The 71371-nt window shown below is 34.0% G+C and overlaps 4 protein-coding genes and 1 long non-coding RNA gene across 12 annotated transcripts; 1 reads left to right on the forward strand and 4 right to left on the reverse strand.

The window, feature by feature from the left end:
• Positions 1-15621: 15621 nt before the first annotated feature.
• LOC133288268 (cyclin-C1-2-like) lies at positions 15622-27592 on the forward strand. 2 transcript variants are annotated; one of them, XM_061485987.1, is made up of 10 exons: positions 15622-15766; positions 16072-16164; positions 16263-16369; positions 16776-16815; positions 17765-17809; positions 19767-19885; positions 20040-20154; positions 23653-23703; positions 24842-24989; positions 27251-27592. In XM_061485987.1, exons 2-10 carry the CDS (start codon positions 16133-16135, stop codon positions 27353-27355), a joined length of 762 nt encoding a protein of 253 aa, XP_061341971.1. In that variant the 5' UTR covers positions 15622-15766; positions 16072-16132; the 3' UTR covers positions 27356-27592. The 2 variants fall into 2 exon arrangements, with proteins under 2 accessions (XP_061341971.1, XP_061341972.1); XM_061485988.1 differs by lacking the exon at positions 27251-27592 and adding an exon at positions 26740-26985.
• Positions 27593-37346: 9754 nt separating this feature from the next.
• Positions 37347-46364, reverse strand: LOC133288272 (fluoride export protein 1-like). Of its 3 annotated transcripts, none has more exons than XM_061485995.1 (8): positions 46115-46364; positions 45342-45473; positions 40631-41078; positions 40427-40504; positions 39855-39953; positions 39094-39286; positions 38492-38820; positions 37347-38056 (listed from the first exon to the last, which is right to left on the reverse strand). In XM_061485995.1, the coding sequence occupies exons 3-8, from the start codon at positions 40949-40951 to the stop codon at positions 37829-37831; spliced, it is 1248 nt and encodes a 415-aa protein (XP_061341979.1). In that variant the 5' UTR covers positions 40952-41078; positions 45342-45473; positions 46115-46364; the 3' UTR covers positions 37347-37828. The 3 variants fall into 3 exon arrangements, 2 of the variants coding, with proteins under 2 accessions (XP_061341979.1, XP_061341978.1); XM_061485994.1 differs by having other exon boundaries at positions 38492-38910; XR_009748348.1 differs by lacking the exons at positions 37347-38056; positions 38492-38820; positions 39094-39286; ... (1 more) ...; positions 40427-40504; positions 40631-41078 and adding an exon at positions 44599-44914.
• Positions 46365-49854: 3490 nt separating this feature from the next.
• LOC133288273 (serine/threonine-protein phosphatase 7 long form homolog) lies at positions 49855-50914 on the reverse strand. Its single transcript, XM_061485996.1, has 3 exons — positions 50666-50914; positions 50063-50570; positions 49855-49892 (listed from the first exon to the last, which is right to left on the reverse strand). Exons 1-3 carry the CDS (start codon positions 50912-50914, stop codon positions 49855-49857), a joined length of 795 nt encoding a protein of 264 aa, XP_061341980.1.
• A 2648-nt stretch (positions 50915-53562) lies between these two features.
• LOC133288271 (uncharacterized) lies at positions 53563-55303 on the reverse strand. Its single transcript, XR_009748347.1, has 4 exons — positions 55259-55303; positions 55055-55132; positions 54573-54671; positions 53563-54004 (listed from the first exon to the last, which is right to left on the reverse strand). It is a non-coding gene; the product is annotated as an uncharacterized LOC133288271 (long non-coding RNA).
• A 257-nt stretch (positions 55304-55560) lies between these two features.
• Positions 55561-60412, reverse strand: LOC133288269 (uncharacterized). Of its 5 annotated transcripts, XM_061485991.1 has the most exons (8): positions 60276-60412; positions 59147-59491; positions 58930-59016; positions 58212-58310; positions 57082-57274; positions 56491-56900; positions 56027-56075; positions 55666-55704 (listed from the first exon to the last, which is right to left on the reverse strand). In XM_061485991.1, the coding sequence occupies exons 2-7, from the start codon at positions 59447-59449 to the stop codon at positions 56052-56054; spliced, it is 1116 nt and encodes a 371-aa protein (XP_061341975.1). In that variant the 5' UTR covers positions 59450-59491; positions 60276-60412; the 3' UTR covers positions 55666-55704; positions 56027-56051. The 5 variants fall into 5 exon arrangements, with proteins under 5 accessions (XP_061341976.1, XP_061341974.1, XP_061341977.1 ...); XM_061485992.1 differs by lacking the exon at positions 56027-56075 and having other exon boundaries at positions 55561-55704; XM_061485990.1 differs by having other exon boundaries at positions 55600-56075.
• Between the last annotated feature and the right edge of the window lie 10959 nt (positions 60413-71371).

Below are 71371 nucleotides of genomic sequence, written 5' to 3' on the forward strand. Positions count from 1 at the left end.
AATAGGTCTCTGTTGTTTCTCAGCAGCTTGATCAACCTGTCTTTTGTTTCGGGATCCAGGGTTGCCTAGCACGACGTGCTCTAATGCACCGTCTGGCGTGGGCCTAGCATGCTCTACTCGCGGATCATCTCTTGCATCAAATTCTACCAAGAAACACTGATCGTGCGCTCCTCCTTTCTTGGTAGGTCCTTCATTGGTTGGCAGGGCGGTCACTTGTTGAGATGCTGGCTGATCTTTGAAAGTAACCTTAGTCGTTGGTCTCAAGGATATATTATAGCAACTTCTGGCTACTATCTGGTCGCCTTTCACCGTTGCGACCTTATTGTTTCTGGCGACGAACTTCATCGCCAAGTGTGGATGGGAGATGTTCGCCTCAAAGGCGGCGAACATTCTTCTGCCGAGAATGGCATTATACGCAGAAGGAGTGTCCAACACTAAGAACTAGATATTTGCTGACTTTGAAGTGGGTAGAGACGTAGACTGATCACGCCCAACGACTTGGTTGTGGTTGCGTTGAAACCTGAAAGTTCTCCTGCGACTAGGGTTAAGTCATCAACTGTAAACCCCAGCGCCCTGAAACATGGCAAAAACAAAATATTAGCGGAACTGCCGTGATCGAAAAATACACGGTTAACACCATAGTTGGCAATTATTGCTTGAATGACAAGAGGGTCATCATGTCCTGGGAGGACATCGCCTAGATCGCTGTTATCCCAAACAATTTTGGGCCTGGTTGGACTTGAGTCTACTTTACTAATGACTTTTCCAGCAACCGCCATACATTGTTTCAAGTGTTTTTTTTCTGGCGTTCGACGTCTCACCACCACCGCTCAGTCCTCCGGAAATCATATTTATAACTCAGTGCTTGACGGTTGCGAGGTCTTCTCCCTCGTCGTCACGCCTTCCTCTGTCGTTGGGGCTTGCTTGCGCTCTCCGGCTCCTTGGAGAGTCTTCTCTTTTGTCACGCTCATGTCGTGGTCGAGAGTTCACCTGCCTCGTTCTTCGTCTCTCTGGCGATTTACTGCGCTCCCTGTACCGCCTTCCGGTTCCCGATGGGCGTGCACCATCGCCATCTCTTCTTTGAGAACCGCCCTTAATGAGCTCATCAATCTTATCTTTGAGGTGCCTGCACTCCTCATTACTGTGGTTGTTACTGCGGTGGAACTTGCAGTAGACCGCGGCTTCTCTAGCTGGTAGCTGAGGGCGTTGATTTACCCTGGAATCATCTTTGTAATCAGTCTGTAGGACGCTGTGAGTTTGGCGCCCTGTTGTGTCACGCCTCGAAGGGCGGTTGGTATATCTAGCTGACTTATGTCCCTTCTTACTATCTTCTGCTGGGCTCTTATTTTTGCTGGCTGCCTTCTCTTGGCTGTAGGCATCATCAGCTCGACTTCCCTTGTATTCTTCAACTCTTATATACTCCTAGGCCACTTTCCTAACTTCTTCTAGTTCAGTAATTCTCGGCTCGAACAAGATTGCCTCCCGAGGAGGATACTTGTGGTTTATCCCAAAAAAGAAAGAATTTCACACTATATTTATTCCAATCTGACGCTATGAGACGTTCCATTAATACTATTGGACAAATGCCAATGTGTCTCATGGAGGATCAACGTACATTCCACATGGAGTATTGGAGGGACCAAAGAAGTACGACAACCCATTTTGAGGAGAGATAATCCCATTGAGCTTCCACACCACCAAACCACCATACGTGGAACTCGAGAAGCCTAGCTCCGAGTTATATCACGTCTCTACCCGGAGACAGGAAGAAGCCTACAACGATGAAAATCATGGAGATCATAGTCAAGAGCATCAATATTATCGGGAATCTAGAAGTCCAACTAGGCGACAAACTGCCCGAAACTAGAAAATCACTGATATGAGTAGAAACATGACCATCACTAAGGAGGTCGTGCAGAGTACAACTACGAGCAACATAGGACAAGGTACATGGAGGTTGGAGGATGAAACAAAAAAAGGAATGAAGGACATCATTAACCTAGTCATGAACATGGGTATCTTCATCATACCCATAATTCGGAGCACCAAAATTGCCAAGGAGCATGCTATATGGAAGGGCCACCCAGCCTATTCCGAGGGAATAGATTATAGGAAGAAATTTCGTTACCATATGTTTCTTTTTTAGTGCGGAACAATAGTCGTTCTGCTCTTTTTAGTTTAGTTTACCAAAAAGGATAAATGGGCCCAACAAAATAGAAAAAGGACGTCGCGACATAAGTAGAGCATGCCAGAATGTGGGACGTGTCTGAGTGTCAGAGGATCATCCTTGGGAAAGCAGAGCAGGGAGATAGCTCACCTCCAACCTTATCCACCTCAATTCAAAGTCCATCATCTGATCAAAGAAAGGATAGACATCCTTAATCCAATAGTGCAAGGAACGACTTGAAATAATCACAAGATTGCCATTATTTTCCCAGCCTATAAATAGAAGATCAGATGAAGGCATAAAAAGCTTTTGGCATGCAAATTTATCGTGGAGCAACACCTTTATCTTTTTTTCTCCATCAAGTCTCCCCACGAGGAAAAATACCATATTTCTCCACTTTCTCTTACTGTTGAACTTAGTCACTATTGTATTGAGTCTTTCAATCTGTAATTTCTCTTCTACCATTTTGTCTTCATCAGCTTGAATCTCGGGCCTATGGGATCTCCAATTATTAAGATTATATCTGTATTTTTAGCCATGTCTTTGATCATAAGCTAATTTCTTTTGAAATGGAAAACTGTGAAGATGTTAAACTCAATAATTGAATCTCTTGTATTTAGTTCAATAGGGTTTTTGTTGTTTAAGTGAAGGTGGAAGGTGAAGAGTGTGGAAACACTTTCGCTAGTTGCCTTAGGAATAAGGAACCATCTCATTCACCAAAGGTTCTGCCCAGAGTAAACGTTGGGAACGAAGCTTCCATAGGAATATGGGACTTGATATACCATTTCAGCCTAAGAGCTGAGGAATCAACATTGGCAATTAAGAGACATGAACAAATCCTTTGGATGAGGTCTTGAGCCTAGATTATAGTAGGTTGAACAGTGGATTGGTGTATCCATTTATTTTCTTTAATTATCGTTTCGTTCATCATATCACTGTGTTGTTCCTGTTATTGCTTCTTGCCATTGCTTATTTTATTTTCTGCATATTTTCCTATCACACCACACCACAAACAATATCTTTTCCTATGACTTGTCGTTCCTCCCTGAATTAGAAAGACCTTGAGTATATAACGACGCGAGAAATTATTTTTAAGTTGATTTGAACCTTTTGTCACAGAGGGGATGCCATTGTGATACTTGGGAATGACTAACCAAAACAGTTCAATACTGTTAACCCATTATTTTATTCTTTAACACAACTCAAAATTCATATTAGCAATACTTTCTCAATGAGAACGATAATTTGGGCATAAAACTCTCATTTATTACTTGATGCGTGCACTTGCGAATGAGTTTTCCTTGAGAACGAATGAGTGTGTTTGAGTACATGCTAAGGGACCAACGATCATAATCTCGGGAATGAATGTGTTTTCCTTGATTGATTGCAAGGACACCAACAAGTTTTTGGCGCCTTTGTCGGGGATAGTTTTGCTAAATCCCATATCTTAAGTTGTGTTCTTTTGTTTATTTAATTTTGTAATTATTTTGTTGATTTTATATTCGTTAATTCTTTCATTAATTTTTTCCCTGCTGAATTGATTTCAAATATATCATGGTTTATAAGTGAATCTCCTAGTTTGCTTGATTATTCCTCTAATTCAGAAATACCCTTCTTTGATCCTGAACCTGAACGCGCTTTCCACAGAAAAAGAAGAATCAGAAGGCAAGTTGAAATAGAAAGAGAGGTGGCTGAGAAAAATGAGAACAATGGAAACGGAGTTGAAGGAACACAACCACCACCCCTGGGCCTACATTTAGAGTATTAGCTACTCAATCTAGGAATAAACCAAAAAGAGGAGTTGTAGTTCCTCCAGCCCCAAACTTCGAGCTTAAACCTATCATGTTCAACATGATTAGGGATGCTGGAGTTTTCAATGGACTTCCAAGTAAAGATCTATATGCCCATTTTAGTAATTTTTTTCAGCCATCTGTGATAACTTTAGAGCATATAGTGTTACTGGGGCTGATATAAGAATAAAGTTATTCCCTCATTCTCTAGGGTCAAAAGCCAAGAATTGGCTAAAATCCCTTCCACCAGATTCTATACATTCGTGGGAGGAACTCTCTAATAAATGGTAGAAGTAAGGGCAAAGTTGTCTAACTTCAGAATGTCCTATGGAGAAAATCTCTATAAGGCATGTGAACCATACATGGATGTGATTAAGAAATGTCATATCCACAGAGTAGAAAGTTGGGGAGTTCTCCAAACTTTTTACAAAGGTATAGACCATACTTCTTATAACAACTCGTATTTCTAAAACATATATTTATATATTAAATGTGGATTAAAGGGTAGGATTAGTGAAAATCCTGAAACTAGGGTTAAAATTCAAAGGAAGGGTAAAACGGTAATTCGCCAAACACGTAATCCTAGGAAAGTAAAATTGAGTAGGAGGTCTCAAATGGGAAAACTAACCCTGGAAATGGATTCAGAACAAAAAATTGTGTGGTTAGGCAAGTTTTTGGAAATTTGGTGAATAGTATTTTTATCGAGTAAAAATATCGCAGTACAGTTGCACCGTAAAGCATGCCAATGAATTTAAAGCTCTAGGTTTGGATATAAGTTATAAATGGTATATAAGACTAGGAAATATGATTTCTGGTGAAAATGATGAAAATTAGAGTGTTTGGAGAAGCGTGCCCACAACGCGCATAACAGCTTAAAGGATTTATCTGAACGACCGGAAAACTCCGGATTCATCTGATCAATGACAATTAAAGGATAATGGTTAATGTTAAAAATTAGAGTTTCTAAATAGTTTAAGAAATTATGGATGTTTAGTGAAATAGGCGAGAGATTTGAATTAATTTGAATCGCGTGAGGTGACGGTGGGACCCACCCTACTTAAGTGACAATATGACAACACCTCCATGTCACTATTCACTCATCTTCCTCCCTCTTCTCCCTCTCAAACCCGCGGCTACCTCCCCTCCATGGCCAAGTTTCTTTGAAATGTTCTCCTCCTCCAAACTCACTCAATACTAACTCAAATCCAACAAAGTTTGTCATCAAACTTTAAGTAGAGGATCTTCCAAACACAACCATGGTAGTATTGAAGCATGCAACTCAGTAAATTGGGAGAAAAATCACATCTAAGCGGCCAAGTTTGGGATTTTTGGAGTTTTTGAGTTGTTGGTTCAAGCTTTTGATTGGGTATCACTTGTAGGAGTCCTTGGCCTAGCTTGTGAGTAAGTTTCAACATATTTCATTGGTTGAATCATGAATTTATATTTTTATGACCTAGAGCTAAATTGCATGGATTAATGTAGTTAGAGAGCTCAAATTAAAATTGTGTATTAGATAAAAGTGGCTTAGAATGATGTTTTAAAGTGATAGAAACCATAAAAATTATTGATGAATTTGGTTGATAACTTAGAAAATTTTTGAGTTGAGATGTCAACACTTTGTGAATTGATATGTCGGATGATGGTGTAATTGAGTTGTGGAGTGTTTGCATGAGTTAATTATAGGATTGTAAGGTGCGTGGAAGTGTGAAATTAGATTGAATACCCCTAGGTGTGGGGACATGATGAATTCAGCCATGTGAGGGCTTGTAGGGCTTGATGTTGTAAAAATTGTATAATTGATGTTGTGTGGTTGTGTATGGTATTTAAATGAGTTGGATGTTGGTTGGATGCATGAGGTTTGGGGGTGGAACCATTGGATAGGAATAATCGTAGGAATTGGCCTAAAAGAGGATAATTGGAAAAATGGTGTTGTGATGGAGTTCGATGGAAAATGGGACTTCAAATGGTGTTGTGGTAACCTTAGAATGCTAATGGTAAATGAAAATAAAATTAAGAAAATTGTTTGATAATTTAGGCCTTAGTGGCCGAAGCTATGCATGCGAGAGAGGGTGTTTTGGTGCTTTGTAATTTTGGTTAATTGCACTGTGTGTTGATGATCCTTGTGTGATCACTGTAGGTTGCCTTCCACGGAAGTGAACTTGGAGATTTGAGCTTGGTGGGTTGCCTTTGGTCCTTGACCAAAGGGATTTTGGTAAGTTGTCATAATTATATGCATGGATATTTAATGAGCATGTATATGTTGTTGGTTGGTTAAAATTGAAATGAGAATGTCCTATGTGTAGGCATTTCTTGTGGTACCAAGTCCGGTGATGGATTAAATTGGAACTGTCAAGTGAAGGAGATTAATTAGGTAATCCCTTGGTACTGGAGTTTAATCCCTGTGTGTGCTCCACCATGCCTCTTGAAGGTAGTGGTTGGAGGTGTATGTTGGTAGTATAGTATAACATGATCATGCATATTTGTAGGTATAGTGATACATAGAATGTACCGTGTCTCTGGCCAGTAGACAGTTTTCCTTCGGGCGTTACAGACTTCCACTGGATAGGTCTCCATGAGGGAGTTCCAGTTGACCTTGTCATCCGTAGAGAAGCACACTAGAAAGTCTCGAGTGTATATGGATGGAGGGTGCCTTGATTGATGTTCTGGGATCACTTCCTTGGATGAGAACCCGTAGGCTATATGCCGAGGCCAATAGGTCGGATGTTGCGTGGCTTTGGCATTGACCATTCCAACTTCATCGTATTTTATTCTCTATGCTTCCCTACTTCACTAAATCCCTTACTTTATCCCTTTTTAAATATTGTATTATATTATTGATATGCATCGAAGTGAGCCATTGGATGGAGTAATCTCCAGAACCTCTGAGTTACTAAGATATATTTGTATATCTCATCTCGTTTTGGGGACTTTATTTCAAGTAGTGGCAGTGGTACCAGAGTGGCGGGCAAGAGGCCCGTAGGTTAAGCTTGGACATGGAATTTATTTTGCATTTTGTGGCCATTGGGTCTAGGCTAGACTTAGGACATGAACATTTCATGTGATCTAGGATTTATTATTTTCATCTTTGTTCATGTCACCTTTTGTCTAAGTTTAGTCATCATTCTCATGATTTATTTTAGAGGTTATTACGTTGTATATTGGTTATATTTTATTTGAGGTTATTGTAATATTGAGACAATGTGTAATATTGGAGCATGCTATGTGATGAAAGGGCACTAGGCCTATTCTAGGATATGATTTATGTTCTATGCCAAAAAAAAAAGAATCCATGCAAAGGAATTAATGTGATTGAAATGGTTTAAGATTTGATACTGTAATTGTTGAGTTATAAAGTAAGCTTTTGATATAAATTGTGAAGGGTTGTAAGAGCATCAAGGCATTGCTGGTCCTTGAATGCCACCCATGTTTATTAGGTACCATTTGAGGATAGATAACACACTTTTAAAAGTGGAATATGTGGGAAAATCAAAGGAGACTCTGGCGAAATTTTTATAAATTGGCAGATTTTAAGTAAACTTTGGGAGAGAATATCTCCCTCCAAAAAAGTCCAATAGAGACGTGCCATACACCATTTTAAAGCTTGAGATGCCAGATACTTTGTATCAAAATTTGAGAACCATAGGAGTAGCACGCTGCCCTGTAGAAGTGGTGGAACACAGATTGCCCAAAATCCCCTGCACTTGGGGGCTGTCATTATCTGTTTTGGGAAAATTATTCCCTCTTCTTTTCTTGGTCAAATTAGGTGTATGATATGTAAAATTGAAGCTTGAGGAGTCTAGTTTGCTGTACAAAAATCTAAGAGTGGTTGGTAGAGTGGTTTGTCCGGAAACTTGAAAAGAGTGAGGGCTTGTTGGAGCCCTGTTTGAGGTTGGCTAGCAGATTTGCTTGTCCAACTTCAAACGGTGATATCCAGAGCAAACAAGAACTTTTTGGAGCGTGTGATAGCTCGTTAAAAAGATAATTAAGTGTAGATTAACATACTAAAAGATGAGAGGCGCGCGACATGTGGATTTTCTGCAGTATCCAGAATACCGAACCATGTTCAGATAGGTAGAAAACGTAAAAGTGAGATTTAGGCTAAGTGGGTTTATGGGAACCCCTTACTGACTTGAGAGGAGTATAATATGATATTTAGGAAAAAAATTTAATTATTCCACAATTAGCTTTTAGTTACGGTCACAGCTTTTATTCGTTACGCTTTATTATTGTTTTAAATGCTCGTGTAATGAAAAGGAAAAAGTTTACTCGCATTTTTATAAATGAATTGTTGTGATTGTAACTGCGCTTAATATCATAATCAATGTTAACAATACCGGTGTACAACAGGTTGTTACACTTCTCGATCTTATCTCAGTTTTGCTTTTGGAGAAAATTTCTTTGACGGAACAATTGAGTCCCATTACGAAATTATGGTGAACGTAGCTGAAAGATTCCTACATTGGCCACCTACGAGATCTGCTCCCATTAAAAAGCCAGGAATTTTGGAGTTAGATAAACAGACTACCACTGAAGCACAATTGGTAGCTTTGATGAACGAAGTGAAGAGCTTGAAAATGATAAAGGTCAAAACAAAACTAACATTTCCCAACTCACTAACCCTGAGAGTGAACCTGCCCAACTTGTGGAGATGATCATGCATCATTTGATTGGCCATAAACTGTAGAGAACTACAGTGGCAGAAAGAATAACTGCTCCAAGGAGAACAACAATTTTGCGGGAAGGAACAACAACCAAAATTATGGCAATTCTTTACAGAGAAATCAGAATTACAATTAGCCACAGAGACAACCACCCAACAATTAGAGATTCTACAATAATCAACAGCAGCAACAACAAAATAATGTTGGGAACAATGGAGCATATTACCAGAATAGACAAAGGCAAACCAATGCTCTGTTCCTAAAAGACAAACAACGCATCAATTCCCTGGAAAATTACATGAAGGAATATATGACTAGGAACGATGCTATTGTTAGAAATATTGAAACTTAACTTAGGAAAATCCCTCTTCTCTAAGCACTAGACCACCAGGCGACCTACCTAGGGATATTGAGGTCCCTTCCACCTTAGGAAAGGAATTAATCCTTTCCGATCCTATTTAATGAAGCATCAAGTTTTGTTGAAGACTATAAATATAGCATTGACTGGGAGGTAACCCAGTGTTTTGACTCATTTCTAGCAGGAACAAAGTTTTGGGGAGGTTTATTTCGACCACATATACTGAAATTCCTACCTTTTTTCTATTTGAAGACTAATTTTGATTTGTCCCTTGGCAGGAATGAAGTTTTAGGGTGGTTATTAAACCAATCGTACCCCACAATGGTATGGAACGACTAGCATTCCAACTCATTAAAAAAAACTACTTCTTTTGTTAAGTTATTCTTGTAGGTTTTGGAGAGAAATCATTCTGGAACACCATTGGGAACGACCTATAAAGGCTAAGAAGGAAATGACGGTGCAGAAGGGACAACTGACCTTGTTGATGACTTGCACCAGATGATGGTTCCTTCTCTTTTCTCTCTCCTTAATAAATGCATTGCAACCTTTACAAAATAAAAACTAGGAACGTGTTCATAAACGGCTGAAAAGGCATATCTGCATCTTCTTCCATTCACATATCTACCAACATATGTTACCTACTACCCCAAACTATCACCATCAAACCATTTTGTAGATATCCTACCTCTCTCCATCATTAAGTTGTTGTTTGCCAAATGTGTTCACCAAGTTTTAAACTTCTTCTCTTTCATATCATGAAAACGTTTTCCCTTCATCCCACTGCCCCAGTTAGTCTCAGCACATTTCATCATAACACCCATCGTCCTAAGAAATCATTCGCTGGTAAGCACCCATATTATGCAACTACGGTCATTTCCCTCTTTTATTTAACCCTCACAATCCTTTCCTCAAAATCATCCACTTGTAAATATCCTCCTGAACCCTAACTTCTTCGATACTCTCCATAATTTATGAACTGTAGTTCCTTGAAACAAAAAGTTTCCACCTTTCTCACCCTCCTTAATTAGCCTTCACTGAAAATGGCCAAGTTGACTTACTCTGTTGCCCTTACTAGAAATTGCATTGTGAAACCTCATGAAAGCGCTACCTAAGTCGAGTTTCACCCTGAGAAATACATCGACTTGGGGACTAAAGGTGATGAACTCCCAGCATGGATGGCACAAACTTTAGCCTTCCACAAGTGGGAAAGGTTTGCCATAACTAAAATTAAGGGGCACACTAGTTTCTGCGTCAAATTTTTATTCCACGCACGGAGGACATATGAAGAGTTCATTTTTGTTCAGTAGAAGAGGATTTCATTCTCCTAAAAGGCCATCAGGTTTGCTTACTCTTTGCGTACTGTCAGAGACTGCTCCTACCAACAATTGGTTGGTTCTAAAGGAGATATACCCTTTGAAAGGGAAGTACTAGAAAAAATAGCCCTTCCCCGCACCTCATTCATCAATGGTACTATACCAATAGAGTACCTTAACCGTCAAGCCCAATTTTGGGCTCTATTTGTCGATTTAAGAATCTTCCCCCACACTTTTGAAGTCGTTGTTCCCTGGAAAAAAGTTATCAAACTCTTTTGCATTATGAAAATGAACCCTTTTGATATCCTCCCTGTTATTCACCAAAACTTCAAAAACCAGATTAATAGAAGCCATTTCTTTTTCCCTGGTTTCATATCCCAATCTTGTAAAGCTACTGATCTTACTCCCCCACCAGAAAATGATAAGAAATTTGTAGGACTTTCCATCAGCCTCAGCAGTTGAAAGCTTATGTTAAGATGCTTTGAAACGCGGGAACAACCACAACAGGAGCAAAGGCAAGACGAGGAGGAGCAGATAGCCAGGGATAGGAAGAGGAAGGGTAAGGCTGTCGAATAGGGATGTGCAAAAAATCCAAAATAACCAAACCACTTTGAAATCCAATCCAAACAGCTCCATAAAAACCGGTTTATTAAAACAATTTTTAAAACCAAACTGGATTTTATATTTTGGATATGGTTCAGTTTTGATTTTATTAAAACAGTTTGGATATCCTAATTAACTGATCCAAACTGAAACTAAGTCTTCCCAAAGGCTTGGACAAAGAATGAGACCTGTGTCCCTGTTCTTTCTTCTGCAGCGGCAATAACTACCATCTAATATATATATATATATATATATATATATATATATATATATATATATATCTCTCATTTTAGGTACTGCTAAGATGGATATCCATTGATTTACTGCTCCTATGTGAATTGTTATGCTATTCCATTTCTGGGTATTGATTAGCTTATATTTTCTCATTGCTTTTATTTGGAGGCCTCATCTTAAGATGTGCTGAGTTGACTTGTTTTTATACTAAATTCCGATTTTTTTTTCTCTGGGTTTGTTCAAGTTGGCAATCATGTTTTTTTCTTCCGGAAAATTTCCCAGAGACTTAAAATTAAGACATAATCAATCATAAGAGGTGGCGTTTAGGATGAATTTGGCAGCATTTGTATAATGTAAGTCTTAAGGGGGCAACTGATACTTGCAACAAACATTTGAGAAATTTGTATTGTGTTATTGCTTATGGTAAAGCTTTTGCCCTCTACAATACAATGCCTACACATCTCTCTCTCTATATGTGGATGTGAATGGATGACTAATAAAATGGAATAGCTCATTAGACTTAGACATCTTATTCTCTTGAGTTGACCTCCCTAATTATGGATGTTTCTTCCACTGTTGTTGTTTTTTTCTTAACAATCGATATTATTATTAACTCATATTTCATAACTTTAAAAATACATAATCAAATATGAATTCTTTGCATTTACCTCAAAAATTGGCAGTAAGGATTACTAGTCATAATCCATAATAAGCTACAGATTATCCATATGTGATTTTGATTTAAAATGAATTTCATTTAAATTTGTTTTTAAACAGGTTTTCATTTGAAACCAGTTTTGAATTGGTTTTTATTTAAAACCGATTTTGAACCACAAATCAGTTTTGAATTGGTTTTTTGTATTTAAAACCAGTTTTGAATTAAAACCAGTTTTAAATCAAAACCGATTATTAACCATAAATCGGTTTGGATATTTTAAAATTCGGTTTTAAAAAAGAAAACCAGTTCAGTTTGAAAACCAAACCGTTTAAATCTAGTTCGGTTTGGATTTTGTCAAAACCGGTTCATAACCGCTCCATGAACATCTCTACTGTCGACCTCAAACCATCAAAGAAAACTAAGGTAAAGGTACCTAGGGTGATTAACCTAAGAGCACCTACCCATTCCTCTAATCACGAAGATGAAATTTTGTTTCGTTCCTTACTTCAGCTTGCATCACTTGAACTTCCAAAAGAATAGCAGAATATGATAATAGCTCACATCAACCTGCTACCAGAAGCACTCAACAAACTCTCTAATGCCCTAATGCAATTCCAGGAGCAACAGAAAACTAGTGATGAAGCTATGATAAAAGCTCTTAAGGGAAAAAAGAGAAAAGAAGAGACAAGCGAATAAGAAGATGAGAAGAGCAACTCAGACTAGACGAAAAACATCTTTGTTACACCTACTCCATTATCTTTCTGCATTACTTTTATTTTCTTTCGTTTGCATATATTAGTGTGGGATTTTACTATTTTCTATTCTTATTTTTTTTTAGTTTGAAGGAACCTATTTATTCCATTTTTCAATTATAAAATTTGCTGTTTGGAACGAAATACCCTGTTTACTATTTGATGCTTTGCACAACTCATTTGTTTTAATTGTTTTTTATTTGGAAAAATCAAAAGCAAAAGTATTTTAGTGTTAAGCAGCATTTTTAACTCAGAAACAAATTTTTTTGAAAAGTGAGAAAGAATAAGTTGAATTTTGATCCAAGTGACCTTTAAATGTAAGTAACGAAAAGCTAAACACTTAAATTCTTTGAGCGAGTGTTCCGGAGAATTTTTATCTATCGTTCCCAAACTTGTGTTAACTTTGTTAGTACTGCAGAATCACTTCGATAAAATAATAATAATCTTATTATACTTGGATACCATCAAATTGAATAGAAAGTGAATCTCTTATAAATTAATGAATGTTAATCTATAATTCTTCTATTCATATAGATACAGTATTCTATATGAATAGAAGAATTATAAAATTTGGAATTGAAATCGACTAATAATTAACCCCAATTCGGTATATTTTCTTTACTTTATAGGAGTATGTTTATGTTTTTGCTTTATGAATATGAAATTTTTTGGGCATTTCTAATAATATCGAGCTTTATTCCTATTTTGGCTTCTAATTTCTGGAATTGTAGCCCCGACAAAGAAACTTTCTAGTTATGAATCGGGAATAGAACCAATGGCTGATCCTTGGTTACAATTTTGAATCCATTATTATATGTTTGCTCTAGTTTTTGTTTTTTTTGATGTGGAGACTTCAAATGGAGAAGGGCCATCTTTCAACTAAGCTTGAGCCAAACAGCCAACCTCCACATCATTCCATAGTCACCATTAGCCAAGCCAAAACATTCATCTAATTCAAAACCATCCCCCATCACCATGAATTCCCTTCACTAGAGCAAGAACGACAAAAAGCATAGCTATTAGGAACATCAACAAAGAAAAATCCAAAGAATTTCAAGGAACATCAAAAACAAAAAGAATAAGATCAACTACTGATAAAGAAGGAAAAAGAGACACGTTCCCCAGACGAAAAGAAGAAAGCATTTAGAAATAAAGGTGTTCCCAGAAAGTCACAAGAGGTGTTCCTGCGAAAAAGAAGAAAAGACCAACCGTTCCCTACTCTGAATTATCCAACCTCTAAACACGTCCACCCAAGCTTAAACCCCATTACAAGCCTTAAAAGTCCCTTTGATTGGAGAAAACAAGTGATTTATAGGAAAACAGAGGCAATCCAAGTTCAAGGAACCACAAATCTTCTAAAACAATGAGTGAAACAGTACCCATGAGTGACTGGCAAGATATAGATCGATAACCCTGCATGACTTTGATTGAAATCTTTCTTAACTTTATGAGCTATGATATGAATTTGTTTCTGTATGAATTTTGTTCCTTGATTTGTGATTGTTAAACTGCTTCTGGATGAATGAAATAGTTTCTGCATTGAGTTGTTCGAGGACGAAGAACAATTAAGTTTTGGTGTATTTGATGGGACAAAATTTTGTTTCCATCTGCTTCGTTTTTCAGTGCGAAACAATAGTCGTTACACCCTTTTTAGTTTGTTTTAGTTATAAATTTAGTTTAAATGCAATAAAAGTTAGTTCGTGTTAAGGAACGACTTCCAGCATGGAATATTGAAAGAAGAAAGAGATAAAAGAGTGATAAGATATCCCTTACTTTTGCTTTTTAATTCCACTCAAATTTGCTTTTTGCTTTTCTGCAAAGTATGGTTGCAAAGCGTACCAAAAAGGACAAATCTTTTTCTCTAAATTTTTTCCTATAAACTGTGGTCATGTTTGTTTGTGTGCTGAAACTAAACTTTCTTATTTTCTCTGTCACTTTTTCTCATTCTCAAAATGAAAGCTAGAATGAGGTGATGTTCAAGTTTGGTCTAGTCTATGGTGACAACTAGCCCAATTTGCAGCCTTATGAGATCACTATAATTCTCATATCTTTTCTTTGCAAAATACCAAAATACTCGTGCTTTGAGTTTAACTGGTATTAATAATTAATCTATAAGCATATTTCACAAGAATCATATTTTCTAGGGATAAAATTATTTCTTGAAATATTTAGTGAACTAAAAAATATTTAATAGAGAAAATACATTTTTAGTAAATTTTTGGAAAATATTTTCAACTCAACATATTTTTTCAATTTTTTTTCTACCAATAGAAACTTAAATTAATAATTATATGAGAGCTTCACAAAAATTAAGGACCAAATCTTGAAAGCATGATACTAAAAATACATGCGTAAAGTTTAGATTTGTGATGTGAGTTATGTGTGTGACCGTGCGTGCGTGCGATTTCATGAAAAAAGTATAGAGTTTATATTAAGTGGGTGCTGAATGTTTTTTTTTTTTTTTATAGAAACTTTACAAAAAAATGTAGAATTTAAAAAGAAAGTTAAAATAATACTTATTTTAGAAGTCAAGATTCCTTATTCATGAAAAAGAAGAAGCAAAAACTCAAAATAATATTTTAAAAATTCAATTTTATCTCAAATCCACTCTAACTACTGCATCCCACCCACAATCACGATTATCATCACATATCTTTTTTAATAATTTTATATATGAGAAGTTCTTATTAATTTTAACATCTAAATAGTTTTTTTTTTATTTTGTAATTAATTTTTATGTATTTTTTAACTTTTAAAAATAAAAATCATTCTGAAAAACACAAATCATAACTTTTTTTTTTTTTTAAGTCTATCCAAACGGTCTATATGTTATATAAGATATTGGGTTGGGGGTTATCGAGGAACAAACTTCGACTCCAACCTCGCGGCATTAATTTCATCATGCTTTATGCATCCTCTCGGTTGTTAAAAGTGGCAAGTATTGGGCCTAATAGCCCAAACAACTGGGCATCCCATGACTGTTAATGTTTCTGACATCTTGGCCCAAAAACAAGTTGCCCCAAAAACTAATAAACGAGAAACAAAAACCGAAAATGGTAATCAATTAATAACACTAGCAGGTTTCTCAACTTTCCTTTCATGTTCTGTTCCTACTGTGTGCATATAGAGCCAGTACTAAAATCCCATGTTGTCTTTTCATGTTCATTTTTTAAGTTTAGAATCTTTTCACGTTTGGTAAAGATTTAAAGTTGGGATCTGCTATACCCCAGGTTCTTGAATTGTGAAATTTGGTTTCTTTCGCTTTTGGGGGCTTTTTCCTATTCTTTTAATTGTGCTATCTATGTATTATTAATTTTCATATTAGATTTTGAAATCTGATACTGCAGCTATTGTTGCACTGTTTTGAGTATTTTCTGTTCCCATCCTCAATAACTTTTCACATTTAGCTCTCATCCTCTTCTTGTTTTGTGAAATTCTTGATCATTTCTCATCCTTAATAAAAAGGTTGAACATTTAATTGGGATTAATCTTTTATGGGATTCCTCTTCTGAGTGGTTTGCTTTACGTTGCACAGTGTTTTCCCACCATTTTTCTGCTTCCTCTTAGACTGAGTTTCTCTTATCTCTGAAGAAGAAATGGCTGCCAATTTCTGGACATCATCTCACTAGTATGTTTCATCTTTGTAATTCCCTCATCATCTATCTGTGGCACTTGTGTGTGCATCTGTTTTTTAATTTGGGTTTCATGGGGTTATGATCCTTGCAGCAAGCACCTTCTGGATCAAGAAGATGTGGATATGGTGAATCCACTTGACAAAGAAAAGGGTGTCACACTTGAGGATTTTAAGCTCATTAAGATGCACATGGCTAATTGTATGCTCTCTTTTATGTGTCTCTCCCATACTTGTATTTGTGCACCTTATGGCACTGCTTTGCTCTTTAAGTCCTTTCTTTTGGTTTTTACTTGTTACTATCATCTTTTACTTGTGAATATGGTGTTTAATACTGAATCTTTAATTGCTACTGACTGCCTTATTTTTGTGTCCAAGGGATTGATTTCAAAGTGAATTTTTTTTACTGATCAATTATTGCTCTTAGTTAGGTCTTATGTTTTTATTGATTTTCTTTGCTTATTCTTGTGTTTAGTTATTCAAAAGGTGTTGGTAAAAAGTCAATCATTAGTGCTGTTGCTATTGACATCCTTCATTTGCCGTAGAAGTGCTGATTCTTACTATTTGGCTTTACTGAATTCCTGCTTTTTCTTTTCTTGCTTGTGCAGATATTTTGAAATTGGCTCAACAAGTAAAAGTGAGGCAGAGGTGTGAACTATGTTTCTTGAATATGCATAACTCTTTCCCTTTGCGTTTATAATCTATTACATTTTAATGTGGGGATTTAAATGAAAAGCACATTGAATTACTGGAGAAAATTTTATATATTGGTTTGATTTTGCTTGCGTTGCATGAAGAAAAAAGAACTGATGCCCTTTAAGACAAAAAATATATGAAGAGAAGTACACGAATCATGTTGGCTTTTTTCCCTGCCTTTTACAGCATGCTTTGATTCTTTTAGGACTTTAATATACCTCACCCTTAAAATTTATCCTATTGACATATTTCTCATAAATTCCAATATCAGGAAATTTAATTTATTTATGAAATGTAAATACCTGTCTGACACATTTAATGTTTGACTGCATTTTGATTCTCCAATAAGCAAGATGTGACCTTATAGCCTGTATGACATGGGTTGTACTTTAATTGTTGGATTTCTTTTTTAAAGTTGTGTTACTCAGACTCTTAATAATATTTATTTGAAGTTGGTTTGTTTATGTAACATTGGGATATTATATCTATGCTGATCTACGAAATACATGTGGAATTTCTTAAGTCTCTGATGACTATGTTTGATCAATTTTAGATGGGATGGATTAGATTTTAAATGATGATAGTTCAAATTTGAAAAGGAGCTATAACACCCATATTCACATAACTGACATAAGTAATTATGCTGGAGGAACTTAACAAATCCTTACCTTTCCCCATAGATGAATTTAGATGAATGTGTAAAAGCATTATACAAGGAGTCAAGTAACCCTTCAGTGGTACTTCTTATGTATCTCAATGGATTTTCAAAGAGTTAATTTTTTTTCTAAATTTTTCTGGTCTAAAAATGGAAAAAAAAATTCCATCATCTTGTCAAAGGTTTAATAACATCTTTTGCCTATTCGTGTCATGACATTCTCTGACATGTTGGTCAATATTTCAGGGTTGTTGCCACTGCAGTTACATACATGAGGCGTGTTTACACCAGGTATATGTCATGAACTTGTAAGTCTGGTGGAGGGAAGAAGTTACTCCTGAAATGATTGCAACTTCCTGTCTTATTTTTAGATGGAGGATAGCTTGTAGGATAGCTTGTATTTTCTCCATTATTTATGAAGTTTGGAGTCAATAATGCAAGTTTACAACAGTGTAATTCATAATTGTTTTTCTTTTGATGTCAGGGTTTATAATAGAAGCTATTACAAACCAAGAAATGGGTTCTAAGTTTTCAGAGGGAGGGAGAGAAATGAGAAAAACAGACAGAGGAAAGGAAGAAGAATACTTTAGTAGCATTTATTGAATTACATACTAAAAACCTAAGGAGAGAATTCTCCTTCCAAGGGTTTCCCCTCTCCAAAAAGTTGCTTCTTTCATGACAGAGCCTTTGCTCAGTTCTCAAATCTGAATTCCTGTAAGCCTATATCACCTTGCCCTTCCTATTTAAGCCTGAACCCCTGTGCCAAGTTATCTATCCCCTTTGTATATTCTAACTTTAACTAACTAAATAGATATTGAACAGTCTAACTAACTCCGACTCTGTTCTAATTTATTCTTCAGGGTCCTATCAAAAGCAGTCTCTTTTTTTTTGTTTCATTAAAGCCAATGTTCATATTAGCGCTACCATTGAAGTTAATGTTGTGCATTTGTATTAGAATAACCAAAAACTCTGCCCCATAAGTCATAGTAAGAAATTTGTTGAGGTTTTGGGTTAGAGCCAATTATATTTCTTGATTCTATAGAAATGACAGAAGAATTCATGGATATGCACAATCATGTGGCTTTTTTTACTGTGTAATAATGAGCAGACAATTGCTGCTTATACCATATTTGAAATAGGAGTAGTAATCAACAATCATTGGTTCAAGTGGCAAGGAACTTGTTTCCTTTAAACTGAGATCTCGAGTTCAAGTCCTAGGAATGGAGAAAATGGTATTGTGAGAGCTGAATCGTATTGGATACCCAAAAAGAAAGAAAGAAATAGGAATAGTAACAAGTTTAATAATATGAAATTGATATTCATTTGATGTGAAGGATGTGATAAAAGGAAAAATATTAATCCCTATTATACTTGGACTAGACTCTGAATCCTAATTAAATAAGGAAACAAATAATAAAATATGGACCAATCCTTAAAGATCACTTAAGATACTCTAAAATATTAGATATTTTTTGTATATGCTAATGCTCCTTCTCGAGCTAACGCTTACTAATCTTTAAGCTTATTACAAATTGAATACTTTAAAAAAATAAAATATAACCTGGAATGGAGACAGGCCAGACTGCATTTGGGACTGAAATGGGGCCAGAATGTTTGGGACTGAAACGGGGCCAGAATGTTTGGGACAAGAACACAAACACATGCATTTGGGACAAAAACACGACACTTGCATATGGGATAGAGACATGGCCAATATATGGGACTCGAGATGGCTAGACTGCATTTGGGACTATGATCAGGGCTAGACCAAGTCTATAATAAACAGAGGCCAGACCATGTCTGGGACAAACAAGGGCTAGACTGTGTTTGGGACAAAGTTTGGGGCCAAACCATCACATCTGGGACAAAGGCTGGGGTTAGACACCTTGGAACTTTTCCCCCCTCTATGATATGGTATCATTGGAAAAGAGCCAAACTCAGCTGATAACACTATCAGATGAATTTTTGTGCACCTGATTTAGAGTGTTGATTTAGAGGAATTAATCGTTCTTGAAGCCATTTTTGGCTAAATAAGAGGCTGGGTGAATCAGAAGAACTTATAGTTTTAGCAGCTGTTGTCATTGTTGACTATAACTATTTTTTCTATAAAAGTTGAATTTATGTGCTTGTCTTTTGTGGATGTCCAGATTTATAATACTATCTGTGTCTGACCCTGAAAATAATTTGTGCCTAATACCTTGTATTAACAAGTATCATCTCATAACTATCTTCATTTTTTTCCTTCAAGGAAGAGTATGACAGAATATGATCCACGCCTGGTAGCTCCAACCTGTTTGTACCTGGCATCAAAAGCAGAAGAAAGCACAGTGCAGGCTCGGCTGCTTGTATTTTACATTAAAAAATTATGTAAGCTGTTAGTTAGTTAGCTAGTTAGCTTATAAGCATGTCTAATTTTGCTTCATGTTGACTTCTGATTTTGAAGTGAATTATTTGTTTTCAAAGTTGTCTCTTGCCATTATATTTCCTTTTTGTGCTGAAAACACATCAATTTTGTATGCAGATTCTGATGATAAGTATAGGTATGAAATCAAGGACATACTTGAAATGGAAATGAAGGTTTTAGAAGCACTTAACTATTACCTTGTTGTATTTCACCCCTACCGTTCACTATCGCAGTAAGTGATAAGATTGGTTGTTCATTTTGTGCACACACCCCTTCCAATTAGGACAAAATGCACAAATGCCCCTTTACTTTGGCCTTTTTGGACATACAGTCTCTATGTTCTGTTTCAGTCACATTCTATTTAATTTAGTAATGAAATGAATAATTAAATGAGTAGGCCGGGGGTTTAGTCTATTATCCACATTGATAGCAAAATAAAGTGTCTTTTGAGCCATACAGAAGATATTCAACTGTAAATCAATTCAGTTGTTATAATTCTTTTAAAAAGAAATTTTAGAATTGCTATATTTTAGAAGTATCTTGGAATGGTGTGTTGATGACTAGGTATGTTACTTAGGTTGGATAGCATGTGGGTATCACAATTTGTTTGTGTTATATAATTTCTGCCATCAATTTGTAGAAAAAAAAAAAATAGATCAAGCATATGTACTATTCAATAACAGATTGTGTAATTAAAACAATTGAAACTAGAGGGGGCGCATTTGCAAAAGGCCAGAATTATTAGGGAATTTATGCATTGCATCCTTATTTTTATGTATCTTAATTCAACGTTGTGCTTCATCTTTCAAAAGTTGAAGTTCAAAAAATGATTTGATATTACTTCACCTATGTTATTTACCTCGTCTTGTCCAAAATCAAAAATAGAAGAAAAGAACTGCAAAGAGGTTCCTGGTTCCATTTCGTTATCATTGTGATTATGCTGGCTCAATTAATGCTTGCTCGGTGTTTGCGAAGATCTTTATGAGTTATTGAACACCGAGGAGACCAATACATGATATTTAACTGGAAATGCTTGAGAAAGATAAGTACCTAGAAAAAGATAGAGAGTACAGTTAAAGGATTCTGTATTGACTGATCTTGATAACCTGCACAACTAGGGGATTTTGAAAGTCTTGCTAGTCTAAGGTGATGATCTGGTTGAGACAAAAGGGGTTTTGGACTAAGTTGGCAGCTTTGAGTGTATGACCTTGATGGGAACATTTGGGTGGAGGGGGGCTGTATGATTGTATGAACATAAATGAGGGAAGTTTTGTCGTAGGATGAAGAGATTCAGAATTTGCTCTTTTGATTATTTTGGCAAACGGCCTGGGCTCCCTTCGAAGGGTGCTACGGGAAGGCTCCTGTCACAAGCTGTCACTGTATGAGGTCTTCTTTGTTTCTTTGAGATATTGGCAGTATTATTTAGAGATATATTGTCCTATAATGCGTATTCCTAGTTATCACCTTTTCTTTAGAGTTTACGTGACTTTTTCATTGAAATCTGATGACTTCCCTAACCGTAATAGTTTGTTCTCAATCTCATCTATTCTTTACTAAAAAATATTCACTCCAAAACACTGGGCTAGGTTGTTATGCATATAATTTTAAACTTCAGACCTTTTTGTTAAGTTCAGCCTTCATTTTCTGTTTCAACCAGTCCTTCATATTCTTTTGGCACTGAATTCCTTATCCATGCTAAATGCACACCTACCACTGGTAAACTTCTTTACAATCCTCTTTATTAAATATTTATTAGAGAAATGGGGCCGACCTAGATCGAACTCTAGAACACTTAGTCACAGATGATTTGATACCATATCATGTAACCAACTCTCCCAAAAACTTAAGCTCTTAGGTGAATGTAGATGAATGGTTTTATATGTTATTTATATTTCTAACAATATATTTGAGGAGTATGAAGTACTAGTAGTATCTGTTTTGACATTGTCTGGTAGCTTGGGAATCTGGTTTATTTTCTATTGGTGGTGGGATGTGGAATTTTCCTGCATTCTTATTTCTTAAACACCTTTTGTTTTTGTTGTGATATATAAGGCCATTAATGTAGCCTCACCTACTAGCTTAAGCTTTTGGGTTGAATTGGTTCTTTACATGGTATCAGAGCCTCGGTATACCGGGTTCGATCCTCACCGCCCCCACTTTCTTTCTAGTGGAATTTCTTTCTTCGCACAGGTAGGTCGGCCTGTGCATTATCCACCCTTCAAGCCCAGTAGCTCTCGTGTGAGGGGGCGTGTTGAGATATATAAAGCCATTAATGTAGCCTCACTCAATAGTTTAAGCTTTTGGGTTGAATTGGTTCTTTACAGTTTTGATGATGTGCTTTAGGTTTTAGGCTGGAAGAAGAAAGCAAATTTTCTTTCTGACGTGTGACGTTTTCTACACATTTTTGTATATGGATAAAGGGAATGCTAAATTTTTTAAAATAATTTTATGGTTAGGGGGAATAGCCTCTTTGCAAATATGCAAGAGTAAGGCTATGTATAAGTATTGCCTTCCCCTCTTATCCTCGCTAGTTGGAGTTTTATGGGGAAGAGTTTAATTTTGCAGTCCGTTTTTGGATGTAGGATAAGATATTCCATTCACCTTCTCTGTAGTTTCCAGCTTTTCTTTCATTTTTATTCTTTTTTTTCTTCTTTTTTCTGTGGCTGAGTCGTAATCCTCCTTATCTCTTCATTTTCGTATAAAGAATGGAGGGGAAAAAAAATACTTGTTGCACTAATATACATGGGAAATCTTTACTAATTCATGAGGAGCCTCACATAAATGGAAATAACTTTCAGCCACCTCTGACCTCCTCCCACCACAATTGATGTGGGCCCTTTTGCCTCAAACTTCTGATAAGTACCATTAAGCTAAGATGCTATTGCCACGACACTAATCTAGAAACACATTGAGTCATGAGTTAGCTCTAGAAGTGCATCTGCCTGATGTTGTAGATAAAACATAAAAAGTTTTAATCATCCAACTTGGTATGCAAATTTCCTGATCCCTGGCCTTCACATAGATTTGGACCATAGCTAATTTCAGTAGCTATTTGGTTTCACTAGCCCTTCTGGTGCACAGAGTGACTGGTTTTTAATTCTTGTAACCTTTTTATATTAGTTTTTACAAATTCTTTTCCTTGGTACCTTGTTGCTATTGGTTGCGACATCAAAATTGACTTCAGACGAACTCTTTTAAGTTAGAATTCCAGTTTGTGTTGTACTTCTTAGTTTTAGAGTTGCAATGTGTTATATCTCATTCAAATTTAATGTTCATGAAAGATAAGATGCAACAAATGCTCTACATTTATGGTAAAAAAAATCCCATTTGGATCATTAGTGTGATATGCATCTCTTCAACTATAGTACCCCTAGATTTTAATTTCTTGTATTTGTTATCTTATTATTTAACCACATCTGATACTATATCCTTCGTGATATCAATTTCAATATCCAAATATATCTTATTCTTCATCACCAAATTTCTTGTCTACCTTTTTATTGTACTTTGAATTCTCTTAACTAAATGCTTGGTGTTCGGAGCAGGAGTGTTGAAATGCCCAAGTATTCGGAGTTCATTTGTTTTTCAGTTTTCACATTTCCAAATTTCTGCAAGTCAAACAATACTTGGCATCAAATGAAATATTGTTGATGGGAGAACTGGTCCTATGTACTCGCCATTAAGAATATATTCATTTATAATTTCTCACATTATACTGATAATTCACCAGGTTGCTTCAAGATGCAGGTCTGAATGATCTAAGCATGACTCAACTAACTTGGTAAGAGTCCAGTCCTTCCTGCTGAACAGATGAGAGCAGTTTTTAAATCGGTTTTCCTTTTTAGTTCTCCTTATTTTACAATTCCCCTTTTATCTCTCTATATTAAATGCTTTCTTAAGTCGTTGCTCTGCATTTTACCATTTGACCGTACATAATTTCAAATGACGAAAATGCCTAAGACCCTAGCATTAGAATTTTCCCTGAGTGGAACAAATTAATGAAAAAAACTAGCTTTTAGTTGAAGGATCAGGAACCAACACCAGCATCTTTGCACTTCTTTCTTGTAATGAATTGTTTTCTTTAAAGGAAAAGAGAAAAAAAAACTGTATAAGTTGTCATGTTTGTCTGGGTTTTGTAAACTAGTAAGCTGGTAGGTGACACTCTCTTGTACCTGCCCTCATTGAATGTTTTAAGAACAAGATCTTCGGTGTATCTCAGATGGTTAGCAAGTCTCCTAATTCCTTTATACTTAGGCATTACCCTTTTAACATATGCCAAGTTAGTGCTTCATGTTGATCTTGCTGATACTCTAAGCTATTTTAAGATATAATATTTTGAGATATTTCTAGATATTCTAACATTTGACAATGGGCACTAGAATTTGGGATCAAATCTCACCTTCACTAACCAGTGCAGGTTTCTAGGGAAGGAAGAGATTTATCTTGTTTTGTAACCTGTGCTAATGGACTCCCCATAAAAAGTAGACGGTGCTGCGTCAATGCTTAGATTAATTACTAGTTTATCTTTTAATGCATAAGGTTGCTGTAACAATGATAATGGATGATGGTTCATTGTCATGTCTTATTATGGAAGACTTAACTGTTTCATTATATGGAGCTTAAAATCATTGTCATAAAAAATTGTGGAAAATTTTCAAACTTTTATGTTGTTGCTGTCCAAGTGTCTCCTCCCGTTTGCTTTTAAATGTGAGGTAGATTCTTTAATAAAATTGCTTTGGTGCAGTAGATAGCTGAACCTCTGTATCCAGAAACATCATTTTGTTGCTTCACTATGAAGCCTGATTTGCTGTTGTGCTAACAGCCGTCTTGCCAATGCTTTGGCATTGCAACTTCTATTTATTATTAGTTTTTTTTATTTAAATTTACAAAAACATAAACATGAATGTTCATGCTTGCAGGGGGCTTGTAAATGACACATACAAGATGGACCTAATTCTTGTGCATCCTCCACATCTGATTGCTTTAGCTTGCATATACATTGCTAGTGTGCTCAGAGATAAAGACACCACTGTCTGGTTCGAAGAACTTCGTGTTGATATGAACGTGGTGAGTATTCCAGTGTATTTCTAAGCACTTGTTGCATCTTTTATCTTTACTTATCTGTCTTAAGTCTTAACCTGTCTCTTTATCTTTCATTTTTTGTTTTCTTTTTTCAAAATTTCTTGATAAATTGGATAATGGCCATAAGTTGCAATCTAAAAGTTGAATGGTGATAGTCTGCTGTGAAACTAGACAGGACTAATTGCACAAAATCATAAAATGAGAGAAATTGAACGGATTCGAATTTACATGGTTCAGCTTTTGCCTACTTCCACAGGCGAAGATGGTAAACAAGTTGACTAATTGAAACAATGAAGAATACACTAGTGGTTTATTTCCATTGTCGATGCCCCCCAACAAAAAAGTGGCTTAGTTCCATCTCAAACCCACCTATGAAGCACACCAAATTGTCCCCCATGATTATATCCCATAATTGTGGGATCACAGAATAATTTATCCAGTAGCACAGCTGCACTATACTAAAAAAAGAAGCACTCAAATATTTTACCCAAAACTCCTCTACAATACCTTTCTCACTCTCTAAGGACCAAGCTAAATGAGATCTGATGCAAGGGATGATGCGCTGAGAATGTCTTGCAAAGTTACATGAATAGGCTTTATAGTTGCCGTCCCTTCTTGAAGCCATTGGCTTGTCCAAAAGCCAAGTAGTCCCATATTGTTTAACCTTTACAATGATTAAGAGATTAGAATCTAAAACTTGATCTCCATGCAGCCAATAAATTGGCCAATAACCTTCTCATGGTGACCACAAGTCCCTTCCAATGCTTAACCATTCCTTTGGACGAGAGGCAGTCAAGACAAGAGGGTTCATATTCGACAGTGCAAAACATATTTTAAATAGACAAACCAATAAATGATTTTTATATTCGAAACCCATTAAAAAAGAAGGGACAATCTAGGAGAAAAAAGTGATATAATTATATATATATATATATATATAATATGATATGAATAATATAATATATATGATATGAAGGTCCCATTCCTGAAAATGCTATGAGGTGTTTGGAAATGGTTGAAGTATTTGATTTGAATAGCTTGAAACCCCATACGTTCATTTGCATAAAAGATCACTGTACTGTACTAGGACAGCAACGCAGTTCCAATGTCTTGTTTCATGAACTCATCATTATAGATATCAACTATCTACTAAGTATGAGCTGAAAAACATTTTGGTATTTGTGAACCATGTGTGCTTTGGCCCAACAACTTAAAAGTATTTTGTTATACTTCATGTAAGCTCTGTCATCAAATGATTTGATGTATACTTGTATAGTATTGCTGGAAAACAGAAGGATGTAAAGACATGGTCAAGATAAACAAGAATTTGGGTGGGTCAGTGTTAGGAAGCCTTTATACTGCATGTGTACAAAAGGAGCCATAACAGGGGATCACTTCCCTAATTTGGTGTAGGCTGTGTTACTGGAATTTTTGGAGGGAAAAGATGTTAGCAGTTACAACAGTTTTTGGGGGTGTGTGGGTTTAAGTAAGGAAAAGGGTAGTGAGAAGATTACCCGGAAAATTGTAGAGAGAAGTTGGGAGAGACTAGAGCCTCTCGATTTGCTTTAGGCTATCTGTAATTTTCGTTTTCTGTCTTTGTTCTAATGCTGTAAGTCTATATACACAATCTGATATCAGATTTGCAGTTCATGTACAGTTCTCCTTCAGTTTTCCGATTTCTCCTGTTCGATTCCTAACAGTCTTTCTTTTTTTTCTTTTTTTTTCTTTTTTTTAGGGGTCAGGAGTTGTTGAGGGTAGTTTGGTCAACAATGTGCAGGGCAATTTCTGTTGCTTAGGATCATATAATAATAGAATGCGTTGGACTATTAGTTGATTGGCTGGCTGTTCGTTAATTATTCATAGTAGAATGGTTGAACTTATTGTATTGGGTGGCATCTTTCTCTTATGGACTATCCTGCTCCACTTGAATATTGATATGAGAATTTGCTGTGAGATTATCTTGAAACTCAGTTTTCTGCGTGTATGCCTTATGACTGAGCAGTGGCTAAAGTAGTTTGTAGTTTGCACTGTTCTGTATGTTATTCCAACTAAGTTAGTACAACTATGTAAGATGCTGTTTGTGATGATAGAGGTCCAAAATGCATTAGTGACTTGTGTTGTGCGGTTCCACCAGGTTATAATCACTTTATTGCAAATGTCCTTAATATGATACACCGGAGTACTACTTTTTGTGTGTTGAAGAGAAATTAATTCTCTGGTAATTTTTTTTCTTTTTGTTTTGGCAGGTTAAGAACATATCAATGGAGATACTTGATTTTTATGAGAGTAATAGAATGTTTACTGATGAGAGATTCAACGCTGCTCTCCAGAAGCTATCCTTGAGGCCCTAAAAGCTTCTTGCAGAGATACTTCCTTTGAGACGAGCCAGCAACTTCCATTCCTAGGAAGTACTTGAGTTGTCCCAAGTCTTTTTAACTTCAAATTCTTTTGCTAGAAATTTCTCAAGGTGTTCAATCTCTTCATGGTCATCACACTTGATGATGATATTATCTACAAATACTATGAACAAGGCGGACATATCTCTTCTGAAGAATTTATTTGACATTATATAAATCCATTTTTCTCGACAGCCCGAGTCAATTTATCATTCCATGCTGGTGTTAATTGCTTGAGACCATATAGGAATTTGAGGAGTCTGGATAATTTGCTAAAAGTTTTTTATGCTTTGAATTTGAGAGGAATTTGCATATAAACATCCTCTTTTAATTCCCATCAAGAATGACACTGTTAACCTCTAGTTGATGTAGAGGCTAGTCTAGATTTTCAGCAAGGGATAGGATAGCCCAGACTGAAGTAAGTTTCATCTGAAGCATATGTTTCTTCGTAATCAACGTCATGAGATTGGGTAAATCCTTTTGCTACTAACTCAGCTTTGTCCTTATTCATGCTCCCACCAATATTGAATTTGATTGAGAAATCCACTTGCATTGAACTGATTTCTTTCCTTTGGCAACATTGATAGTTTCCAAGTGCCATTCTTTTCTAGGGCATGAATTTTCTCGTTGTTGAAGTACCTCTTGTAAACCCTTTATTATTTGAATGTTGTTAAGAGAATTGACTAAAGTTTTGTATCCTTGTGACAAATTCTCATAAGACACGTGATTTCCAATGGGATGTTAGTACAATACGTCACTCATTTCCTTATAGGAATGGGCATATCAAGACTAAGAAATTAAGTACTGGGAATATGAAGTTTTGGGTTCGGAGTTGTGTTACCAGGATGAATTATCGGGAGTTCTAAAACCTAGTTAGATTCCTTACTTTGATTCAGATTTGTGTAGGATTCTGGTTCCATTTGAGTTTTCAACCTCTTCGAGTAAACCAATAGAGGTTTGTCCGCTTATGCGGTGGGAAGATGAGTGGGAAGATGAGTTGATTCAACCCCTAATGTTTCTAGTGCAGTTTCGGTTGGTGGATAGAAGGGTTGGAAATGTGTGTTTGTAGTGGTTTCAATTGTTGGAACAATCTCGTTCTCTGTTTCTCCAATTTCCTAAAGTTCGGACTCATCCTCAGTTGTAAGGGTGTTGAATATTCAATGACAATAGAGTCACCGTGTCATGGAACAAACTCTTGATTTCAAAGATGGTAAAGGAGTTATCCACATTTTAGTAACTCTCCTTTGTTACGTCATAGATTCTTTAGCAGTGTTGTAGTACGTGAGATCCATTTTTATCTTGTTAGTCACTGCGTTTAGTAGTTGAATTTTTGTGGATTTAGAACCAAACATGTATTCCTCAAGGGGTATAATATGTCAATATGGAGGTGCTCAAAGAAGTAGTGGTATAGACTCGTGCTCAAGGAGAATCACCAATGGTGCAATGCAGAAATGGCCACAATGGGAGATGATGTATTTCGGCTAAGGTGGCTTTAAATCTCAGCAGAATAATAGCTCATAAAGTGTGAGAAATCAGGTGTCTCTTCAATGGGAGAAAATGAGTTTATATTATACAGGGAAGTGAATATCCCCTAAGGATGAAAGAGTGGGAAAAGTTGAGCCAAAATCGTTAGCCTCGTCTTCACTATTGCATGTAAAGAAAAGATTGCTAATGTAGAAGCACAAGAGAAGGCGCGCGCGCCGGGGGGGGGGGGGGGGGGGGGGTTTGGGTGTTGAATTGTATAGTAACTTGTTTCACAAAAAATCAATGAAAATTAACCCATTTATCTAGAAAATCAACCAAAACGAAATAGAACAAAATTTAAACCTCTCTTATGGAAAAACTGAATTAATACATACCAAATGTCGTCTAATAATAGAGATTATGCAGTGGTATTGAAAATGATGATGGGAAAGGAAGAATCACATCAAGATTTATCCTGATTCACTCTCTAACCACTTGAGAGCTACGTCCAAACTGGTGTCGTCGATTCCACTATGTTCTAGCTTCCAACCGGTGCCAGAAAAATCGTTTTACAAGAACTATGATCAAACCTTTGATCATTCTCAACCTATCACCTATACGATCTCTCAAATCATTCAAGAACTATTTACAACAGTCCAATTCGTTCAAACAACAATGGAGCAATCTCTCCTTGTTTAACGTAAAAAAGAATCTCAGAAAAAGATTAAGAAATGAAAGAGATATAGAGCATTTCCTCTAATATGTCAAAATATGGCCAATATGGTGAATGATCTCTCAATTTTGAATTCTGATGAGTTTCTATGTTCTCTCATTTTTGTAAACCTTCATTGATCATTTATATAGGTGTAAGAAAATATAAGATACCCAAATATTGCTGTTACACCTTCAGATTTTAAGTAATTCAGATGACAATGCCAATATCCGGATATTTATCGGGCTGATATTCAGATATTCTAGGTTCCAATATCCGGATATTCACATATCCATATCCTGGTATTTGTAGACAGCAACCAGTTTTTTGACCTATATGAATTCTGAGTGATTTTCTACTCACTTCTCACATATGTATGTATGCTTCTAGCATTAATATAACAGTGCTTCATGTATAAGTGTATCATGTATGTAGGGTTTACTTTATGCATGAGTTTATGGCTTCTATAATGCATATTTGAGAATAAGTTCTGTAAACTCAAACATCTAAACTCTTTAGACTCTATAATATAGCACCGAGTCTTCATGTTTCTTCATTTGTCTTCATGTTTTGAATCTTCTATCTTTGTTTGACCTGAATCTTTGACATTAAAGTTGAGTTTATACTTTGAAGTTAGTACTCCATTTTTGCATATTTATTTAGTTTTCTTACTTTACTTGGGACTTATTGCACTGCCTTCTATGTTGTGCAAGCTTGTTGAGCTAGTTGATGCTTTATTGATCGTCAAAACTTCACATCTTGGTCTTGTTTGACCTATGGTTCAACATTGCAGTGTGGAGTTTGCTCTCATTGTGGATGTATGATGGTGAGCTATGTAGGGAGAAGAGATTCTCTGTGTTGAAGCTCTATAACAATGTTTTAAAATCGCCTGGACCCCTAGGTCAACCCTGACCCCCCTCTCTCTGAGGGTTGAGGTCAGCAGTTAGATCTTGCATGCACGTTGACACCTCTGACCCTCGAAACCCGGTCGGGTCTCGGTTACTCCTGTTTAGAGGGGGTCACTGCATTTAAAAAAAATCACACGAAAGGATGTCATTTTGTGAAAAAAAAATCCCTGCTAACCTAAATCTGAAATCCGAAAGTGAAGAACAAAATCAAATCTCTCTTCTCTCCCAGACGTCTTCACCTCGGTGGTTCCTCCTCCTTTCTTTCGCTCCGCCGTGGTGGTTCTTCATCCCTTCTTCCGCGACTCCGCCTCTTCGGTCTTCCCTCTCCTTCACGTCGTCGCCTCTACTCCGCTGTGGGGGTTCTTCTCTTCACTAATCCACTTTTTTTCTTGGTTGGTTTCTTTGCTCTGAGCATGTATGATATTATTGTATTACTAAGCAATATGGTTTAAAGCTTTTTTTAACCCTGATGTATTTACTCTCATATTAAGAAGACGGCAGATAAAAAATGATGTAAACTAACACTTTTAAATTGTATCGTAACATAGAGAATTGGGAAATTGAATTGGATGAAATGCCATTGCTCATGGAAGTGCCTTGTTTGTTTTCATTGATTTGCTGGTTGCATCTGTTGCTTGTTTTAAATGTATTTTTCATCTCATATAGCCATGGTACCCCGAAATAGAAGCAACGTTCCTCAAGGTTTAGACGGCAATGGTGGAGAGGGATAAGGAGAGCTTGAGTTTGATGATATAACTTTTCATTAACTCCATTGAAATATGTGTTTTATACTTTGATATTTTGATTAGCTTGTATAATATTGACTTGTGGATGTAATTGTTTGAATTATGCTAAGTATATTTTGAATTTTTTATGATTGATGGTTTGATTTTTTTGAATTTTTCATAAAAAAATAACCACTCCCCGTTAAACCCGACTAGAGAGTGTGAGGTGGAGAAAATCCTCGTACGCAGCCTTACCCTTGCATAACTGCAAAAACGTTGTTTCTTGGATTCAAACTTATGACCTTTCAGTCATGAAAGAATATTTTTTTGAATTTTTCATATAAGATATATATTTATATTTTTTTAATATATAAAATCGGGTCAACGACGTGACCATGTGACCCCCAGATTGAATTTGTGACCCTTTACCTAGGCAAGTCGATGGACAGACTAAGTTTTTAAACACCGTTTTATACCATAAGGTGTCATCTAGAATGTTCTTGTGTTGAACATTTAGTATTGTACCCAACTTATTGGGCCTGTGGAGGTCAGCCAGAATAGTAGCCATGACATCTCCAGGTTGTTCTTGAATCCCCATTTGAGGTGGTTGGGATCATCTTTCTATGTTGTATAACATCATCAATGAAATTAGGATACAGATTGTACTATCAAGGCCTAAAAATAGGAGTTATTACCTTCTACACCTAACTATACTAAACAAAATCTTATGATGAAAATCAACCTTAAAATCACGAACTTGTTTGTTAAAAAAATTTAGGTTATTTATCCTAAAAAACAATTTGAAAATCAGGAATTTGTTTCTTAAGAGTGGCTTGGAAATCAAACTGTTTGATATGGGGCAGGTTCTTTTTACACTAGTGTAAGACTTGTTAGTCTTACACCACATCTCAACCGTTGATAGACGAAAATTATCAGTTGGTATTTGTAGTGTAATTAATGATTAATTAATTAGTATAACTTCCTAAATTATAACCGTTGGATGCACGAAAATCAACTATTGATATGTGGTGTAAGACTAATTAATATTATACCGATGTAAAATAATCCTGATCCTACACACACAGATATATATATATATATATATATATATATATATATATATATATATATATATATATATATATATGAAGTAGGATTCTTTGACACCAAATTTAAAGTTTGACACTTTATCTGAGAGCCGTTAGATAAAAAAAGATCAATAGTGTCACATGCTTACAAATCAAAGTCATTGATCTTTTTTGATCTAATGACTCTCAAATGAGGTGTCAAATTTTAAATTTGATACTGGTGTTAAAAGATACTATGGGGTAGGATCTTTTGACACTAGTGTCAAACATTAAAATTTGACACCAAATCATAACCGTTGATTTTCGTCAATCAACAGTTATTATTTTTGCCAATCAAATTTATTAATTACTCATTAATTTTAAATAAATAATAATCATTGATTGACAAAAATCAAAAGTTAGGATTTAGAAGCTTGACACTAAATCCTAACCGTTAGTTTCTGCTAATCTGACGGTTATAGTTTATTAAGTCAAGCTTATTAATTAATTAGTAATTTCCAATAAATTATAACTGTCGTTTGACGAAAATCAAAAGTTAGAATTTTAGTGTCAAACTTCTAAGTTTGACACTGGTATTAAAATATCATATCCTATATATATATATATATATATATATAAGAAAATTATTTCTCAAGATACTTGAGATATATTTATCTCCGATCACCCCAAAATTACGTTGTGTTGTTTATTTATTTTCTTATATTAATTGATTTACCATTAAATGGTTATAATTTTCTTTTTCTCTCTATTTCTTTATCACAATCGGTCTATCTTTGTACGGTTATGATTTAATGACCGAAGATAAAGTTATCTCAAATAACTTGAGAAAATATATATATATATATATATATATATATATATATATGACGTGATCTTTCAATACCGGTATCAACTAAAAAGCTTGATACCAAATCATAATTGTTAATATTTATCAATCTAACGATTATAATTTATTGAGAATTAATAAATTAATTAATAAGTATGACCTAATAAATTATAACCATTAGATTTATAAAATTCAACAGTTAAACTTTGGTATCAGAGCATCTTGTCACTATATACCAAATCATAATCGTTAATTTTTGCTAATATAACGATTATAATTTATTGAAAATTAATAAATTAATTAATAAATGTGACATAATAAATTATAACCGTTAGATTTACGAAAATCAAAGGTTAAACTTTGGTGTCAGAGGATGTTATCGCTATACATATATATGTTTATATATATTTATTAATGGGATGAGGAACTTATTGTTATTATATAAGTTTTAGTTTCTTTATCGTTTGTAAGATAAATGCTAATTACATTTTTTTCATTAAACCAAGGTAGCTAAAACATTGCTAAATCACTGAATTATATTTTTTTTATATTTTTCTTATATCTTAATTTTTTTCAGAAGTCATTTAATCATTTTAACTTGGTTAATTTAGAAATAAAAGATTTAATGCTCTCTTACGATTTTTTTTTTCCTCTTCTACCTACTCTTTTAGTTGGATTCCTACCACTCTAGTTGTGGAGCCTCTTTTAAGACTTAATTAGGCATTCCTTAACTCCAACAATGACACCACTCTAGTAGACATACTTCTCGTAGGCCTTCATTAACTCCATTAATGAAAAAAAATAATTTTTATGAGATTACGAAGAATTTATGACCTCAAAGAGGAAGGAATGACCTTGATCAACCAACCTTTATTAGTCTCTTGATCACATTCTCGAATTGTGATTGTAATAAATGTAAATATTCTTTTATTATTCTAAACCCAACATAAGCATATTAATTACCAAAATAAAAAATACAAAGAGCTATTTGAGAAATTATCAAGGTGAAAAAAACAAACATATAATAAAGTGATCACTTGAAATATTTGTGGAATATCTCATGTGATTTTGGAATATCTTTCTTTTCCTTGAGACATAGACGTCAAGATTTCTTAATTTTTTTTTTTTTTTTAAAAAAAAACGCATTGGCTTTTCAAGCACACCCAATTAGGTGCTTATGTGTTTTTGGAATATTTTTCTTGGCTTGAGACATAGATCTCATTAGGGTTAAATTTATGTCATTTAACATGATAAATCAAATTCCTACATACGCATAACAAAGGTAAGTCTTATATTTATTTTTTTCTTCAATTATTTATGAGTCCCTCTTATAATTTTGTTTCACTAACATAAAATAATCTATCTCCAACAACATAAAAAAAACATTTCCCATCTAATTAACTTTTAATTAAAAAAAGAAAGAAAGACGACATTGACTCTTCAAGCACACCAACCCTATTCTATTATTTTCTTGCATCCAACCCTACCTGTAAATCTGGTCAGCAGTCTATGGCTGCCTATTAATTTAATACAACTTGTGGGTTACCGTTCTGCCTATTAGAAGGGAATAAATTTCTCAGATCACATTAGCTATATTTATTCAATAATTGTCATGTTGGATGCTAAGAAGAATCAAATAGTTCAGATATATGTGTAAAGGTTAAGTATAAGCTAAAAGGAATGAGTTCAGGTGACAAATTCCTTGTTATGTACCATGGTAACATGTCACAAGGTTATACCTACACCTTCCGTAGAATATTGTAGTTGATTAAGATTAAGCTTATTTATGAAAGCAGCAGGTATTTCATTTGGTTACGCTTTTCCAATAATAAGCATGCAGGTATTTCATTGGGATTACAGTAATAATTAGAAAAGAAAAATACAAAAAACGTAGAAAACACCAAAAAAATTAAAAATTAAAAGATATTGGCATATTAATGGGGTTTGATTTTCTCATGTTAAATGAGAATTCAATTCTTATGTTGTAGAGATAAAAAGCATGTGGGACCCAGATGTTAGAAAAAATTATATGTAGGACCCGTGTCAGCACGGAAATCGAAGTGTGTGTAGAAGAATTTGAATTCTCATGTTAAATGAGAATTATAAAACCCATAAACAATAGAATGAAATAATAATAACAATGAATGAAATATAATACGTGAGGATTGGAAGAGAGAAGATTCAGGCACCGTAAAGAGGCCGAGAAATTATCCGATTAGAAACCGACCCACTGAGCTGCCGAAGGCAGAGTTGTGAGGAAGCGAATGTGAATGCGTTTTGATGATTGATGAATTTAATGAATGTCAAAGAGATTTGAGACTATAAGAACCACTTCGATGGATATGGCGGTTGCAACTGAGGAGGGTGCAACTGCCAGCGCGGGCTGTATGAGTCCCCTCGTTTGAGATGGGAAAAACATTCATTTTATATTCTCCTTTTTTTTCCCGTTCCCTCGATTCCACTTTGAAAACAATAAATAAGATTTTAATTTTTCAAAATAAGAAAATAATAATAATAATAAACGATTTTGTCGCGTAACATATAACCGTGAAGCGAAAGCTAAGGAGATAAAAAATATATACCAATTATATAATGAGGAAGGTTATACTTACAACTTTTTTTTACAACCTCTTACAATCATATCTTAACACATTTAATTTTCGTCAATTAACAGTTATCATTTATTGTAAATTAATAATTAATTAATGAGTTTAAATTTCGAAAATAATAACCAATAACACCGTTGGTTTTTGTTAATATAAAGAAATTATTGCTTTGTGGACAATTTTCCTTGGCGAATAATACGTTTCATATACAAAACGACAAGCGATGGGACGAAAACGGAAAACCAAATGAGAGTGACGCAACGCAACACTCGAATAGAGGATAGAACACAAAAGTAACGCATTCATATTCGTGACCGAGGTCTGCGTTCGAGGAATCAAATTCTGCATCTCTCAAAGCTACGATTCTTGACTGATGGCTTTTTTGCTACACGTACATCATTCTTTTGCTTACGTGCAACAACATTTTCAAACCACCCTATCGCCAACACCTACACCCAATCTTTATTTCAAAAAAAGAAGAAAAGGACATCGGGTGATGAAGCTACAGCGAAGTATATGCTCCATATATCAAAGAAGGAGCATATTTTTTTTTTACGGGAAAAAAAATATTTTTGAAAATATGATGGAAAATTTTTTTAGCGGATAAATTATAAAAAAGTATTTGACAGGTTCAATTTTTTTTTGGAAATATTGGATTATTCTATTAATTAATGTTACGGAAAAATAAAAGTAACATGTATCATATGATATTTTTTGTTTAGGAATATGATGTATAAAATGAAATAATGAGAAAAAAAATTTCTTACGATTATTTTCAGTTTTTTCGTAACAAAAGTTGAAAACAAATTTGTCTCACCCCACTTTCCCAGAATTTCTAGAAAAATCATGGTACTTATCACCACCTCAGTCACCATTTCTCTTTGTATTTTTATTAGACGTATGTGGTTGTGTAATTTCACAAATCACAACCTAGACAATTGAAATAACGAAAGAAAATATTTGAGTAATAAAAGCAAAAACTTTTATAAATTTATAATTTTTATTATTCAGTTTGCAAATTTAATAAATCTATGATTTTTTTTTGGTACAAAAATCTATGATATTTATCACTCAGTCCATAACATTTAGCAAAAAATGAGTAATTTAAAAAAAAACACGGTACCTTTGAAAAACACCAAAGTAAAACCAAGAAGGGCTACACAGAGATTGAGGGTCCGTTTGATTGTGTTTTATTAAGGTGGTTCACACAATGAGCCTTGGAGTAACGAATGAACATTCCCAGCACAAAGTATCCAACCACAATGGATGACACATAATACTCCATAATGAAGCTTAATTAGCTTTGCTGTCATATCTAACCAGATCTTACCAAGAAGAAAATATTTTAGAAAACAAGACAAATCCAAGACATTATATAAGTTACATGACATCATTTTACCTTGCATTAAATTAATTTCCAGCTTCATAGACCCCAAAAATCCATGCATGTAGAAAACAATAGAACAGGGTTCACTTGACCTATTATGCAGGTAAAGGAACATAAAGAAATCTTGTTCTATTAATTTATTACAAGTACACTTATTGGACATCAAGCAAAGCCTGTAACTCCAACTCAGCATGGTTGGCAAGTTTGTAATCATATATCCATTTGGCAGGTTTCCATAATTATTTTTTGCTTATTATTTTTAATCTCAAATAATATTATATAGGAATAAAAGATCCTCAAACCAGTAGGCGCAGCTTCTAACTTCTGTAACGAGGCTTTGGTGAAAGTAGGCAGGAACTGTAACCTTGGACTCATAAACCATAACATCCTTTCAATCAAAAATGCATTAAGTACAACCAGCTCCCTTTTTTCATTTTTTCTACATCAAGACATGACATCTATATTAACAAAACTGTTGTGATCTCATCAATATTAATCAGAGACCTGAAAGCTTAAAACCTCACTTCACACCCCATTCCACTATCGACAAATCTTATTAAGAGTAGTAAATACATTACTATGTTTCTCTGAACTGAGGAGTACCCTTCTCCATAAGCAAATTCGTTATCTATAAAATCAGGAGTGAGGTTGTCATGAAACTTCGATGCTTTGACCACATATAGTGCCAAAACAAGATTGCCTTGCCCGATTGCTATGTGTCAATATCAAACCCCTTTGTCCAAACAGGGATGCAGTATATTAAGATCCCAAAAGAGAATGAGACACATATTGTAATAATAGCATAGGCATACGCTCTCCAAGGATGATTGCTTTCTCTCATTGCATTAAACTCAGCAGCAAAAGTAGAAACAGTACTCAGACACCCCATCATACCAAACTGTATTCCTGCTACAACAGTATCACAATTCCTGGTGTTCACCTGCATCAAACAAGTAAATACTGGTCGTTACCTTCAAAATTGTGATGCAAGGTCTCTTGACTTTTGTATTGGGATATAAGGTCCAGATTCTCAAAAACAACATAGGTAAAAGCAAACACATTTAGAGCTAAGTAGTTACAATACAATGCAACTATATAAAGAAAAAGGTGCTTCCATACAAGCCATTAGATAACACCTTGGTCCGGATAAGTCCACCTTAGAGTTTGTGAGAGGCTTGCGAGATAAAATCGATGCAAATATCGTTAAGAGAAATAAGGGCAACAATCAAGATGGTAACTCTAATGTAGAACTTGAAAGATAAGAGGTATATCCTACTCAAATATAAAGACAGATTCTATGGCTACTAGCTTAGAGATTAACCAATGAAGTTAGACATGGGAGAATTGGAACATGAATGATGGCAAAGAAACTTACTGCATTCTTCACACTAGCAAGTGCAGCCATAACACAAGCAGCTGATACATTGGCAATTAGAGTCCCAAATGGAATCCATTTAAGCAATCCTGCAGTTCCTATCCCACATCCATTGAGTCGCGCTAAGAACCATCTAATCCATACACCGATAGGTCCAACCATGCATGCAAACCATAACTGAGCAGCACTGCCACCATGTTTGAACTCATCCTTTACTAATGCTCCACTGACACCCCATAGTATGCCCAATATAACCAAGAACATCACCATAACTATCAACTGATGGCGGTAGTTGTCTACTTTGAAGTTGATCTTAGAGCAACCATTTCCTGAACTCATGTTCAACCTGTTCAGGAGCCACCTGAAACCCTTGGCAGTTTCAATCCCAAATATGATGGAAAAGGCAACAAGAAATAATCCTGAAAATTTTGAATGGTAAAACAAAATTCATTATATCAATTGAGCCATGCAGAGGGGACCAAAAAAATCAAATTACCTACTTGGGATAAATATATAAATGGAAAAAGAAAAAGAAAAAACTTTGAATGAAACAGCTACAAACCTGTAACTATCAAACACCATTATTAAATGCACTTATTTACCTAAAAGAAAGCCAAGTGCAGAGAAGAGCCAGCGGCCGGAAACACTGAGTTCAAGCATTTTTTGATTCCAACCACTGAAGGTTGTGAGGCTCCCTAAGTAACCAGTTGTAATTGCTATGGCTAGATGCTCTGACACATGAGATATGTCTCCTTTGAACACAACTCCAAACCATCCCATTAAAAATGAACCAATCTAGAACGAAATGTAAAAAATTAGCATTAGCATGTTATCTGAACCAGCCTCTATTTGAATGAACTTCAAAACGGACTTAAATTTCACTTTCACCTAGAAGCAGTTTGAAACTTCTGTAAGATTGACCGTGTTAAAGCAAGATTCAAAACTAATTTGCAATTGTGTTCTATAGATAAAGGACTTGAGTGTCACTTGACAGCAAATTTAAAATGTCAGTCAGATTTACTGTATTATATCAGATTTAAAACAAATTTTCAATTGAGCAAACTGTAGATTAAGGATTTAAGAAGTGCACAACACAAAAGCAGAAAAGGAATATCTACTTCAAGCTCAAAAGTCAGAATATTCCTATTTGGGTTCACCAACTGCTTAAAAGGTGACACAAATTTTCTCTGTTGTTAGAAAAGCAGAATTTAATATACATTGTGCTTTCCAACATTTTATTATCATAATGTCTGGAAGTTATGTTCCCGGCCAAACAATTCTGGAGTGTTAGTCTTTATGAACACACCATATTCTGTATGTACCAAAACACAAAAAAATAATGAAGATGGAAAAGGGATCACACCATATTAGAAGGAAGGTCAAGGTAAAGAATAGTTTGCTCGCTTGTCACGCCGGCAACCCCAGGGCCAAATAACTTTTGAAGTAAATATCTTGTTAAGACCTGCATAGTTATTATGACAATTTTTGTATTAGACTTTTGCGGATAACTGCTTGTCCTAACATGAAATTCGACAATGAAAAATATATCATAGTGCCAGTAACAGCTGAAAATTTTCCATAAGCTCTCAATTACAAGCAAAAGAAATACGAATTAAAACTATGGAAAATATAATTAATCCATTCTGCAGCAACAGGAAAATATGATACACCTAACATTATTTATCAGGGGATGAGAAGAAGCTGATAATGGTACACCAAAGTACTTAAATAAATTTATCGCAGACAAGCACATAGGTGGAACTTGGATTGTTATTATTACTGTTTTGTCTTGAACTAACTACATAGTTCAATAATTAAAGTACCGTGCCTTCTTTATCATTATTGTATGGAAACATTGAAACTGCACCAGAACTGATGCGGTAATGCAATCATAAGTATATCTAACAAGTCAAGGTAAAAGTTTAAGCATATTACCCCAAGAATTCCAAAAACAGCTAAGTGAAGCATACATGAAATATAGTCCAGCAACTCTGGCAAGCTTTTACGCGGTTCCTGAAAGTAGATAACATTGTGTAAGCTACAATATATGACAATATTTGAAATTATCTATAAATATGATTAATTAACAAACAAAAGAGAGAAACCAAAAAGACATGAAAGGTGTTGAAGAGAGCTAACTTGCTTTGAATCTTCAGAAGCCACAATTGTATCGGTAGGAAGAGGCCTAACAGAGGAGTTAGGATGGGAGAAGGAAGGGTATGGTTGCAACCTGTGCTCCTCTAGAATGGAAACACCAGCTTCATTTTCTGAAGTGTTATCAAAAGACAAGCGTAAACTGCTGCTCTCACTGAACCTTCTACTTGGAAGAGCTCGATCCCCAATGTCTCCAGCCTCTGAAACACTTTCACACTCAGCATCATTATCTATCTGATGGCTTGATATGCTCAATGAATTCCTTCTCATTGAAGAACAAGAACCTGCACTGTTCATTCTCTCCATGTCAAAGGTAAGACAGACACAGGACTTGTTTTTACTTTTCCACCTCCTAAAACTGCGTTGAACATTCAACTAAATACCAGTTTGACTCATGCAGCTGCCTCACAATTAGAAATAGTTACCCATCATCCTGACAAGAAACAAAAGAAAATACAAACATGTCCTAAAGCTCACAGTAAATAAGTGAGAAAATTAGCAACTTTTCAAGCTTGAAGCCGAAACAAATCAAGGCTCTACCTAAATAATCAAATGGGTACCCAAATAGCAAAAATATTTTTCATAATTCAACTCAAATTTAAATCATATCAGATCGTATAAAAGTTTTAAATTAAATTTAAATCATAAGTACATATAACGATGATTGCTGCAAAGAGAAAGCATTTGAATTCATGTATAATGTAAAGTGCAACAGTGGAAGCAAGCAATTGAAAAAGTAACTAAATTGTCACAATAGACCTGAGAAACTTTAACAAAATGAGACTTAATCTCCCCAAAATGAAGAAATCTTGAGGAAAACAAAAGCACGTTGAGTTAGAAGTTATGCATTTTGATAGGGTATGCGCTAAGAGATACCTAGAGGTAGGTACCGTAATTGGCTTATAGCCAGTATCCAAATCACTGCGTACAAGCAATAGGCTTATAGCTGAGACGTAGATGTGTGCACAGTGTTGGCAATAATAGTAATTACGTTCAATGCGTTTCTTGAGATTATTTTGCATTTATCAATCAAAATAAAAATAATGATTACAGGACATACACTATATTATAAAATATAGTGCAGAAAAAAAAAATCAATTTCGTGCTTGCTTATAAAATATGATGGCATTCGTAAGTGATTGTTTTGCACACATCTAACGAAAAGGTCTATACATGATTCACATAGAAGACATTATACAGTGCTTGCATAGCATGTGTAAAATTCATTACATACTGCAATATAAATAAATAAATAAAAAATTATGCTCCAAAATATTAAAGAGTTTCTGTATGAGTGCTCTTATCTGAAATATAGCAAATTCTGGATTTATCGTGTACAGGTTGTCTTATCTAGCCTTGTTTATATAAGATCAGAATTTATGAAAAGATCAAAATTTCAAAAAAAATATGTCTAAAAAAAGCGACAAAAAAGGAACAAACAACCAAAATATATGCTTCAAGATTTCAAGGACTTAACAAACCCAAATAAACAGTATATTGAATAAAAATTGTAACAAACAACGGTGACAGCAAAACTTCCGTGGACTTATTCAAATTTTTCAAATAAAAAAAATCGAAACATACTAATGGGCACGTTTCACGAACGGTAACAAACATACTTATTCAAAACTTCCGTTTAACATTTGCAATATAATAGGCACGTTTCTCGAAACATATTCAAGTGAAAAAAGTTCAGTCTAAAATAATCAATGCTTGCGTATACCGTATTAAACATTGTGATCGCATTTTTCACCCGTTTTAAACTTTATTCGGATATGTCCTGTTGTTTTTTTCTTTTTTGAAATATTCCAATCGGTTCATCGCTTGGCAACTAATCTGATTCGGAGCGGGTCTAGGATGAAAGCTTTAAACCCTTCCCAAAGATAGTACTGCGAGTATTCGAACACATGCTCTCTCCCCACATATCTTCTTGTTAATCTTATTATATAATAATATAAGCGTATAATTACAAGAGTCCGTGACATGATTAAATAAATAAAAAATGCATGGCACATGGCTTCAACTTTAACAACACATAGAGGACCACAAATGAGAAAAGGAATGCCCCAAAGTCTGTCACACTTGCGCAAGGAACTCAAATTTTTTTTTTTATTTATTTATTGACAGCAGAAAAACAATAGTTAAAACCAAAATAAAGATTTATGATGATTTCAAATAGATATAGATTCATAACTACAGTAAGCCTTATGTTTCACGATAGCAGTCGACAAAATAGGAGGAGCATGTGTTGAATCTAAAACACTCAAAAGATTTAAAAGTGCACGACAGTAATTGGGTATAGTCTTGGAAAACACTAATCATAATAAGAGATGTAGACCAAAAGAAACTCTTATAAAAAAAATTGCACGTGAAACGATGATAAAGCATATAACACTGTATATGGAAATCGATCGAATAGCAAAAACAAGACCGCTCAATTCAATCAATCAATTCATATTTAATGGATTCTATAATTATATATATTAGACTTTGATATCAAATAAAAAAAATATTTTAATCCTGAATCATGTATATAATTATAAAATATCAAACAATATGAAATTAAAGTTGAAATTATGCGTACCTTGTTGTTTCATCACAAAGCCAAAGAAAAGAAGGGACTACATGCCAGATCTTCCTCTTTATCACCTATTTCAATAAAGACAGCTTCAGCGATAGGGAGCATGGAGTTTAACTACAATATAAATAGACTAAAGAAGAGACCTAGCTAATAACTCAAGCAAGAGTATGTGTCCACGGAATCTACCTATCATGAAAAACTAGGGTCACATTAGAGCCTATACTACTGTCCAACTAGGCCCAATAACAACAAATGCCAGAAGCCCAATTCAATGTGATTACAATGGACTAGTTACAATAATAATATTGAAATATCTATTAACCCGATTAATATTAAAATACAAAACTAATTAATTAATATTGCCCACGTATAAATAAAAATTCTGACACATGCTCCATGTATCAAAGAAGGAGCATGTTTTTTTACGGGAAAAAAAATATTTTTGAAAATACGATGGAAATATTTTTTAGCGGATAAATTATAAAAAAGTATTTGACAGGTTCAATTTTTTTTTGAAAATATTGGATTATTCTATTAATTAATGTTACGGAAAAATAAAAGTAACATGTATCATATGATATTTTTTGTTTAGAAATATGATGTATAAAATGAAATAATGAGAAAAAAAAATTCTTACAATTATTTTCAGTTTCTAATAACAAAAGTTGAAAACAAATTTGTCTCACCCCAGTTTTCCAAAATTTCTAAAAAAATCATGGTACTTATCACCACCTCGGTTACCATTTCTCTTTGCATTTTTACTAAGTGTATGTGGTTGTGTAATTTCACAAATTACAACCTAGACAATTGAAATAATGAAAGAAAATATTTGAGTAATAAAAGTCTAAAACTTTTATAAATTTATCATTTTTATTATTTAGTTTGCAACTTTTATAAATCTATAATTTTTTTATGGTAAAAAGATCTATGATATTTATCACTCAGTTCGTAACATTTAACAAAAAATGAGTAGTTTAAAAAAAAAAAGCACGATACTTTTAAAAACACCAAAGTAAAATCAAGAAGGGCTACATAGAGATTGAGGATCCATTTAATTGTGTTTTATTAAGGTGGTTCACACACAATGAGCCTTGGAGCAAGGAATGAACATTCCCAACACAAAGTACCCAACCACAATGGATGACACATAATACTCCATAATGAAGCTTAATTAGCTTTGCTGTCAATTTAGGGGTGTAAATGGGCTGGTTTGGCCATCCTGGCCCAAGCCTACGTAAAAAAAAATTCAGCCTATCTGGCCTACTGGCCTATTAAAGGCTTTATCTGTAGGCCAAGCCCGGCCCATTTTCAAAAATAAGAAAGCCTGACATGGCCTACAAGCCTTGTAGGCCTCCCACTATATATACTAAGCAAAAAAAATAATTGTAGTAAAGAATGTTCCATTCATGCATGCACTAGTACTTCTCATAAGAAAAAAATGACAAACAAGAAAGAGTCAACATAATACCTCAGCTCTAGAATGTATATCATAGAGGAATAAAGTCAAAGAAATGGGAAAAATAAGAAAAATACAATTACTGGATGCTGAAATAAAGTCTACAAGAGAATGTCATTCATCTAAAAATCTTTAAACCACCATCAAGACAAGGGAAAGAAGAGTATTATTGAAAGATCATCATTAGTAACATCATAATCCAGCAAGGTACCCATTGCTCCATGGTATTAAGCTGCAACAACATGTAAAATTTGGAGACATTAGACAAGTTTTCCTTTCATAAAATAAAATAGCACAAAAAGTAAGAGATATTGGTATTTGGTACTTTGTGTCTTTGCCACATAAAATAAATATTATTTTATTATTTTATTTTAATAAATTAAATAGGCCAGCCTACAAGGCTGTAGGCCGGGCTTGACAAAATTAGCCTATGGCCTATTTATTAAAAAAGCTTTTTTATAAGCCTAAGCCTACTCTACTTTTCTAAAAGGCTGGGTCTGGGCTGGGCTCAATGTAGGCCGGGCCGTAGGCTGGGCTGGGCCAGCCTGGCCCATTTACACCCCTAGCTGTCATATCTAACCAGATCTTACCAAGAAGAAAATATTTTAGAAAACAAGACAAATCGAAGACATTATATAAGTTACATGACATCAATTTACCTTGCATTAAATTAATTTGGATTGAGATAATAATCAAATGTGTGCTATGTTGTACACACCAAATCAGATCCTATGAACCAGGGATCAGCAGTGCACGGTCCTTGAAATGAAAGCAAATTATACTTAAAATTCCTGCATGTGAACATGGTAGTTGTGCATTTAATTTAATTTAATTAGAATTCTCTCCAAAGAAGATAGAACAAAAAAATTGACTTAGTTAATTTATAAAAAATAACAATAATAATAATAAAGTAGCTTAGAAAGTACCTGAACTTATTTTCACGAAAAGGTTACACTGGATTCAAATTCAAAGTAATGTTCTCTACCAAAGAAGATACGCATATGCTTGAAAATTGAAGTACAATGAAATTTCAGCTAATTTTTTTTTTTTTTTCTGGCACTCGTTGCACCGGGAATCCACCTCCACCATAAATGATAGATAGGAGAGAGAGAAAGAGAGAAGAAACGAAACAGTGACCCGCTATGGCTATGGGTCTATCTGTCATTATCGAATAAAAAATAATACCCATAAAAGAGGGTCAAGGGAGAGACGTACGTGAATGAAATTAATGCATTTGCGTCGGCTAACAAGTTTCAAAATAATTTGAATAAAAAAAAAAATTCAAAACTTTAAGCGGATTTCGAGATATCCTTAAATCCATGAGATTAAATTAAACTGTAACTCTCAACCTCTCCTTCAACTGAAGGCCATAAACAGAGATTTCAGTAACTGATCCAATAAAGCATGAAACATGGAGGTAGCAAAATCATACCAGTTTCTGCGCTGGATCTTGGGTCTCCTTGAGCTGAAGCTCTGGTTCTGATGGAAAAGGAACTGAGACGTAGCAAACCAGAATCAGAATGAGAAATGGATGATGATGATGATGAAATGAGGAAGGAGAAGATACAGAATGTTGAATGAGAGAAAGAGAAAGACGAATTTGGTGCTCGTAAAATTCGGAAGTTTGTTGAGGATGAAAGAGAGAGAGAAAAAACAAATACATTGTCATCAATTTGGAACGGGATGCATATAAATCCACAAAAGATGACTTATGAATAGCGGTTTAAATGGGCTGAGCTGGGCATCCTGGCTCAAGTCTACGTACAAAAATTCAGCTTATCTGGTCTACTAGCTTATTAAAGACTTTATTTGTAGGCCAAACCCGGTTTATTTTCAAAAATAAGAAAGTCTGACATGGCCTACAGGCCTTGTAGGCCTCCCACTATATATACTAAGCAAAAATAATAATTGTATAGAGCATAGAGTCAACATAATACCTCATTCATGCATGCACTAGTACTTCTCATAAGAAAAAAATGACAAACAAAAAAGAGGCAACATAATACCTCAGCTCTAGAATGTATATCATAGAGGAATAGAGTCAAAGAAATGAAAAATATAAGAAAAATACAATTACTCTATGCTAAAATAAAGTCTACAAGAGAATGTCATTCATCTAAAAATCTTTAAACCACCATCAAGACAAGGGAAGGAAGAGTATTATTGAAAGATCTTCATCAGTAACATCATAATCCAGCAAGGTACTTATTGCTCCATGGTATTAAGCTGCAACAACATGTAAAATTTGGAGACATTAGACAAGTTTTCTTTTCATAAAATAAAATAGCACAAAAAGTAAGAGATATTGATATTTGGTACTTTGTGTCTTTGCCACATAAAATAAATATTATTTTATTTTAATAAATTAAATAGGCCAGCCTACAAGGCTGTAGACCGGGCTTGAAAAAATTGGCCTATGGCCTATTTATTAAAAAAACTTTTTTATAAACCTAAGTCTACTCTACTTTTCTGAAAAATCAGATTTGAACTGGACTCAATGTAGGCCGGGCCGTAGGCTGGGATGGGTCAACCTCGCCCATTTTCCCGCTACTTATGAATTACAAGGATAAACATTTGGAAAATACCGAAAAAAGAAGAAGCAATAATCGGTCCAAAGATACCGCCTACAATTGAAGTTTCACAACAAGGCATCAAGAAAGTAAAACAACTTTATTTTTTTGGATTCTGTGGTCTGTATTTGACTTGTCTTAAACCATTTGGCATGTATGATTATGGCTCTATGCCATTTCCCTTTCTCTTACGGAAGATGCCATAACTTATTAATTACCTCTGAGCAATGCATCCAAAACCCAGTTGTACCTAGAAATGTTATTTTAATAAATTTTAAATCAACGGTTACAAGCCATCATACGAGTGTCATACAAGATTGAAAGACAGTAAGCATCGGGAGCTTTTCAGCGGATATCTATTTTTTTCAAGTATGACTTTTAGAAATACCATGTTTTTTTCAACGTTTTTCACCAAAAACTCATATATCCAATTTGTCTGGATTTATGAGAAACATAGATATCCGCACTGTTTAGAAACTCAATTTGAAGGTGGGATTTTTCGGAAAACCGGTTATTTGGCTTTTAATGCACTGTTGATTTCATAAAGTTACCTAATTTTTCTAGTAAAAATTTTCCCCACCAAACAACTTTTTTTTACATTTTTCTACCTATCTCACTTTATCTATCTTTTCAATCATTTCTCTATCTATCTCATTTTCTTACTATTCCAAAAAAATTTCCTGAACCAAACGCTCATAACTTACAAGATATATATAAAATTAGAAATTAGGATAAGTCACTTCGCGTCTATCTTAGACGTGGGTCTCGTATGTTGACTTTTATAACTTAGTATTTGTCTTTCATTCGTCAACTAAAAAATATTTTAGTTGAATTAATTTCTTTTTAAAGAACTCGGTTCGCCATCCGTGTTTACTTGTGAATCAAAACAATTGTTAGGTTAACTAGTTTTTAAACCCACCGTCCAGTCAAGTCAATTTTATTTTATCAATGCTTAAGATTTTCCTTATTTTATTTATATTTTGACATTTCAATTTGAATTAACGATGAACACTACTCACTTATATCCTTATCATCTCAACCTTACTTAAAAAAAAAATTAAAATGATATATATATATATATATATATATATATATATATATATATATATAATTGTTTGGCTACCCCATAGTTAATCAATACTGAAATATTAAAATGTGAATGAAATAAACTCGACCTCAGGTGACACCTCACCAAAATACAATAATTTATGTGCTCCATAACTACATGAATACTGCAGAAAATTTGGCCGGCCCAATTTGTCTGGCAAAAAATCCGTACTAACGTTAATTTTGAAATGTATCTTCATCGTAAAACACTTTTCAAAAGAATGACCAATGTAGAGCAGTCAAACACGTAGGTTTGACTGACGAGATAAGTCCCGCCAGTGTGAAAGACGAGATCAGAAGCCACGTAGGAAGCCCAACCAATCGCGTCAGTCCATGTCACGTGTTTTCCACGTATCCCGCCACCTGCTGTGACATGTACCAGTCCCGCCATGTCAGTTGGCGAGACTAAGCCACGTGTGCGACACATCCGCAGTTCTTGTGACGCGTTCCAGCCTCCCCTCGCCACACTCGTGGGGTAGCGTCCGGTTGTCAATCTCGCCACTGACACTTACGGTTGATACCTGTCTGGTTATATATAGGTCTTCCGGTGTTTGCTAGTATTGAAACTTTGGAATTTGGTTTATGTTTGCTATTTTTGTATATGATTTTGACGGACGGTTTCTTTACTTGTAGTAATGTGTTTGTATCACTTGCTGTGTGTAATTAATTTCGAAAAGGTTTTGTGTCACTTGCTGTGTGTGTAATTTCCAAAAGGTTTTGTGTCACTTGCTGTAATGCGGATTCAAATGTTGTTTATTTACTTTTTTTAATCTCCACTTGCATCTGATCTTTTTGTGTTATTTGCATACACCCCTGTATTATTACAATGGAACAATATCGGTCTTTTGTATATTATAATGGTTCTAAAATTAACGGTGTAGGCGGGTTGAGATTCGAAGGGGAAAAAAGAGCAATGTATATTGTGCGAGGCTTGTCCATTGAAGATCTACTTCAGAAGATTCGTCAGAAGTTGAAGTTGCAACAAAATCAGGTAATTTCTTCAATAACGGGTAGAGTCCCAAGTGGAAATCGCAAATATGCAGGTTTTGATCTAACTGATGATGAGGACATTGATATTTTTCTTGGAACATTTGTCCAAAACTCTACTACTTCTCAATTTGTTGAGTTATACGTGGATATTGAGACATCAGACGAAATGTCAACACCGACACGTGGGTTAGACCTTAACAGTCAGACACAAATGCCGTCATCATCGGTACCCCAACCCACACAATCAACTATTGCGCATGGAGATGAAAGCGACTATATGGTAGATGTTGAACCTGACAATGAAGATGAGGAGGAAGATGAAGAAAATAAAAATCGGACAGCATAACAGCAGAAAACTGGACAATCCCCTTAAACCTGAAATGCAGAAAATAACAGTCCAAATACATATCAACTATATCCATAGTTGGGAATTCCGAGTTCCCAGATACAAATCATTCTGCAGTACTACACATGAAACCATACATGACATAACAAAAACAGTAAATTACAATAATCCATAAGTACAGTCATCCACAAACACATCTAAAATGCATAGATAGGGAAACAATACAAAAATACCAAAAAAAAGGCTACTGAAACAAATGTTATTGTATACCGTCGTCCATAGTGATCGGCTGGGTCACTTGGTAGTGGCATGGGCGGTGCTATGGTAGGAAAACGGGTCCATGCCCATATCTGTAACAACAACGTACATCCCCCAATATCACTGGCCCCTGAAGATGTTGCCTGACATAGCTCACGTAACAGTACTGCAAGTACCGCAGATCCCCAACTATATGTATTGGTTTCCTCAAAGTCCCCATCTAATAGTTGAGTGTATCTACACCCGACAACTGAACTTGACTTGTCACACAGCAAGAAACCTCCAAACAGACGCATCAGATAGGCACGAGTGTACCTAATCTGTCCCTCGTGAGTACCTGAATGCGTGGCCCAATGACCCCAATGATGAGTCAACCAACTCATCTTAAGGTTTCCACCATCCAAATCGTCTTCAAGTGGAGATCTTCCCATATACTGCAGAATTACGTCCTCCCAGTTGGCATGGGTAAAGCCGGAAACTACCCGACCCTCAGTGCGTAAACCCAGAATGGCCTCAACATCCTGTAAAGTGAGTGTCATCTCTCCCACAGGCATGTGGAAAGTGTGAGTCTCCGGCCTCCACCTCTCCACCAGTGCAGTAATCAGCCTATGGTCAATCTGCATGTGAGAAGCGTAATCGTAAAAATATGCATAAAGGTCGTTATTATTGGTAACATGTAATAAATAAAATAAAATTCATAAATGAAACATACCGGTAATCTTCTCATGCGAGCCGCATGCCAAAAACCTGCACGCACCAAATGCTGCTGCAGGTCCTGGGGGATGTCATCTGGGTCGTGTACATCTCTGTTTCCCCTACCCTCTGAAGCTCGTCTCACTCTCAGAGACTTTAAATGTCCTTCGTTCCACACCACCTGGGATCTATGACATTGCTGCACATCTTCATCTAGTACACCCCACTCTTTCGGACCGGGGTCAATGCGAGGTCCATCACTAGCCATTTAACTAACAACAATTTGTAAAATTTATCAATTATTATAGGGACTACATAATTAAGGTACTATTGCAATTACTATTTAATAAAATATGACTGCAATTGTAATAACAACAGCATATACTAAATAATTACAAGAGTATTTATTACTTTACTATAAAGTTTCATGTCGATTTAATTAACCTTGGCAAATATACAGTCATTAAATTTACGTTTTACAAATTTTCATTGATACTATCTTATTTTTACACACAGGTCACTATGCCATTGCTAAGACAAATTTTATTAATACTAATACAAACATGAATTACTATTAAATCATGCCAATTACATTAATTAAATTACCCTAAAGCATTTTTGCAACATTGTAATGTTAATAAATTATTTTGTATAAGGGATTTAATAGCATGAATAATATTTAACTAATTCACTAAATGGTAATGGCTATTTATTTACTTTTTTAATAGTTATTAAATCAACTTAATATGTTTTTTCTTAGGTTTTATTCATTAACATGAGATCTGCAATTATATAATTATTAAAACAATTATTACGATTTCAATAATTAATAATTGTAATTATTATAAATATATTCAATCTAAATTACTATTTCAGATTAATGTTTATAATTTTCAATATTAACAACTTAGTTTTCTAACATGGTTTTTATAAAGCATTGTAAATTTCAATATGATTACTATTAATCAGGTCACTAATTAAAATCACAACATAATTATGACATTAATCACTTTTTACCAAAAGCCAAAATTACATTGATTAATGGCCAATCTTACGAATAACCTAGCTTGATGCCTACTAAGGATTCCAAAATTATTTTTCTTAATTAATGCAGAATATTTGAAAAGGGCTTTAATGACATGATTATTATTTAATATGACTAAGTATGTGCAGGTTTGTTATAATTAATATATTTGATTAATATTAATATTTATCTTATTTATTAATTACGCAAACAAATGGGCCACTATTTACTAATTAAAAAAAAATTTACTAATTAAAATTGCATTTACTAATAATTATTAAAAGAACCGTTTCATTATTTCCAAAAAAAAAAAAATTAACCGTTTCATTTCATGCCACCACCGTTTGCTGTTCTTCAAATTCAATTGTTCATATATGTTGTAATTTCAGTTCCTTTCATGCCACCACCGTTTGCCCTTTTTCAAATTCAATTGTTCGTTCATATATATGTTGTAATTTTTTTTTGACAGCGGACTCCATTACAAAACTATATGTCCCAAGAGATTTTAAAATCAAAAAGTGAGGCAATTTTTTTAACAGATATATAACAAAACAACTTGAGAACACATGAATCTGTCCACATCAATACACCACAACATGCAAAAAAACAAACATGTGGTCCCCGGAAAAAAATTAACCAGATCATGCCTATAAATAATAGTTCAAACACAACACCATACAAACAACAACATAACACACACATATAAAAATCGAGCCAATAGGTAAAAAAAATACAATGCCAAAATACCTGTGGTTTCGTGACTAAATGGAAAGATGGGAACGCACACAGTTGCTCCGATGGAGGTGCCAACGGACTGGAGAACGATCTTTGGACCCAAAAATTTGCTTGCTTCACTCTCTGACTTACGAAAATGGAAAGAAACAATGGAGACAAACGGAGAAGAAGAAGAGGGAGGGAACAAGAGGGAGGAGGGAGAGAGGCACCAGTTCGGGAAGAGAGAAGATATGAACGGTTGTAAAGGAATGCCGCCAACCAGTGTTACAAGACTTTGGCCACGTGGCTTAGTCTCGCCAACTGACATGGCGGGACTGGTACATGTCACAGCAGGTGGCGGGATATGTGGAAAGCACGTGACATGGACTGACGCGATTGGTTGGGCTTCCTACGTGGCTTCTGATCTCGTCTTTCACACTGGCGGGACTTATCTCGTCAGTCAAACCTACGTGTTTGACTGCTCTACATTGGTCATTCTTTTGAAAAGTGTTTTACGATGGAGATACATTTCAAAATTAACGTTAGTACGGATTTTTTGCCCAATTTGTCTAAATCTTATTTTTGCTTTACCAAGCTTTCAAGAAATGGGGCAAGTGGTGCATTACCATGCATGGATACTTCAAAATTAGTTGTGTATTTATATCCCATCCGTAATTGATACCATTTTGATACGGTTGACTTTATAATTTTTGGCGTTTCAATTTTTTTTAATTGACACAAATTCAAGATATGTAATTGTTTTTTTTTTTTGGTTACATAAAAATTTTAATTTCTCACCAATTAGATTTTCATGTTTCATCTTCCCCAAACCAGCTATCGTGAAATTGGTAGGCAAACTGAAGGAGCACTTGAGTAAGAGAGAGACTAGAGAAAAAAATTCAATGGTCTAGGCCATTCAATTTTTTAGTGGTCTCTCGCTCTCTCTCACAAATAAAAAATTGCTTTTCCTATTTTATCCCTGCTCTTCTTTTCTTATATCAATTTTACCTCTCTATTTGTGTGAGGGAGCATCCAACAATCGGGTGATTCTAGAGTATGGAAAGACTTCTCCAAACAGTAGGTATTTTATATGCCCGCTTACATTCTCCAAACAGGAATACAGTATATTAAGATTCTCAAAAAAATGAAAGACATATTGTAATCATAGCATAGGCATATGCTCTCCAAGGATGCATGCTTTCTCTCATTGCATTAAACTCTGCAGCAAATGTAGAGACAGTACTCAGACAGCCCAAAAGACCAAATTGAGTTCCTGTTACAACTGTATCACAATTTGTGGTATTCACGTGCATCAAATACTAGGTATACACTGATCACAACCTTCAAAGTTATGACACACATTCTCAGAATGAAACAGCTACAAACCTGTAACTATCAAACACCATTATTAAATGCACTTATTTACCTAAAAGAAAGCCAAGTACAGAGAAGAACCAGCGACCGGAAACACTTGAGTTCAAGCATTTTTTGATTCCAACCACTGAAGGTTGTGAGGCTCCCTAAGTAACCAGTTGTAATTGCTATGGCTAGATGCTCTGATACACGAGATATGTCTCATTTGAACACAACTCCAAACCATCCCATTAAAAATGAACCAATCTGGAACGAAATGTAAAAAATTAGCATTAACATGTTATCTGAACCAGCCTCTATTTGAATGAACTTCAAAACGGACTTAAATTTCACTTTTACCTAGAAGCAGTTTGAAACTTCTGTCAGATTGACTGTGTTAAAGCAAGATTCAAAACTAATTTGCAATTGTGTTCTATAGATAAAGGACTTATGTGTCACTTGACAACAAATTTAAAATGTCAGTCAGATTGACTGTATTATATCAGATTCAAAACAAATTTTCAATTGAGCAAACTGTAGATTAAGGATTTAAGAAGTGCACAACACAAAAGCAGAAAAAGAATATCTACTTCAAGCTCAAAAGTCAGAACATTCCTATTTGGCTTCACCTACTGCATAAAAGGTGATACAAATTTTCTCTGTTGTTAGAAAAGCATAATTTAATATACATTGTGCTTTCCAATATTTTATTATCGTAATGTCTGGAAGTTATGTTCCCGGCCAAACAATTCTGGAGTGTTAGTCTTTGTGAACACACCATAATCTGTATATACCAAAACACAGAAAAATAATGAAGATGGAAAAAGGATCACACCATATTAGAAGGAAGGTCAAGGTAAAGAATAGTTTGGTCAGTTGTCACGCCGGCAACCCCATGACCAAATAACTTTTGAAGTAAATATCTTGTTAAGACCTGCATAGTTATTATGACAATTTATGTATTAGACTTTTGCGGATAACTTCTTGTCCTAACATGAAATTCGACAATGAAAAATATATCATAGTGCCAGTAACAACTGAAAAATTTCCATAAGCTCTCAATTACAAGCAAAAGAAATACGAATTAAAACTATGGAAAATATAATTAATCCATTCTGCACCAACAGGAAAACATGATACACCTATTATCAGTGGATGAGAAGCGGCTGGTAATGGTACACCAAAGTACTTAAATAAATTTATCGCAGACAAGCACATAGATGGAACTTGGATTGATATGAAACTGCACCAGAACTGATGCGGTAATGCAATCATAAGTATATCTAACAAGTCAAGGTAATTGTTTAAGCATATTACCCCAAGAATTCCAAAAACAGCTAAATGAAGCATACATGAAATATAGTCCAACAACTCTGGCAAGCTTTTACGAGGTTCCTGAAAGTAGATAACATTGTGTAAGCTACAATATATGACAATATTTGAAATTATCTATAAATATGATTAATTAACAAACAAAAGAGAGAAACCAAAAAGACATGAAAGGTGTTGAAGAGAGCTAACTTGCTTTGAATCTTCAGAAGCCACAATTGTATCGGTAGGAAGAGGCCTACAGAGGAGTTAGGATGGGAGAAGGAAGGGTATGGTTGCTACCTGTGCTCCTCTGGAATGGAAACAACAGCTCCATTTTCTGAAGTGTTATCAAAAGACAAGCGCAAACTGCTGCTCTCACTGAACCTTCTACTTGGAAGAGCTCGATTCCCAATGTCTCCAGCCTCTGAATACTTTCACACTCAGCATCATTATCTATCTGATGGCTCGATATACTCAATGAATGCCTTCTCATTGAAGAACAAGAACCTGCATTGTTCATCCTCTCCATGTCAAAGGTAAGACAGACACAGGACTTGTTTTTACTTTGCTACCTCCTAAAACTGCATTGAACATTCAACCAAATACCAGTTTGACTCATGCAGCTGCCTCACAATTACAAATAGTTACTCATCATCCTGACAAGAAACAAAAGAAAATACAAACATGTCCTAAACAAATATATAAGTAAGAAATATAGCAACTTTTCAAGCTTGAAGCCGAAACAAATCAAGGCTCTGCCTAAATAATCAGATGGGTACCCAAATAGCAAAAATATTTTTCATAATTCAACTCAAATTTAAATCATGTCAGATCGTATAAAAGTTTTAAATTAAATTTAAATCATAAGTACACGTAACGATGATTGCTGCAAAGAGAAAGCATTTGAATTCATGTATAATGTAAACTGCAACAGTGGAAGGAAGCAATTGAAAAAGTAACTAAATTGCCACAACTGACCTGAGAAACTTTAACAAAATGAGACTTAATCTTCCCAAAATGAAGAAATCTTGAGAAAAACCAAAGCACGTTGAGTTAGAAGTTATGCATTTTGATATAATGAAGACGAACAAAGAATGCATTAGAGAAGATAAAAAATGTTGAATGAGAGAAAGAGAAAGACAAATTTGGTGGTCGTAAAGTTCGGAAGTTCGGTGAGACGTTTGTTGAAGATGAAAGAGAGAGAGAAAAAACAAAAAATAGAATGAAATGATATGGGTAAGAAAAAAATACGAGTACAAAATTTTCAAAAATAAAATATAAGTAGGAGGGCAAGAAAAAAAATATAAGTTAAATACCATGTGGCAAGAATATGGAGAAGAATCAAGTTGGCTCTAGCAGCAAAGTTGGAAAGAAAATCTTTCTCCCAAAACAATTCTGATCCACATAAGGAGTTTGTATAATAAGATACTGAAAAAACTTACTGATTTCTTCCTGGTAGCTAATGCAGTCATGACACGAACAACAGAAACATTGGCAATTAGAGTCCCAAATGGAAGCCATTTGAACAACCATGCTCCTATTCCACGCCCATTGAGTCGAGCTAAGAACCACCTAATCCACACACCTAGAGGTCCAACCGTGCAAGCAAACCATAACTGAGCTGCATTACCACCATGTTTAAACTCATCCTTTTCCAATGCACCGATGACACCCCACAATAAACCTGAAATCACCAATAACACTATGGTAACTACCAATTGACGTTGAAAGCTGTCCACCTTAGAGATACAAGTGCCACTTCTAGGTCTCATGTTTAGCGTGCTGAGAAGCCATTTGAAACCCTTGGTCGTCTCTACCCCAAAGATGATCGAAAAAGCGACAAGAGACAAGCCTACAATATTCCAGTTGTTTACAAACTCTTCTTAATAACTAGAAGGTGCTGAGTTAAAATTGACATTCAGATTACTTAGGATAAAATTCCAAAACAGGGAAATAAAAATAGGTAAAGGATCTGAAGGAGACAGCTACTATACAACTAAATTGCCCTTAACAAAATGTGCCATATTACCTACCAATTAGAAAGCCACGGACAGAAAAGAGCCAGTGTCCATCAACACTGAGCTCAAGCATTTTCTGATTCCAACCACTGAAAATTGTTAAGCTCCCTAAGTAGCCAGTTGTTAGTGCAATCGTTAGATGCTCAGATACACGGGATATATCTCCTTTAAATACAACACCAAACCATCCCATCAAAAAGGAACCAACCTAGAAAATGTGTACAATCGAAATCAACTTCGTAATCAATGAACTTCAACAATTGCATTTAACGGGAATGCTAAAGCTTTTATATTGATTGTATGAAAGCAAAAATTGCAACTGTAACTCATTTAATTATCCTGATTTACGTCACTAAAAAATATGAAGGGTTGTAACTTTGCATTTTTAGCAAATCTCAAATGATGTTGAGTAATCCTTAAAGTCAAATTGAGTAACATGCAGATCAAGGAATTAAGGAGATTGAAATAGAGATGAAGCATGCCTAAAACTAACTACTGTTATGCAGTGAAAGAATAAATATGCACTTGCTTTTGAAACACATTTATAATCCGGATTAACTCCCATACACACTCTTATAAAGTACGGGTATACACTTGTTTTAGATGATGTATATCCCGATTAATTCAGGAATCCAAATGCATGTGCCAGCAAAATAATTAATGCTAAACAATTAAATAAAGGTCAAAGAAATAATTAGAGATATATAAAATCATTAATGTAGCCTCACCCATTAGCTTAAGTTTTTGGGTTGAATTGGTTCTTTACATGGTATCAGAGCCTCGGTGCCACTAGTTTGGGATAAATGTGTTGTTGATGTATTACCACAACAATGCCAATAAAGGCTAAAATTGCTTTGCAACCAGCCAAATGATTCTATTGTCCATCTTTTGTTCCTTAATCATTCAATGATTCATAAGGTTATAGTCATCATGAAAATCATATTTTGAAATTACTAGCAAATGATCCACCTAATCCTGCTTAACCTTATTACTTATTTTTCTTCTTTTCTTCTCCTTTGGCAAAATCGGATCAAATTTTGTCTTTTGAATTTTCTTTTCCTTGGTAAAAAAGAAATCATTTATTGCGCTCAAGAGTCAAGACTTGCGCCTGATAATCTGTGCATGCGAAGGGACAAGGGGCAAACCTTATTAGAAGGCAAGTCAGGGTAAAGAATGGTCTGATCACTAGTCACACCAGCAACCCCCGGTCCAAATAACTTTCCCACTAAGTATCTTGTTAAGACCTGCATATTTATTATGGCAATTGGTGCATTAGTATCATGATAATATCTGCATATTTCACAATGAATTGACAACAAAGATAATGTTAATGATTCGGCGGATTGGCAGGTAGATGTTATTTTGAGTACTCTACTTAAACGTCTTAGATTACTGTCCCTTGAGAACACAACTTAGCAAGATTAAATTTGTTCAGCTTCAAATTATGGCACTCTTGGATCAATGAGATAAAAGAGAGAAATAAGTATTTATGTGCAGACAGAATTGGGACTATAATTGTAAGAATATGGAGCGGCTATAATTGGGTTCTTCAGGGTATATGCTAAAATGCTTGGCAGAGAGTTGGTTTGAAGTAAACAAATAAGTCATAGTATATCTTATCTCAAGAATGAGCATGAATATGCAATTTCTTAAACTATTCATTATTTATCAAACTGATTTTTCGGCATACAACACCAACAACCAATCAATGCAAATGGATTCTATCAAAAACAAATTACCAGTAAAACTGTTTAGAGGAAAGTCCTTTAGTATCAAACCTATTTTCTAGCATCTAACGCTTTTTTTAACCATTAAGCAACCGATAAAATTAGAATAATCCAAAGTCAGAAGTTGGCATATTACCCCAAGAATTCCAAAAATAGCTAAATGAGTTAGACATGAAACATATTCCAGTAGCTTGAGTAACTTCTTGTTGTCAAGTTCCTGCAACTAGAGTCAGAATAACTTCATTATTTAATCATGAGGAAATAAAAATAATTCAAATTAATTAAGCTTAAACGTATCATTAACAACCATAGAAACAATAAATCAAGAAAAAGAAATTGTTAAATTAACCCACTTGTTTTATGTCTTCAGAAAGAACTTTTCCACTAGTAGAAACAGGGGTCTGGATCGGTTCGAATGACTTTACATAGGAGTCATAATTCAATGCTGCTGGATATTGATGCAATTCATGGTCCCCATGAATGTAAACACCTCCATTTTCGGAAGATCTCTCACTGTGCCTTGGGCCATGAAGAACTCGATCCCCAATATCTCCTGCTTCTGAAACACACTCACTCTCAGCATCATCATCATCATCTACCTTTTGACTTATTGAAAGCCTACTAACTGCAAAACTGCAACTGCTTGTTCTCTCCATGAACCCCTCGAAAGCAATAAAACTTTTTTCCCTCTGAAATAACTACAAAGTTGTTAAAAAACCAAGTCAAGATCAGTGTTATCCTAAATGAGTGATCCAGCTACTACTGGAAATCTTGTTTTTTTGTTTTCTTGCTTTTCTTTCTCCTTTTAACAGGGAATGATGAATCCAAAATACAAAACATCTACTTATCAAATTACATAATGGATTGTGAACTACTTCGCCTTAAGAAAGCTAGCAACATGTGTGTGAATTTAAATAACCGCTGCTACCGACTTTGTAGTTTTTAAACAAAGAAAAGAAGCCAACATTGAAACTTCCAACTAAAAAAGAAATAATTTATCTGCAAGTCAATATGAGAGAGATGAAAAAGCAGCTATCAGGCTTAGAATTAAAAATTCAAGTGCATAGTTGACTTATATTTATACATTTTTTTTAACGTAAAAGTAATAAACAAATATGTCAGCTAATAAAAACTTCAAATATATGCAGAATTCATAAAAAGCCATTAGTCTTGCATGGTGCTCAGTGCATTACCAAAAATAAAATAAAAAATGTTAAAATTTATCTGTGTTCTGGATCTTCTCTTCTATAATTCCTCTAATCCCTACTTTTTAGCAATTACTGCATAGACACTATGCCTTCAACCTGTCTATCATATGTCACCTATTGCGACGTCTTTTTCTTTTAAAAAATAAAAAATAATTCAACCCAAAAACTTAATATTATAAATGATGGGTTTTTTGATAATTTTTATATTATATCTCTATAACATATGCTCTTGTACAAGAATTTTTTGGACTTGAAATATGAATATTATACATACCTATCCTCTATAAAATGGTGAAAATCCAACTCGTGAGCCGTGGTAACCTTGCATCATAGACAATCACGAGCAGCATGCAGATCCCATATTGCTCACTGCGGATCGGTTAGACATGCACGATCATACCAAAATTTATCAAATATGGTCTACAGAAATTAGAAATGTTAACACTATTCAAACAAAGGAAATTCAAAAGCAAGCTATCTTTTCACATCGAAGGAAAAAAGTTAAGGTCATAAGTGTTATACCCAAATAATTAGTGCCAGCTCTGAAATGAAAGAAGCTTAAAAATTCACAAGTCACCATACCATGAATAGTATTTACTTTTCTCTTTTTCTTGTTGTATATAATTTCTCTTTTTTTGGAATTTTATTTTTAATCGAAAATTAATTTAAAATCCAAAATTAATATTAATTAGTGGAAAAAAAGGGAATCATTATCTTTGTGAGGTTAGGCTGAATTAAAGTTCCACTACTTTATGCATGGGTAATTGTTAGGTGCATTTAATATTAAATTTGAAATGTAAATGATGATGCACTGCACACAATAAAAGAAGTTCAGAGATTTTTCATGTCCATTTTGGAAGTTGTGTATATATATCATATGTTTTGCTTGGTTCATCCCTTTTGTCATAGCCTTTTGTGATTCTTCCCCTCCTCATCCTCTGGTCAATGACTCTCTCTGTTCTCTATCTATCGCTCTGCAACAATTGACGGCAACACTAACACTGTTTCATCCATCATCGACCAATCATTTCATTTTCCCTGCATAATCTATCAAACTCAACACTGATTCTCCTTAACTTTCTCGAAACAAAATAATTTTTTATCCAAAAAAAAAGCACACGAGATGGCTAGATGTTTCAGCTTCACTGCTTCGCGTGACAGGTGCTTCCGCTACTCCTTCTCGAACGCGGGTCTCAAATCCACCACCACAGATCTCGGCGATGGCACCATTATGCATTGTATGGTCCCCAAGACCCACACCGATTCCAAGTCTTCCTTCTTTCTCATCCACGGTTTCGGAGCCAATTAAATGTGGCAGTGGAGTGAGTTCATTTCCTCACTCCATTTTGGAAGGTGTGTATATATATCATATGTGCTGCTTGGTTCTTTCCTTTGGTTATCGCCTTTTGTGATTTTTCCCATCCTCATCCTGTTTTTATGTGTTATCTGTTGCATCTTCATCTTCTCAACCTTTTTTGGTGTCAGATATGTACTCCATGTATGATTTCATTAAGGATCTTAATCCGTCGAAGGAGGAGTGGAGGATTAAGGTGAGAGTGGTTAGGACTTGGAAGGTTCCTAATTTTCAGCATAAATATTTTGACGACAATCTGGACATGGTTCTATTAGATGAGAAGGTAATACTTTGCGTTCTGTTAGTTTCTTTTTACTCTTTTTTTTTTCATTTCGTTCTTTGTGGGAGCAACATGTGGATATAGTGTTGTCCTTCTTGGCAAAGAACGAGTCTCCTCAAAATGTTGTAATCGTCCAGCTTGCAAGGATTAAGGGTTTTAGGGGTCACAAGCTTGAGTCACTTTATGCGAACAAGATGTGGATGAAGTGCGAACGTTTCTGGCAAACAATCAGTCTTCTCAGAACATCATAATACTCCAGCTTGCGAGGATAAAGGGTTTAATTTTTTTTTTAATATTTGTTAATTATTTTTAACTCTTTTATACTCTAATTGTCTCTCTATATATGACAAGGATTATCTTGGATTCAAATGTACCAGAGGTTGTAGTCTTCAAAAAATGGTATCAAGCGAGATCAAAATCGAACTTGATATTTTGTTGTTTAGTATCACTTATATTCAAGATTTTTTTCTTCTCAATTTTCTTATGTATTCTACACTATAATCCCCACTTCCAAGAATGAGACAATCTTATTTTAAATAATTTGACTTTTTGGCAAGAACATCTCTTTTTTGTTATTTTATTCCCTATCAATTCTTCAACTATTCCCTATCAATGTCTATTGGGCTTAATTTTAAGAAACATAAATATTTTAGATTGTTGAAAAAGCCACAAATCTTAATAATTATTTATTATTATTAATAACTCAACTAAAATGAATGACCATCCAACTACTGCATCGTAAAAGGATGTTTGTCATTAAGTATTTTATAGACTTTTTACTTGGAGAATGTGCGCAACATTCTATGCATGTTTTCAACTACTTTATGTATGGAAAATTGATAAGCCTATTAATAACATTTATTATTATGTCTATTTGGTGAAAAAATATATTTTATATTTAAAATTTAAAATTTTTAAATTTGAATTTTTAACTTTATAGGTAGGAAAAGAGTTAAACATTTAATGTTTTCCACTACTTTATGCATGGAAAAACGTTAAGCATATTAATAATATTTAATTTTATATCTATTGGTCTTAATTATTATACCTATTAGGATTAATTATAAAGCTAGAAAAAAGATATATAAAATAAATTTAAATTTAATATAAAAATATATTACGAAAAAATAATTAAAATTGTAAAAATATATGTATAGTTGATAAAAATAATTTAAATTTAAAATTTAATTGAAAAAATAAGAAATGACATATTTATAATTTAAATAAATTAAATTAAAACATTAACTTAAAATATGATTAAAAAAGAGAAGAAAAATTCATACAAGAAATTAAAAAAAATATATGTAACATAAATATTTTAAATTTATATGAATAACCAATTTAAAATTAAATATAAAAAATTACAAATTACAAATATCATTATGTAAAAAAAATAGGAAAAAATAACCACTATAAAAATGTAAGTTTTAATTTAATATATTAGAAATAGATTAAACTTTTATTTTTTGATGTGAGAGTGTAATTAACACAATTTTCTATGTTGTGAATGAATAAGTAGAAGTTATTATTTGAAGAATGTGCACATACTTCTATGCATGTTTCCCACTACTTTATGCATAGCAGATTATTAAGCCTATTAATGATGTTTATTATTTTGTCTATTGGGTGGAAAATATGTAAAATTTAAAATTTACACTTTTCAAATTTAAATTTTGAACTTGACAGGTGGGAAAGATCCAGCATTTAATATTTCTAACTACTTTCTGCATGAGAAATTGTTAAGTATATTAATAATATTTATTATTATGTCTATTGGGCTTAATTATTATTCATATTAGAATTAACTATAAAACTTGAGAAAAGATATATATAATAAATTTAATATTAATATAAAATTACTGATTAAACAAACAAAATTTAAAATTATAAAAATAAATATATAGTTGATAAAAAATAATTTAAAATTGAAATTTAAATGAAAAAAAAATAAGAAATGACATATTTATACTTTATAAGAAAATAAATTAAAAGCTTAACTTAAAAATAGTACAAAAAGATTAAAAAAAATTTCGTACAAGTAATTTTAAGAAAATATTTAATATCAAAGTTTTAAATATATATGTATAACCAATTTAAAAGTTGTATATAAAAACTATTAATTAAAAGAGAAAAAATTATTTTTTAAAAAATATATATAAATAATACTAAAGAATTTAAATTTTTTTAAATTTAAATAAAAAATTAATAATGATATCTATCATTCAGTAAATAATAAATTATAAAAATTTGACCACTATACAAATGTAAATTTTAAAGTAATAAATAAGAAATAAATTAAATTCTCATTCATTTTATGTAAGAGTGTAATTAACACAATTTTCTATGTCGTAAGTGAACAGGAGAAGTTTTTTTTTATGAAGAGTGAATAGTAGAAGTTATTACTTGGAGAATGTGCACAGACTTTTATGCATGTTTTCTATTATTTTTTGCATAAAAAATTGTTAAGCCTATTAATAATATTTATTATTATGTCTATTGGGAGGGAAAAAATTTAGTATTGAAAATTTAAACTTTTTAAATTTGAATTTTGAACTTTATAGGTGGGAAAAGGTTCATCATTTAATATCGTTCACTACTTTCTTCATGAAAAATTGTAAAGCATATAATAATAAGAATTATTATTATGTCTATTGGGATTAATTATTATACTCATTAGAATTAACTATAAAACTAGAAAAAGATATATATAATAAATATAATTTTAATATAAAACAAAAAAATATTTAAAATTATAATATTATATGTATAGTTGATAAAAAATAATTTAAATTTGAAATTTAATTGAAAAAATAAGAAATGACATGTTTATACTTTAAAATAAAATAAATTAAAAACTTAAAATAATAGATTATTCTTGAGGGCCGACCTACCCTGCCTGCCAAATAAGCAGGTTAGCCTGCCAACATGTTTTTTTTTTCGTTTATGTTTACTGTCTAACTATAGAAAACATATATAGATAGTAATCTAGACGCAACTATAAGAATCTTTTTTTGTGGATAAATATAAAAACCTATTACATGCTTATATAAAATGCTGACAGTTAAAGGTAGCAAAATGGGTTTGGCCCGGAGGGCCGGCCCAACTTGCCGGTAACACATTTTTTTCTTATGTTTACTGTCTAAATATAGAAAACGTGGATAGATAGTAATCTAGACGCAACTAAAAGAACTTTTTGTGTGTGGATAGATATAAAATCTATTACATGCTTATATAAAATGCTAACAGTTAGAGATAGCAAAATAGGCTCGGCCCGGAGGACCGACCCACCCATGCTCGCGAGTAGTTTTTTATATCTATTATTATGTTTATTGTCAAACTATAGAAAACATAGATAGATAGTAATCTAGACGCAAGTATAAGAATCTTTTTTGTGTATAGATATAAAAACATATTACATGCTTATATAAAATGCTGACAGTTAGAGGTGGCAAAATGGGTTCGGCCCGGAGGGCCGACCCACCTCGCCTGCCAACACATTTTGTTCGTTATGTTTACTGTCTAAATATAGAAAACGTAGATAGATAGTAATCTAAACGCAACTATAAGAACTTTTGTGTGGATAGATATAAAAACCTATTACATGCTTATATAAAATGCTGACAGTTAGAGGTGACAAAATAGGCTCGGCCTGGAGGGCCAACCCACCCATGCTCGCCAGCAGTTTTTTATATCTATTATTATGTTTATTGTCAAACTATAGAAAACATAGATAGATAGTAATCTAGACGCAACTATAAGAATCTTTTTTGTGGATAGATATAAAAACAATTACATGCTTATATAAAATGCTGACAGTTAGATGTGACAAAATGGGCTCGGCCCAGAGGGCCGGCCCACCCCGCCCTCCTACACTTTTTCCCCTTATGTTTACTGTGTAAATATAAAAAAACTTAGATAGATAGTAATCTAGACGCAACAACGGCGACAACAATTTCGTTCTTTTTCCCTCGGGCATCTCACAGGTAATTCACTAGGTCTGTCTTCACTCACATGGGAAATTAAATGTGGCACTATCGAGAGTAAAGAGCAAACATAGATTGAAGATATTGATACTTGATGATAATGGTTGTGTTACAGACAACACCTTTAACATCGTCTACAAGGAACTATTTCAGAGATTAGTGTAGTTCTTTGTGTCCACTGTAAGACATGATTTATTTTATTCTATTTCTTCTGCATCTTAAAATATAAGTGTCTTATATTTAATGACCAATATATAAATAATCCCAAATGTTTGACCAGTTATTTTAATGCGACCCGTAATTTATTTTTTTATTCATTGGTTGCTATATTCATTTAAAATTTCTATTCTCAAATAGTGTTCATCCCAAATAATTTCTGGTTGTTTTTTTTTGTCTTTGTAGGGTGTTGGACGTGTCCTCTTTGCCCAAGGAAAGCAAGATAGAAAAAAAATACAGCCGGAATATTTTGGCTGCATTGACTGTTGTGCATTGTCCTGGACTCTGTCGTCTTTTTACTTCATTCAAGAATTTGGCAAGTTGTTATTTTCAAAGTTCTGCGTGAATGCGGTAGTTTTTTCAAGTTCAAAAGTACCACAATATAGCACGATAATTCATTTCCATTTTAGAACAGATATGTTTTTTTTTGTGTTTTTGTTCCTTTATATTTATAATTTTATGTTTATATCTCTAGCACATTAAAATTCAAAGTTTCACACTACGATGAAGGTGTTGATTTACCCGAAGCGACGATTAACCAAGGATGGCCGACAACAATTTCATTCTTTTTCCCCGAGCATCGCACGGGTAATTCACTAGTATTAATTAATAAATAATTAGTTATATAATCAAAGTATATGTTATATGAACAATTAATAAGAGAGAGATAATAAATGAACACAGTTGTTCAACTTTTTTTTTTTTTTTTTCCGAAAAATGTACGGCAGAAGCAGAATATTCTTGGGGCGATGCGAAGAATTAATTTCATTTTTTAAGAGGTCAGATATTACATTGCATGTAGAATTTTTAAATATATGTTGAAAGAAAATTCTTTAGACATTGTCTTGGGGTTTGGGATTCCTCTTTCTTTTTTAAAATTGATCTTAATTATTTTTTTGAGGCGAATCAGAATCCATTGGTATCTCCACGAGTTCGACTCTTTGAGCCGCCTATGAGACTAATCTAGAGTTCGGGTACAAGTCCAATGGTTACGATACTTATGCCCCTCCTTAAATGGTGTTGGTGAGATTCGAGCCGAGGTACTCTTTATGTGCCACTGTATAACTTTTTCTATGCATGGACGTGAGAAAAGGAATTAATAGGAGATGTCATGGTTTATTTTTTTTGGGTAGATAGATGTCACGGCCTTTTTAAATCTTGAAGTTTTTGTTTAAACTATGTGTAACATTTTATTTGGTGCTTTCAAATTTTTTTTACATAATTATATAAATAATAATAATTTCATTTATTTACAAAAAATATACTATTTAAATACATTTTATAACTTCTTTTTTAATATAATCAATTTACATCACCACAAGAATAGCATTAGTATTGGATACATATGTTTACAGCTACTGAAATATTTCAAGAGTTAATTTCTTTTTTGGGTTTATTATATCCCATCAATGGAAATAACTTATCTGCAATGAGCCAAAACGATGTCATTTTAAGATTTAAAAAAAATATTTTTATAATTCTAATTATTCTATAGTTATATCAGTCTTTATTATTATAATTTTTTAATGTTCCAACATCAAAAAATAACATCGTTTTGGAATCATGAAAAATAATTTTATCTCTATTCTTGGTGAATGGAGAAACATTAAACTTTTTTTGTATTAGAAGTTTAAGATAAAATAAAGGTCGCTCCAAAAATCGAATTGAATTGCCATCTTCAACTGAAAGCTTATACAACTATATATAAAGCTACATAACATTTTATATTGAACACAACTATATATGGTATTGATTATATATGTACTCTTGTTTAAAAAAATTTTATGTAATATTTTTTTTTAAATAGAAAAACGTTTGAAAAATAAATCATAACATCATCAACTTTTTTCGGATTTGTTTTTTAGTAACCGATCCCTAATTATCTTTTTGATACAGGGCAGAACCTTTGATATCCGGACGGATTCGTCTTTATAAGTTGCTTATGAGACTAATCCAAAATCGGAAGTACAGAGAAATTATTGTATAATACAATGCATGTTACTAATCCAACTATACATATACATAACTTTGGTAGGAAGCCATGGTATTACAAGTAGGCATGTGCAAAATAACCAAAAAATTGAACCGAACCGAACATAAAAAAAATTATAAGTCTTTATTGCCTTCTAATTTGGTGCATTCATATTCATGAACATCTACTTCCTTGGGGGTGTTTGGTATCGAGAATTTATTAGGAATGTTGAGAAAGTAGGATAGGTAAAATATGTTAACCATGTTTGATATGTCTTGAAGTTATAAAAAAACCCGTATATTATTTTTTCCATGACTTTTGTTTTGAACTAGGCAATGGAAAAAAAAAAGGCCATTTGAAGTGTGGTATTTTTTAAATCCAAGAAGGGAGAAACACCTTTTACTATTTGGAGATAAAAACATCTTCAAAAAGTCTATATTTCGAGAATTTCTCAAACACATTTTTGTAACTTATCCGGACACAAAAATTTCGGCAAACATATTCCGAGAATTTTTTTAAACACCCCCTTAAAGTTTTCTTTTCTGACTTACAGACATTTAAGAAATTCACGCTCACACGTAAAAAGGGTATTCAGCCCTCCTAATAGTTCAACAGCATCACACAACTGCATCCAAATAGAATCCATATTTTATTTGGACCAATTTAGCATCACATCCCCTATACCACAATTAGAGTGCCAGACAATTTTACTTTCCCCAAATACACATTCCACCCAAACATAGCAACTCAAATATTTCTGTTAACAATGCAATTCGTTGACAATTACTGTACAGCCCCTATAAGCTCAACCTATGCAGCCTCCCTGACATGTAAATCGATAGGAAAAGATGAAGGGGTTTCTAGAGCTTACTTTGTTTGATCGAACCAATGTTATTGTCATTGAAAGTACTGATCATGCAATTTACGGGAACTAAGGGTTATGAAGGGGTGAGAAAGTGTGACACTAAATGTGTGCAAAAGAATCAAAAATCTGAACTGAAATGTGATTTTAATTAAACTGCAATTAAAAATCTGGTTTTTGAAAACTAATTCTTGAACTGAATTATTTTTTGAAAACCAGCTCTTGAACTGAACTGTCTTTAAAACAACCAATTTATGAATTAAATTGTTTTATGAATTGGTTTTCAAAACCAGTTTAAGAATAGATTTGGTTTAAAAAATCATGAATTGAATATAAATTTTTTCTCTTATTTTTTTTTTATTTTTATTTTTTCTCTCTATTTGTTTTCCTTTTTTTATCTTTATTTTTGTTACTTTATTTCTTTAGTTTTTTATATTTATTTTTCTTTTCTTTTCTTTTTCTCTTATGTCTTTTCTCTCTTATTTTTACTTTATTTTAATTTTGCTTTTTTTTTTTCAAATGTGATATTATTTGTATTTTTTTTAATATTTGTATACTTTTCATTTGGGTTCAAAATTGGTTCAAAAATCAATTTCATGGGTATGCAAAAGAACCACAAAAAGCATTACACTTAAGAAAACTAATTTAAAAAAATCAGTTTTTAAACTAAACTGTTTTTAAAAACTAGTTGAATTGAAAATCAGTTTCTGAACTGAACCAATTTTTTCTCTTCTTTTTTATTTATTTTTCTCTCTCTTTTTTATTCTCTTATTTATTTATTTAATATCTTCTTTTTTATTATTTTTAGTTTTTTACTTATTTAGTCTTTTATTTTATTTTTTTCTCTTATGTATTTTTTATTTTTTATTTTTAGTATCATTTATATACTTTTTTAGTTTTTTACTCATCATTCTGTAACAATATTATAGATTCAACATAATTTTTCATTCATTTATACCACTTCCTCATTATCGACATTTTTATCATGGATGTCCACTTTAAAATACTATAACCTCACAGCTTTACTAACTTCCACCACACATTGGCGAATCAATTTCCAAACCCATTTCACTATTACTTGATGGACCCTTCGAAAATGCCATATCTCTCACATAGAAGTCCCATCCTACAGGAATTTTTTTTTGAAACTTAATTATCAGGTCATATGAAACTAAATCCATCATTGCCATTACTTCTACAATTCGCCATCGGTTGGTATACCAATCTCTCGGAATATTCAAAGCTACCACAAGCACTTGACCATACATCATTAGTACCTAACCAAAACAACATCAACATTGTGCATTTTCCACACACTTTCCACCATAAGTGGCATATGCGATTATATATAACACTCCTCAATCTACTCTACCAGTAAAGCCAAGCTATCAACTTTTAGGTAACCAATTACAACTCCTGTTTCCAGCTATTATTACACATTCGTACTCGATTCTATTACCATTTACCTTTCATTAAGGCTAATAAGTCACCGTTTTACTTGAACTCTTGATCATCACTAGCCTCCCTAGAAGAACACTTACTCACTCTGTCAACATTAATCACGTTATTATCTCTTTTATCATAAGGCGAGAATTCCAACAAACTTACTACCTCACTTAGAGCCGAAGATTATTTCATCAGACTTACTTTACACACACTATAGTGTGCTTCAATATCACACTTCGAAACTCTTACGCACTATGCCCCACATCTTATATCCAAATTTGACATATTATTGTCCACTCACCAATATATGACCTCACACTTTGCGTTAATCACATGGAAAAACTCTCCCAATGCAGTGGGTAAAAACATTCTCAGGTTTAACCGCTCGAGCTCTTGCTGTCCTAAGGGCCCCAGATGTAATGACCCACCGATCAGAGAATCCACCCATATGATCCATGCAGTAATGATAACCTACCACCAGCTGACCCTGTTCTATTAGCATTCCCAACGTTTCTTATTTGTGCATTTATATAAATCAACTCAACTATACTAACAGTCACATCAATGCGGGATACTTCCTCGTCTCATATTACTCATATCAAATACTAATAGCCTCCGGGAACATAATCCGCACAGAGATACCTATACACTCTGGGCACATAGGCCGCACAGAGATATCCATAATATATATCCGTATCTAACGGCAAGATGTGTTTTGTATAAACACATGAGGCTACCCTCATTATAGGAATAGTGGTATACTAAACATATTTCACATATGCATAATTCATTATGACTTCCTGGGTATGTTCCTTTCCACTAACCATGTAAATTTCAATTTCCATTGCACATTAGCTCTTCCACTAATCATGCAAATTTCAATTTCTATTGCACATTAGCTCTTCCACTAATCATGCAAATTTCAATTTCTATTGCACATTAGCTCTTCCACTAAATTTTAAACTCAATAGCACATTAGCTCTTTCACTAATAATGTCATTTTCAAATTCAATAGCACATTAGCTCTTACACTAATCATGCTATTCTAAGTGCTATTGCACATTAGCTCATACACTAATCGTACAATCTCACATTAAATTGTACATTAGCTCTTTCACTAATCATACAATCTCACATTGAATTGTAGATTAGCTTTTTCACTAATCATACAATTTCTTCAGATACTTCCCATTATCGGGGATTTCATTCGACCTCATTGTCCTTTTACAAAAAAATTAATAATTTACCTCAACACGA

This window comes from Gastrolobium bilobum, unplaced genomic scaffold, assembly GCF_033153095.1.
Source record: "Gastrolobium bilobum isolate Gb01-03AN ecotype WA unplaced genomic scaffold, APGP_CSIRO_Gbil_v1 utg73282, whole genome shotgun sequence".
Classification (NCBI taxonomy): domain Eukaryota; kingdom Viridiplantae; phylum Streptophyta; class Magnoliopsida; order Fabales; family Fabaceae; genus Gastrolobium; species Gastrolobium bilobum.

Coding starts and splice junctions, on each gene's coding strand:
- LOC133288273 (XM_061485996.1), bottom strand. CDS start 50,914: ATGGCTAGTGATGGACCTCGCATTGACCCCGGTCCGAAAGAGTGGGGT. Junction 50,571..50,665: donor CTCGCATGAGAAGATTACCG/GTATGTTTCATT, acceptor TCTCACATGCAG/ATTGACCATAGGCTGATTAC. Junction 49,893..50,062: donor GGCCAGTGATATTGGGGGAT/GTACGTTGTTGT, acceptor TATGCATTTTAG/ATGTGTTTGTGGATGACTGT.
- LOC133288272 (XM_061485994.1), bottom strand. CDS start 40,951: ATGGAGAGAATGAACAGTGCAGGTTCTTGTTCTTCAATGAGAAGGAAT. Junction 39,954..40,426: donor CTGTTTTTGGAATTCTTGGG/GTAATATGCTTA, acceptor ATAACTATGCAG/GTCTTAACAAGATATTTACT. Junction 39,287..39,854: donor TTGACCTTCCTTCTAATATG/GTGTGATCCCTT, acceptor ATTTCGTTCTAG/ATTGGTTCATTTTTAATGGG.
- LOC133288269 (XM_061485989.1), bottom strand. CDS start 59,449: ATGGAGAGAACAAGCAGTTGCAGTTTTGCAGTTAGTAGGCTTTCAATA. Junction 59,017..59,146: donor TTTCTGAAGACATAAAACAA/GTGGGTTAATTT, acceptor TTCTGACTCTAG/TTGCAGGAACTTGACAACAA. Junction 58,311..58,929: donor CTATTTTTGGAATTCTTGGG/GTAATATGCCAA, acceptor ATAAATATGCAG/GTCTTAACAAGATACTTAGT.
- LOC133288268 (XM_061485987.1), top strand. CDS start 16,133: ATGGCTGCCAATTTCTGGACATCATCTCACTA. Junction 16,816..17,764: donor CAAGTAAAAGTGAGGCAGAG/GTGTGAACTATG, acceptor TCAATATTTCAG/GGTTGTTGCCACTGCAGTTA. Junction 17,810..19,766: donor ATGAGGCGTGTTTACACCAG/GTATATGTCATG, acceptor TTTTCCTTCAAG/GAAGAGTATGACAGAATATG.